The sequence below is a fragment of the Triticum aestivum genome, chromosome 4B, assembly GCF_018294505.1.
Source record: "Triticum aestivum cultivar Chinese Spring chromosome 4B, IWGSC CS RefSeq v2.1, whole genome shotgun sequence".
In the NCBI taxonomy this organism is placed as follows: domain Eukaryota; kingdom Viridiplantae; phylum Streptophyta; class Magnoliopsida; order Poales; family Poaceae; genus Triticum; species Triticum aestivum.
In genome coordinates, this window is record NC_057804.1 from 610,865,273 (window position 1) to 610,937,361 (window position 72,089).

The following is a 72,089-nucleotide window of genomic DNA, read 5'->3' on the forward strand; positions in this document are numbered from 1 at the left end:
TTTAGGTTCGGGTCATGCTCAGTGGTGGGCTTCTTCAAAGAAGTCATGTCTGTCGGATCAACATTGTCCCTGTAGTGTTTCAACTCCTCTGTAGCACAAACCGACTCAGCATAAGCCGCATCACCTTCCTCACAATCCAAAGCGATCTTATGACTTTCGTGAACTGTGATGGTCCCCTTGTGACCCGGCATCTTGAGCTGCAAATAAATATAACAGGGCCTTGCCATGAATTTTGCATAAGCCAGCCATCCAAACAGTGCGTGGTATGGGCTCTGGATCTTCACCACTTCAAAGGTCAATGTTTCAGACTGGGAGTCATGCTCATCACCAAATACAACCTCCAAAGCAATCGTGCCAACAGGATATGCCGATTTACCTGGTACTACACCATGAAAAACAGTGTTTGACGGTTTAAGACTCTTGTTTGTCAACCCCATGCGACGGAAGGTCTCATAATACAGAATGTTGATACTGCTCCCTCCATCCATAAGCACCTTGGTGAACTTATAACCTCCCACCTGAGGTGCCACCACTAAAGCCAGGTGACCCGGATTGTCAACCCGGGGCGGATGATCCTCTCTGCTCCACACAATGGGTTGTTCAGACCACCACAAATAACGTGGTACTGCCGGTTCAACAACATTAACTGCCCTCTTGTGAAGCTTCTGATCACGCTTGCACAAACTAGTAGTGAACACATGATACTGTCCACTATTCAACTGCTTTGGGTGACTCTGATAACCCGACTGCTGCTGATTTCCCTGATTATTCTGTTGGTTATTAACACCTTGGTTGTTCTGGTTGCCCTGATTATTCTGAAATCCAGAGTTTGAACTGCCGCCACCATGAAAACTAGGACCTAAACCGCCCGATGGACCCTGATTATACCGAAAGAGATCAGAGTTTTTGAACTCCTTCATAATGTGACAATCTTTCCAAAGATGTGTTGCTGGAACCTCTTTGGTTCCGTGCTTTGGGAAGGGTTGGTTTAACAAACGCTCCAGGTTCATACCGCCGCCGCGCTGGGGTGGTTTACCCTTGCGACGCTGCATATTAGTATTAGCCACAAACTCTGAATTATCCACTTTGCGCTTACCATTATTCCCGTGGCCTCCTTGGTTGTGTTGCTGCCCCTTTGTACCGCCGTTCTTCTTTCCCTTCTCCGGTTTCTCTTCATCAGAATCAGGATCCCTGGTATTATCAGAATCGGCATATTTGACCAAGGCTGCCATAAGGATTCCCATATCATTGCAGTGGCGCTTGAGCCGTCCCAACTTCATTTTCAGCGACTCAAATCGACAATTATGTTCCAGTGTTATGATTGCTTGGCCAGCATTAATCCGGTCCGATGAATGCAAAACTTCTGAAACCCAACGCACCCAATGAGTTGTTGACTCATTCTCCCTTAAACACAGGCATCTAGATCCACAATGGACATAGGCTATTTGCATGTATCCTTGGAATTTGCTATAAACCGGGCCTTCAATTGGTCCCATGAATCGATGGAGTTAGCTGGTAGGTTTTTCAACCATGTACGGGGCTGTTCCCTCTAACATCATCATGAAGTACTTCGCACAAGCCGCTTCATCCACATCCAGCATCTCCATTGCCATCTCATAACTTTCCACCCATGCCTCGGGCAGTTGATCAGCGGTGTAATTAGGCACCTTGCGTGGACCCTTGAAATCTTTAGGCAGCCGCACATTACGGAGAGCCGGAATGAGACACAGTACTCCCCAGGAACTGAAGGCAAGCCCGGTGCCTCGGTCTACTGACGCTGCTGGCTGAACCGGTGCGGGTTGATAACGACCCGTATACTGTGCTACTAAAGCGGCCTCCCTTCATGCTCCGCCATTATCCACCACGTCCTGAGCATTCACCTCACCATGTGCCGGATTGGGTCCTTGCGGGACAATACGGCGTCGCGCAGTGCTGGAAACCTCCGGTTCATCTATATGCCTGCTATAGCTTTTGCTCGGACGTGGGGTCGTGTGAATCCTGTCTCGACTATACGAGTAAGCCTGCTGCTGCGTCATAGCAGTTTGAAGAAGATCCCTAGCCCGCCGTGTCTCGACTGCCGCTGGCGATTCACCCTCTATTGGAATAGCTGCCAACCGGGATGCTGCTGCTACCATATTATCCAAAGGGGTAGAGAAGTGACCCGGCGGGGGTGTGGTATACCGCGGAGGGTTGTCTGTTTGTCGAGGTGGACCCATCACCTGAGGTTGATCCGGCGCTCCGGTCCTTGGCGGGTAGTCCGGTTTACTGCTGCCGGATTGCTGGTCCCTGCCCCTGGCGTATCGAAGAGATTCATCGCATTGTAATCCGTCGGCAAGCGAGATCGATGTCTCCTCCTGAATACTTCATTCGAGGTGTTCTAATCCATCAAAAGTCGATAATTCTCGGCTTGAATCCTCTGCGTCTGGGCATCTAAAGCGGCCCATTCCTCAACCATCCTGATCTCCTCAACCGCCAAATCCTCTTTGGCCTGAGTTATCTGATCCCGCAACTTAGCGATCTCCGCGTTATGCCGATCTTGAGTCTCAGGGGTAACTGTTATGGCCAATAACATCGCCCAGGCGTCCATCAATCCGGGCAGAACTTGAGCCGGCGGCGCGCGGAACCTCCTGCCCCTGCTGCCGGTCTGGATGCCGCCGCAGTAGAATTTTGTAAAGTTGGCTGTGTTCCGGCCATGAAGATTCTGACTCGGTTTGGCGGTTCAAGAAATTCTGGAATACTGGTGCCATCAGAATACCCTTCGAACACACCGTCATGAACTTGGTACAGGGACTCGGTTTCGCCGGCGGATGATTCACCGTCAGAATATGCAACCGTCTCACCTTCGGACACCGGTTCAGATCTGATCCCATGGACACATCCTACAAATGCACGCTTCATGGCACGCTGAATCCGAGCGGGGCTTGCACGCTGAGCCGTCTCGATGAGGTTGGCACAGACATCCGGCTCAGGGCCCGGTTCGCCTATCTTGCCGATGAAAACGTGAATTCCGCCAAAGGGGACCCGGTACCCATACTCAATTGAGCCGGCCTCGGGGCCCCACCCTGCATCGTCGATGTAGAGCTTGCCGCGATGACTCTTAGTCATTCGGCCCACTGCGTATCCCTTGAGTCCTTCAAAGCTGCCCTTCAAGAACTCGAAACCATCATATGATAGCCCCACGGTGGGCGCCAACTGTCGTGGAAATATCACGTCAGATGTCCTCGTGAAAGGACTTAGTCATGGAGCCATCGCAATGGGTTAGCTTAAAGGGTTAAACCAGACAAAGGACATGAGGGTTTTTATACTAGTTCAGCCCCTTCGATGAAGGTAAAGGCCTACGTCTAGTTGTGATGGGATTATTGGGGTCTCGATAACCAGGGAGCTAAACACGCTATGCCTGGCTCTCGAGTTGTTGTTTCTTGTTCCTGAACCGCCACCAGGTCGTCCCCTTATATACACGGGTTGACGCCCAGCCGGTTTACAGAGTCCCGAAGCTGGCTCATACAAGTGTCCGCCTCGGTCTCTCCTTTCCTATCTTACAATACAAGTTACATGACTATGGCGGTTTACCACTATGGGCCCTAATCCTCCTTTGGGCTCCGGGCCTCTAAGCTTCATTAGTAGAGCGCCATCTTCTGGGTCTTCATGGGCTTCAGTATAGTTGAGTGTGAACCGGCCCCTCCAGGGCAGTTTATACTCAGTAGTTATATCCCCAACAGTACGCCCATTCTAGACTGAGGCCCCATTCATGTCGGTGTAGCGTTGAATGTTAGCCGATAGACACTGTTAATCTCACTGTTTGCCGAAGTAGTTTACTGTCAATATGCTCTGCTTAAGAAGCTTCCTTGCCCTGTTCTGCACTCAATCTGCTTAGCTGAGATGTCATGCCAAGGCCGATTAGTTGCTACAATATCCTGCCATATATTTATTGTGACGTAGATTGCCATGGTCTAGTAGCCAATCTGTTAGGTGAAATAGCTCTACACCGTTTTATACTCGATCTTTGTTGCTATGATGGCCTTCGATAGTTTGATGGCTGTGTGCTCGGCCTCATTGACTGCTGAAACAGCCTGCCATAATTTAGCACTCAAATTTGTTTGCTGAATCAACTTTACATATATTTCGTTACTTAGATCTGCTCGTCCAAATATCTTGCCATAGCTTTAGACATCGACCTAGGTATTTTTTTTCTGGACTTCATAAAAAAGCATATATGTTTTTCCTGTAATATCTAGTAGAAGAACTAATTTTTATGTCTAACAGATGGACAAGACTTGGATAACTTCTACTCGAAGATTCTCCGTTGCATATGTCGAGGGGGTTGAAAACTTCATGAACTTTATTAGAGCTGAGTACGATGGTCCGAAATCAGATGTGCTCTGCCCGTGTAGCAGTTGTATGAATTCAGTTACAAGACCCCAGTCAACTATGCAAAATCATCTACACTTGTATAGGATGTTGGTCACATATACTAGGTGGGTTCATCATGGTGAAGCTGTGAACGTCAATGTTATTGACTACGTGGAAGCAGAAGATCACCATCTTGATCTGCCTAATGCTCAGGTGGAAGAGGAGGAGGAGGTGGTGGTGGCGGAGCCAGTGAGTTTGACCAACATTGAAACAATGCTATGAAATGCTCGTGCATTCCGTGAACTTTCAGCTACAGAAGAAAAACGGTGGGCCCGCATGTTGGAACAATGCAACGTTGCTGCCACCCCAGGAAATAAGCTGTCAGTATTCTCAGCTATGGTCACCTTTCTTTAGGTGAAGACATCTGAGTGGATGACAAACAAATCATTCGATGCGATGTTGGCTGCTTTCCGCAAATCCTTCCCAGATGCGTCTGAGCTGCCACACACCTACAGTAAAATGAAGAATTTCCTTCATGCAGTTGGAATTGGATATGATATGATCCATGTTTGTAAGAATAATTGTGTTCTGTTCTGGAAGGATTATGCCAACTTAAGTGAATGCCCTAAATGCAAATCATCAAGATGGAAAGATGGCGATGTTGTGAAGAGGATTCCTCATAATGTTCTTAGACATTCTCCAATTACACCAAGATTGCAGAGGTTGTTTCATGATGCTGAAACAAGAGAGGATGTACTTTGGCATTCTAGGAACCAGGAGTATAGAGATCGGAATGTAATGAGCCATCCATCTCATGGTAGTGAGTGGAAAAGCTTCAATGATAAACACAAAGAGTTTGTTGCTGACCCGAGAAACATTAGACTTGGCTTAGCTTCAGATGGATTTAACCCATTTGGCCACCAGAGCGCCACATATAGCATGTGGCCAGTGCTTGTTATCCCTTACAACATGCCTCCAAATGTCTGCACCAAAGACTCAAACTACATGATGGCCTTGTTCATCCCAGGTCCAAAAAGTCCTGGAAAGGATTTTGGTTTGTTCATGGAGCCTCTTGTGGAGGAACTTCAACAGCTATGGAAGGGTGTTCTCACTCGAGACCTATATAGTAGCCCACCAGCTGATTTCTTTCTGCATGCTGTTGTAATTTGGTTCATCCATGATTATCCGGCTTTGGGCACTATGCCAGGGCGAATGACACATGGTTACAATGCATGTTCGCTCTGACAGGAATCCGCTGTCATATGCAATACTTAGCTAGATCTGTTACATTGGACACCGTTGTTTCCTTGCCAAGGACAAGCCGCATCCTAGAAAATACCGAAGACATGTGTTCAATGCAAAGCATGAAAACCGTGATGCGCCAAAGAGGCTCACCGCCGATGAGTTGCAAGTGGAATTAGAGAAGGTCAGGCATATTACACCAAGAAACCATCCTGGTAATGGTAGAGGGAAAAGGAAGCATGGAACGGTATAAGAGAGATTATTGTTTACCCGCAGGTCCACTTTGTGGGACTTGGAGTATTGGAAAGATTTGGATCTGCAGCATAATCTTGATGTGATGTACATCGAGAAAAATATATGTGACAGCATTATCGGCACACTTCTTAACATTGAAGGCAAGACGAAAGATACCTTAAAATCTAGGATTGATTTGACACACCTGGGTATCAGAAAGGATTTGCAGGTGCAAGATGAAGGTAAACCATGGGATATGACACCAGCTGTGTACCTCTTGGACAAGGTAAAAAGAAAAGAATTCTGCGAGGTCCTGTCATGTGTGAGATTCCCACATGGATTTGCTTCCAACCCTGAAAGGAGAGTCAGTGGATATGGAAACAAGGTACAAGGATTGAAAACTCATGACTTCCACGTCCTACTTCAAAGGGTTTTACCTGTTATCCTTAGAGGATTGGGCCGCCCTAACTTATACAGAGCAGTTGCAGAGTTGGGACAATTCTTCAGGGAACTCTGCAGTAGAAATATCAGGATAGATGCTTTGGAGCGTCTTAGAGACAAGATACCAACTATCCTATGCGACCTTGAGAAGATATATCCTCCAGCCTTCTTTGATGTGATGGTGCATTTGGCTGTTCATCTACCTGATGAGGCATTACTTAGAGATCCAGTACAGTATGGCTGGATGTACCCTATTGAAAGGTGGCTAGGCACTTTCAAAGGCTATGTTAGGAACAGAGCTAGACCCGAGGGTTCCGTTGTAGAGGCCTACATTGCTACATAAGCGTTGACATTCTGCTCAAAATACATTGAAACAGCTGATCAACTTAGCAAAGAGGTGGGTGAAGATAATCTCGGGCTCAATGTTTTCGATTATTCTATTCGAGTTATAGGGAAGAGTCGACAAGAGGACAAACCTAAAGATTTGGACAAAATGGTTTGGTATGTGTTGAATAACTGTCCTGAGATACTACCTTATATCAAGTAAGTGCAGTACTGCAGCTTATACATCATAATCTACTAAAGTTGCAGCACATTCTTATATATTTAGATGTTTGACGCGATCACTATGTTGTGCATCATCTACAAAGAGGAGTTATTACCGCAAAATCCAAGAAACATTGACAAACTGGTTATGGCAGGATTTGCGAAATGGTTCAAGAACCATGTAAGCTTTTGAAGTGCACTGTCAGTTTTTTTAATATATTGAGTACATAAGATGATCAACTTGTCTATTTTCTAACCATAGGTTAAGAAGATGCGGGAGGATGGGCAAGCAGTTGTTGATGCCCTTTACTCACTAGCAATGGGTCCTGATACTCGGGTCAGACATTATGAATCTTGCATTGTTGAGGATGTGTGCTACAACACCCTTGCACGAGACGAAGGCAGGAAGACACAAAACAGTGCCATCATTAGCACGGATACGTATGACAAAGAGACAACTGAAATGTATGCTAACATAATAGACATTGTTCAGTTGCAGTATATCTCCAGTTTCGAGGAACATCAGTGTGTGGTTCTGTTGTGCTGTCGTTGGTATAACCTATTTTCCAGGATCGCAAAACCCAGAGTTGATGATTATTTCAAATCCATCAATGTCAAGGCAGCATACCAGACCAACGAGCCTTTTATTTTGGCAAATCAAGCAACACATATATTTTTCTGGGAAGACACATTTGCACGTAGCGATGACTGGAGAGTATTGCAAAGGTTTGAGAAGAGGAATTCGTTTAATGAAGTTGTATAACAAGATGATGCTTACACTGCTCCTGATGTACAAGATAACACAGATGTTCCTAATATCTTGGAGAACCATCACATCAATGATGTCGGCGAAAAGATTGCCTGTCGTGCTGTGGACATACAAGAGTTGATCAAGAAGAAGCCAACGTTCGAGGACATTGAGGACGAAGAAGAAGATGACACCGTGGGGAATTACGATTCAGACTGATACACATGGCGAAGATGTTGACGCTGCTGCTGCGGATGATGATTACATTGCTTTTGTCGTATTTGCCTGTCAGAAGATGTTTTTTTATCTACTATGTGAAATTGTGTTTGCTATGACAACTGAAGCCTGATGAACATGTTGTTTAGTATTTTGGTATGAGAACATCACTTGTTATGTATGCTGATTTGTGTTTGGTGATTGTATGATAACTAAAACATGATGACATTGTTGTGTAGTTGTACAATTTGATGACATAGTTTGTTGTTGGACTGCAATTTGCTCGACGTCTTCGAATGAGAACAAAGCTGACCCAACAAGGCCTCTGCTATTTATTTATTTATATGAGCAAAAGGGGATACCCCCTAATTTCCGTTAATAAAAATCATTAGATGTTCACAACACTACGCCCAGCCTGCTACACAGGTTTCATTAATTACTAGTTTCAGCAAAGTGCTCATGCCGTAGCCACTGAATACATCACGAGTGCTACATACACTGCAAATAAAGAGACAATCATCCTACAGAGCACATCGATTTTTCCCATTATCTTCACAAGATCTTTCATCTCCTCATTGCTGTCAAGGCCGTTCAGCAGTTGTTGCTTGGCCATGATCAGAGGAACTGCATCTTTAACCTTCTGCTCTGCATCTTCCTCTTCTGTCGTTCCTTCAGTTACTTGTCCAACACCCCAACCTGCTGGTATTGGGATCCCTCGGCTAACCAAATAATCAACGTAGTTGCATTCCCCCACATCAACAACTTCCCAGAAATACAAATCACACGAATCTTCCCTTTTCTGCACGAATCAAATTGGAAGATCATCAACCAAACTATTAAAAAAATCAGCAACTAAAAGCAATAGAACAACACTTAAACATATTATTACCCCATGATTCGGGCATTTGTAGAAGACTCGGCCAGGGTTGCGGATTGTGGTTGAGACGCGACGGATGACTCTGCGTGATTTGCAGCAGTGACACCACACCAACGGCAGCGGGTTGCGATGAGCAATCGGCTGCGGTGCGCGTGCCGGTGGGGGTGTGATGAGACCCACAGGCGATGGTACGGGTGGCAACTTGGCGCATATCTGGTTGTTGCCTGCTGAAGAGTAGGTGGACGAGCAGCCAGCGGACATGGTTGCTGCGGCCAGAGCTTCTGATGCTAGGCAGAGTAAGTAGAGAAGAGGAGAAGCGAACGTTGGATATGTCAGTTTCATTACTTACAGAGTAGCATAGAACCATATATAGAATATAGTCATAGTCTAGGTTTGTATTCAAACCAGCTACAGGAGCACGTCTTTCTTTTTTCTAAAACTCGGCAATGTCTCTTTACTGGTACACTAGCTTGTTCTGTACGCCTTCCCAAGTCTTTGATTTTCTTTCCCTTTTTTGCGAGGAAGGAAGGAGGAAAAAATTGAGAGTTCCTCGGACTCGAACCCAAGACCTCTCGGTTGAAAACCAAGGGTGCTAGTCACTTATGTGGCGAACGTTCCCTGTGAGGAGGACGGCAGATGAACGCATTTTCCTCACAGTTTTCTTCCTATATATAAAAAAGTATGCTACTTGGTGTCCGCTTAGTCAAAAAACGATTGTGCCAACCTTGACCGTTGGATTGACATTCAACGTCTATCACGTTTCTTCAGTCTCTTCTTCCTCGAGCCGCTAAAGGCAAACCAGCGCCGGCGGGACTGCCTGCTCCCGCCTCCCATGGCTGGTTGTGATCTTCCCCAGCTCCTATTCGTTCCCGTCCGAGGCCTCACCATCGTCCTATGCCTTGGTTTGCTCGCCGCGGCGCCGCCCTCCGGTGTTGTCAACATGGTCAACAACCGAGAGGAATAAGGAGATGACTGTACATGGTGAGGATGACAGTAGGGACCCAGGAGCGCGCACAGTAATTTTGTTTTTTCCGGACGGAGAAGGGTATCAACTGGGTTGTGCGGGACCCGTGGCCTATCTAGCCCTGGCTTTTATTTCATATGTTTAGCACATGACCAGCCCAGTTTGTTTTTTTTCCTTTTTGAAAAATGGCTAGCCAGCTATTTTGTTTTTTGCAGAATAACCAACATAGGCCTACTTGCTTTTCTACGCCCTGTTGGGCCGGAAATCTTTCAAGACAAGGAGGGATGCATTTTGCCCAGAAAATGGGCTATAAGTAATAAGAAATGGGCTATAAGTAATAAGAAATGGGCTATAAGTAATAATAAATGGGCTGTAAAATGAAAAAAATACAGCAAACAGGCAATTAGTTCCAAAATACTGTTTTCATTCGGATTTTGATATTTTAAATTTCATTGTTTTTGTGCGGGTAAAATTTCATTGAATTTAAATTAAGGTATATTTAGATTTAAAATTAATTTGAATCTGGCTAGAAATTTTGGGCTGTATGCTGTTTGGGACAGATTTGGAGGCTGACTTGTGGGTCTACTAGGTTGACGTGTACTTTGGATTTGTCAACTTAGTCCACAAACGATTCTAGCAGCAGTGACCGTTGGATGTTAATCCAACGGCCGTGCTGCTTCTTCAATATCTGATGTTCTTGCTCCAGCCGCCCAAACCAGCTCCGGTGGGACTGCCTGCTCCTGCCTCCCGTGGTCGGCTGTGCTGCCGCACAAGCCGCACCGCCCCACCCTACTTCATTGCTGGCCAGGCCATTCCTCTACTCACCCACAGCTCCTGTTATTTTCTGGCGACGGCAGCCAGACCAGTAAACCCTCGTACTCCCCACCGCGTGGGCAACCATTGCCGAGTCTTCTCCGGCTCCGTGTCGTTCCCTTCCTAGGCCTCGTCATCGTCCACCGCCATGGTGCTCTCGGCGCGGCCTGGTCAACATGGTCAATGAATGACATCCCTCGGTCGCGGACTGTACACGCAAAATAATGATTCCTCCACCTGATAGCTGGGACCCACCGGAAGGGCCTCTGTATTTCGTGAAAAAAATGTTCCCCCCGCTGACATGTCGGACCCACCAGCTATATCTTCGCACACAAGGAAGTGCCTCCTTATTACGCACAAAAAATGAATACCCCCCTACTAGTTGGGACCCACCATAGTGGGAGGATGACTTGTGGGCCAACTAAGTTGACGGGGACGGAGGGCTTTGTCAACTTAGTCAATATGAACGATTCTAGCTCCAGTGACCGTACGATGTCCATCCAACGGCCATAGTGCTTCTTCAACCTCTGGTCTTCTTGCTCCAGGCGCCCAAAGCAGCGCCGATCGTGCCGCATGCTCCTACCTCCCGTGGCCGGCTGTGCTGCCGCGGAGGCCTCACCGCCCCATACTATTCCCACCGCTGGCCAGGCCCTGTGGCGACGACAGCCTCACACCGCAGCCGAACTAGTGAACCCTCGTACTCCTCTCCGCGCGGGCTTCCACTGCCGTGTCTTCCCCGGCTCCGCGTCGTCCCCTTACTAGGCCTCGCCGTCATCCACCGCCGTGGTGCTCTTGGCATGGCCTGGTCAACGTGGTCAAGGAACGACTTCCATCGGACGTGGACTGTACGTGGAGAGGCTGGCAGCTAGGTCCACGGCCGCAGCAAGGAAGTGCCTCCTTATTACGCGGAAAATAATGATTCCTCCACCTGACAGCTGGGACCCACCGGACGGGCCACTATATTTCGCGGAAAAAACGTTTCCCCCTGACTGCTAGGACCCACCAGCTTCATCTTCGCATGCAAGGAAGTGCGCCCGGGCAAAAAAAACGATTCGCCCCCTGACTGCTGGGACCCACCAGCTACACCTTCGCACGCAAGGAAGTGCGTCCGGGCAAAAAAAACGATTCGCCCCCCTGACTGCTGGGACCCACCGGCTACATCTTCGCACGCAAGGAAGTGCATCCGGGCAAAAAAATGATTCGCCCCCCTGACTGCTGGGACCCACCAGCTACATCTTCGCACGCAAGGAAGTGCCTGACAGTCAGGACCCACCTGGTCGAAGCATACGTAGCGTTGTCATTCTGGTCGTGAACGTGTACATACATATATACTGGTGGATGTAGAGGCGCGCGCGTGTCGTAGTAGAGGCGCGCACGTAGCATGTACACGTACGTACAGCGGCCAGGGTGCAAGAAAGAAAATACGGCCACGTATGTGTACATACAAGCGGGGTCTCGAACGCCTACTCGTGCATACGTACGGCGAGGGCTCGTGTACATGGCTGGGTCGGAACAGAGAAACATCGTCGTCGTCATGTTCATGGGGAGGCAACGGAATGCGTCGTGTTCATGGGGAGGCAACGGAATGCGTCGTGTTCATCGGGAGGCAACGGAACGCGTGGGAGCCAACCGGCTGGGTCGGAACAAAATGCGTGGTCGTGTTCATCGGGAGGGCTTGGACAGAACAGGTGATGGAAACGAGGCCTAGCATACCGCACAACGGAGGAAACGGACCTCCTACATTCGGAACAGGGTCCTGTTGATCTGGAGGGGTGTGGCGTACCGCAAAACGGAGGAAACGGACCTCCTATGGTCGAAACGGGGGTCATGTTGATCGGGAGGGGTGTGGCGTACCGCAAAACGGACAAAACGGACCTCCTACGGTCGGAACGGGGGTCCTGTTGATCGGGAGGGTGTGGCGTACCACAAAACGGACGAAACGGACCTCCTACGGTCGAAACGGGGGTCCTGTTGATCGGGAGCGTTGTGGCGTACCGCAAAATGGACGAAACGGACCTCCTACGATCGAATCGGGGGTCCTGTTCATCCGAAGGGGTGTGGCGTACCGCAAAACAGGACTTCACATGATACTGTTCATCTCCACCGTCGACCTCCTCCAGCCTCCACGGGCTACCGTCGACCTCCTCCAGCCTCCACGGGCTCCTGTTCATCCAGCCTCCACCGCGCGCTACTCCACCAGCTACTGTTCAACCACCCCTCCACCGCCTACTATTCATCCAGCCCTCCACACCACGGGGTCCTATTCAACCACCCCTCCACGGGCACCTCTCCACCGTCTACTGTTCATCCAGCCCTCCACCACACCACGGGGTCCTGTTCATCCAGAGCCAACGCCACCACTCACTGTTCATCCACCCCCCCCCCCCCCCGCAACGCTCACTGTTCATCCTAGAGGCAGCATCGATCAGCTTCAGTTAGCAGCAGTAGCAAAGGAATCGCTCGATTGGGTTCAGTTGACAACCATCGATCGATCGCTCGGGTTCAGTAACGCGTAGCCTGCAGTGCAATCGCTCGGGTTCAGTTAGAGCCCAACGCCTTGCTCGGGTTCAGTTAGAGCCAACGCCTCGCACACACGCGCATACGTGTATGAGAGAAACGCGCATTGCTCGTCCCCCGACCTCCCACCGTAACCGGCAACTCCCCCAAATTTTCCTCCCCCTCACTTCTACCACGGTTTTTTCCGTCATGGACGGCCCAAAGAATGTCATGCAGCTGCGTCTCCGGCCCGCCCAGGACGAAAAGCCCATTTTCTGTCATGATTTTTTTTCATAGAAGTAGGAGCCCACCACATCTATGATGATACCGGGTTTTGTCACAATCATCGTCATAGAAGTGCCATATGTATGACAGAAAAAAAATTCGTTTGACCCAAAATGTCACGGATGTGTCTTTTTTTTGTAGTGGAGGCGGATGCCAAGGAGGCACGAGAAGACGGCGTCGACTTGCTGGAGGAGGGCCGGCTGTTAGCACTCAGTCGGTCCGCCATCTACCAGCAGAGTCTGCACCGATACTACAACCGCAAGGTGAAGCCAAGATCCTTCCAAGAGGGAGACCTTGTGCTCCGGCTGATCCAGCGAACAACCGGCCAACACAAGCTCTCGTCACCTTGGGAAGGCCCTTTCATCGTCAGCAAGGTGATGGGCAACGATTCCTAGTACCTGATCGATGCCCAGAAGCCAAATCACTCAAAAGAGACGATTCAGGCAAGGAGACGGAGAGGCCATGGAACGCAAACCTCCTCCGAAGATTTTATAGTTGAGAGCAGTATGTATCACGCTACCTTTTGTATTATGTACGAAGACTCTGGGTCCCCTAAGAAGAACTCGGGGACTACCCTCTTTTATCTATATGATAAGTGTTATGCCTATGAGTATGTATTATTTTATTATTTCCGCCTGGCACCGGGTTCGACCAGTCGGCCCGGAGGCTCGCTGCCTTCTGCTATATGCCGCCTCCTGCAGCCGGACAAGTAGTGTGTTGGCACCAAAAACTTCCCTTGTCAGAAGCCGCAGCTCGTAGAGCGACTGCATGGGGGGCAGGGGTTGCAAAACAGTGCCCACATGAAAAACGCCCAAGGGAAGAACACATATAGTCAAGACCGGCATCGCGCCCGTTCGGCCGGCTACCGAGTAGCCGGCCAGCCGGCTTCTACTTCTCTTGCTAACACTCCAAATGGCTAAGTACTTGCTCTCACATCAAAGCTAAGTACTCAACCTAGCCACGGTCCGCAGAGCGGCTGCTCGGCTGGCAAGAGGATAGCCGAGGGAGGGCGGCAAATGAAAAAGCAAGGAGCTCAAAGCAAGAAAAGTCAGAAGCCGGTAAAACAAAGCATGAATTGCAATAAATATTTACATAAGATAAAGGCCTATCGGCCAGCATTCAACAGAGTTTGATGTACACCCAGAGGGTGGAATTGTGCAAAGTTAACTGAATTGTCCAGACTAGCAAGCAGGAAAAGAAAAAAATTCCTAAGGGGCAGCAGAAGGCTCCGGCTGGACAGTGGGGTCGGCAGTGCCAGTTGGTGCAGCAGAGGGCTCCGGCTGGACGTTGGAGTCGGTGTTGCCGATGGGTGCAGCAGAAGGCTCCGGTTGGACGACGGAGGTGGCAGCACCAGTTGGGGTGGCGGACGACTGGACGACAGAGTCGGTGGCGTCCGTCGGTGGAATGGGCGGCTGGTCGGTCTCAACCTGGCCGCCTCCTGCAGCGGTCGGTGCCTTGGAGCGCGGATCGTTGCTTGAGGCACAGTCAGGATGAGGCTGACCGTCCGCTCCAGCCTCCGGCACGTCATCTTCGTCCTCCTCCTCCTCACCCTCCTCTTCCTCCCCTTCCTCGCTGGAGTTGATCACTTCAGTCGAATCCTCGCTGTCCTCTGGGTTCAGCCCGAGCAACTCCAGTGGCGCTTCGGCACCTTCTTTGACCACCTCCGGGATGAACACGCTGGTGTCGGTATAGTCGGTGATTGCCGCCGCCCTGCTGATAAGCTCGGCCTCCACCACCACCAGCTCCTCCTAAACACCACTGGACCGACACATGGTCAACTAGGCTAGAGCTAGCCCAGGATACCAGCCTTGATGAACTCCAGGGCTCGGCACGCTCCTGCCCGGTCTGCAGAACCCTTCCAGGCCTCCAGGCGGCCGGCCGCTACCTCCAGCCAGTCGGTAGTCCGACTGGGGGTGCGCGGAGCCTACATGCCTGGCTAGAGGGCGGAAATCGCCTGGGCCCCGACACGTTGAAGACGGCGCAACATTTGATGGGCGGGCCGAAGACGGGCCTGGATGCTGAGGATTTGCTCGTTGAGGGTCTGGGGGGGCGTTAGCGGCAATCTGCACGCCTTCCGCCCTCCGCTCCTCGCGTTGGGCCTCGATGATCTGGTTCGCAACAACGGAGTGGCCCGGGAAGAAGTCTTCTCGGACAGAAGGCAAGAAAAGCCAAAGTCAGAAACTATCAGTCGACCTAGATAAGGTCCGGCAGCTCAAAACAAGAAACAAAAAAAATGAAACTTACCATCGACCAAGTCTTCGATGCTGCTGAAGCAGGCGGTCATCTACGCCTCTTTATCAGCCCAGGCGGAGCGCTCGGCCTCGAATTCAGCGAGGAGGTCGGTCTCCTTCGCCTTCGCCTCCTGCTGGGCTGTCTTAAGAGCTTCCGCCTGCTCCGCAAGCTGAGCGACCAGCCGGTCACGCTCCTCGGCTAGCTTGCTGCACTCCGCCCCCTTGCCGCGCAGGGAAGTGTTGGCTTGGCCCAGCTGCTGTTGCAGGGCGGCGTTGGCCTCTGAAGAAAAGAAAGAAGAAAGAATATCAGTCAAATAACAAAGAGGGATGCAGTTGCCAGGGAGATCCGGCCTGACTGATCAGCAGTCAGCCCGAATCTCGGGGACTACAGCCCGCGGGGGAGATCCGGCCTGACTGATCAGCAGTCGGCCTAAATCTCAGGGACTATAGCCGGAGGGTGCGCTATCGCGCCCCCGCAGAGAAGAAGTTGCCAGCAAAAATAAAGTCACTGGGAATATTCAGCCCGACTACTCAGCAGTCGGCCTGAACCTTGGGGTCTACAGCCCGCGGGTGCGCCAGCGCGCCCCCGCGAAGAAAGGAAATCGAAGCTTACTCCGGCTCTCGAACAAGTTGGCGGTATGTTTTTCCAGCTCCCGAACCCTAGAGTTGAAGGTGACCACGCGAAGATTGTGGTAGTCCTGCAGAAGGGATATCAGATAAGTTAGCATTCGACACCGACAAGTTGAAGTTCCGGACCGCCTGCTTAGTAGCCGGCCCGAAACATGGGGACTACACCCAGTGGGTGCGCTGGCGCGCCCCCATGAAGGATGCAAGAAGACCAAAACAAAGAAAAGTAGGAAACTTACGCGCATGGCTGCCCGCGAATCCAGGAACGCCTCGTTGCAGCGCTTGAGGGCTTCGGCTTCGGCCCATAGCTTGGCCTGAACATCGAGGGATGCCTGGTTCAGGGCACCCGTCCCGCCCCCGTGTATCCAGCCAGCAGGCGCAACGCTAGTCGCCTTGGTGTCGGGGACCGACGAGCTCGCGGCACCGGCCTCCAGCGGCCGCGGTGCCGAGGTTGCTTTCTCAAGACGGTGGCGTATGGGTGTGCGGACCTCAGGAATCAGGTCCGTCACCATCACGTCCCCGACTGGTGGCACCGGCGGAGCTGCCGGCTACTCGTCCTGCGGTCCGCCGGTTGGTGGTGGCGGTGGCACGATGACGTCCGGCATGGCCACATCGCCCCCTTCCTCTCCATGACCGGCTGCTCGTCGCCGGTTCCCCCAGTCGTCGCCACAAACTCCGGCGGAGGTGACGCGGAGTTCAAGGGAGTCACAAGCAGTGGCTCCTGGCGGCGTGCGGCCTCTGCAAGCCACTCCTTCTCCACGGCGTCGGCCTCTGCTTGCGCCAGCTTCCTCGCTGTAGATGCGGCGGCCTTGTCCGCCTCCGCTTTCGCTAGGCGGTCTGTCTCTTCCCCACGCACGTTCCGCTCCTGCTCCTCCCGGAGGTCGGCGGCCAGGTCAATCCGCCGGCTGGTGGTGGAGGTTTCCGCCGACCTGATAACCGAAGCAGCGGCAGATTTCTCGAGGGTGAGCGGGGCCCTGAGATGGGAAAACAAGATAAAAAGTTTTTAGGCAAGATCGGCAAAGAGGTGGAAACGTGAGAAGGATACTTACGCCGACACCATGACTGGTACCGTCGGCTGCCTCTGGTACTTGGCCACCTTGGCTGCGGCTTCTTTCAGCCTGGTCACCGCGGCCGGGTTCTTGGGCTTCTTCGGCTCGCTGCCAAACAAGGCAGCGCCTTGCTTCCGCTTGCGCTCGCCGCCTCGGGCGGGCAGCCCAGTAGAGGGGCCTGCACCGGTGTTGGCAATGCTCCGGGCGGGGCGCGGCTCGTCTTCGTCGTTGTCATTGTTAGGCCAGGTCTCCATGCCACCGCCCTCCTCGGAGCCGCCTGCTTCGTCGCCGCCGCCTGCTGTGTCGTCCGCCAGGGCGGCCGCCCCCAAGTCGGGGTCATACACATCGCTCACTACCCTTTCCGGCAGGTAGTCACCACCCGGCCCCACGATGGCGGCCATCGCCTCGGACATATAAATTTGCGATCCAGAAAAAGAGTTGCATTACACAAGGAATAAGACTAAAAGTCAGAGCTAAAAGAAGAAATCAAGGGACTTACGGCAGGCGGTGGGTCGTCTCGAGAATACGGCCGCTTCCGCTGCCAATCTCCCTCCGACACCTTGAGGTCGGAGATCTCGTTCACCATCCTCGTGACCTCAGCAGTCAGCATATCCCTCGTGCACAACCTGCTCGGGTCATGGTGCCCGCTCATCCGACAGATCAGATGAGGGCGGCCCTAGAGCGGGAGGACCCGACGCTCGACGAAGGCGATAAGGAGGTCGGAGGCCACGAGGCCCTCTGACTCCTAGAGCACCCGGAGTCGGCCGATGGCGGCTGCCGCATATGCCGACACCGGCTTTGGCTTGTAGCCCTAGTTGGGCCGAAGTCCAACTGGGGGGCCGGCCTCGTAGGCCGGCAGGTTGATGAAGTCGACAGCCGGATCGACGTTCTCGACATAAAAATAAGACTGCTGCCACAGTTTTACTGACTGTGATAGTTTGATGACGGGGAAGGCATTCCTCTTCGTCGGCCGGCGCACGGTGACGAACCCGCCGCATTGGGCCGCCGTGTCCTTGGCGGAGGTGCCAAGTTTGCCATAGAAGAATGCTCCCCACAGCTCGAGTGTGGGGAGGATGCCGATGTAGCCCTCGCACGCCGTGACGAAGGCGGAGAGCAGGGTCATGGTGTTGGGCATTAGATGATGCGGTTGGAGATGGTTGAAGTCGAGGAACGAGCGGAGGAAGCTGCTCACCAGAAGGCCGAAGCCGCGGAGAAAGTGCGAGCGAAAGATGACCCGCTCGTTCCCCATCGGCGCCGGCAAAATCTCCTCCTCCGGCAACACCTGCGCCTTAACGAACGTCGCGTTGGGCATCCGGTGTGTATCCCGGAGGTAGGAGATGTGGTCTTCAATCACCGTCGAGCTCTCCCAGTCGCCGCCCTTCTCGCGCGCCATGGCTTTAGGCGGGGCTGTGAAGGGAGGAGGAGCACGGCGGCGGCGAACGGCGGCAGCACCACGGCAAGCACGGAGCGGCGACAACAGCAATGGCGGAGAGAGCAAGAGGAGGAAGAGAGTGTGGGAGGGGGCGCGCGTGCTCTGCCGCACCCCTCCCTCCCCCTACTTATAGCCCTCGGGCTACAAAGCCGAGGGGGTGGGACGTGGGATCATGGGATTAACTGCGCCCACGACCCCACGCCCCCCCCGATTACCGTGCAAACTTACTGCGCCTTGAACGCTCGTAGGAATCGCAACCGCCCACCTCGGCACAGCGGATCCACCCGCGTGCCGAGGCCCGGTAGTGGCGGGCCCGTCCCACCATCACGTCCCATCGGGAGTGTGGGATGGCAGGCTGGCCGGGCTGGCGAGCGCCGCGTGGCGTGCTTGTGGCGGGCGGCGACCCTGGGAACCTTAGCAGGCGCGCCACCTGTTTTCCCGCCTTGGAGTTCAAAATCGGCCGACGATCCCGCCTTGTCAAAGCCAACTCCAGCAGTCGGCGCACCGCAAGGCGGATGGAACATTCTCCCGGAGCTCGGTGAGGGGGTAAGCCATTGAGACTTCGTGGCCCCTCGACCACCACGCCTCACCGGCTTCGGGGACTACTGTCAGAGAAATGGGCCACGGGTAGCCTCACCCGAGTCCTTGAACATGTCAAAACTTTGGGCCCGCTTCACCCCACAGTATCCCAAGCTTAAGCTCCGCCCTTCGGGGGCCGGCTGGCTCAACGGTCGGCCACTGGAGGACAACCAACCACCAGCAGACGGCACCATGAGCGGCCGACTCCAGTCAGTCGGCCTCTAGAGAGGACGATGTCGTGCAGGCGGCCACATGGTGCCCTCAGAGTCTGTGCCCCCATCAATAGGACGAGATAGGGTGTGGCAACAGTGAAGCCCCTCGCCCCCGAATCTTGGGCTGGGCATGGCCACAGCGCCCCGTACAGGCGGAGATCTCTGCACGACGTGGCACTGTTGCCACTCCCCCCTGACGTCATTCCGGACAGGAGGAGCCATGTTCCCCATGACGACCTATCGGTACGGCCCGCAGGCTGCGGGCCCTATCGGGCAGTGACGTCTCGGAAGACGGCGGATGCCGAACCAGTCGGACCTGGGGAAGGCCGGCCTCCAGCAGGCAGCCGTCCCTTCCTCCGAAGCAAGTGCACCATTAACCTGATGAGACCAGGTGTGGCTACAGCGATCTCCCGCCAGGCGGCGGGACTGTAGCCACACTGAGCTGACCAAGCCTGCGTCATAGGCAGCATGGCTACAGTGAGTAGCCACCGACCAGACCCGCCAGCGGCGGGAGCGGCCTGTCGGCTCCATACCAAACCAGCTGGCGGGGCCCACCAAGCGGCGAGCCCCAATAGTCGGCGGATAAGCCGGAGGCCGGAGACACTGACAGCCGGGCCCAGCACCCGGCCGGATTACCATTGTACCCCTGAGTGGTAGGCCTATATAAACCCCCCAGGGCACCCATGCAAAGGGGTCCCCACTCCATTAGAACTAGCCACTCCCCTAGAGCAGGAGAGAGCTAGCATTGCCTTCTCCTACCTCTAGCATACAACTCAAGGAGCACCTTTGTATCACTTGTGCCTTAGTGATCACGCAGAGACCCCGCAGAGCAGGACTAGGGGTGTTATCTCCTAGGAGAGCCCCGAACCTGGGTAAAGTACGTCGGCGTTCGTGTCTACGCCTCATCCCGCTTCCAGGCATCGGCAAGGTTCTACTCGCTCCCACCATGATAAGCCATCAATTGGCATATGTCGCACCCAACCCCCGACACGCGCGCCCCCCCTCTGATCCGAATTGGACAAGGGGTGCAACCCTCTTTTCCTTCTCCCTCTTCCCCTCTTTCCTTCTATCCTACTCCGGGAAGGAAAGGGAAATCCTACTAGGACTTGGGAGTCCTAGTAGGACTCCCCACACTTGGCGTGCCCCCTCTAGGGCTGGCCTCTCCCTCCCTCCTTTATATACGATGGCAGGGGGCACCTCTAGACACAACAATTGATCATTGATCTCTTAGTCGTGTGCGGTGCCCCCCTCCACCATATTCCACCTTGATAATATCGTAGTGGTGCTTAGGCGAAGCCCTGCGTCAGTGGCATCATCAACATCGTCATCACGCCGTCGTGCTGACGAAACTCTCCCGCAAAGCTCTGTTGGATCGGAGTTCGTGGGACGTCATCAAGCTGAACGTGTGCTCAACTCGGAGGTGTCGTACGTTCGGTACTTGGATCGGTCGGATCGTGACGATGTACGACTACATCAACCGCGTTGTGCTAACGCTTCTGCTTTCGGTCTACGAGGGTACATGGACAATACTCTCCCCTCTCATTGCTATGCATAACCATGATCTTGCGTGTGCGTAGGATTTTTTTGAAATTAATACGTTCCCCAACAGTGGTATCAGAGCCAGGTTTATGCGTAGATGTTATATGCATGAGTAGAACACAAGTGAGTTATGGGCGATACAAGTCATACTGCTTACCAGCATGTCATACTTCGGTTCGACGGTATTGTTGGATGAAGCGGCCCGGACCAACATTACGCGTACGCTTACGTGAGACTGGTTCTACCGACGTGCTTTGCACATAGGTGGCTGGCTGGTGTCAGTTTCTCCAACTTTAGTTGAACCAAGTGTGGCTACGCCCGGTCCTTGAGAAGGTTAAAACAGCACTAACTTGACGAAATATCGTTGTGGTTTTGATGCGTAGGTAAGAACGGTTCTTGCTCAGCCCGTAGCAGCCACGTAAAACTTGCAACAACAAAGTAGAGGACGTCTAACTTGTTTTTGCAGGGCTTGTTGTGATGTGATATGGTCAAGACGTGATGAGATATAAGTTGTTGTATGAGATGATCATGTTTTGTTGAAGTTATCGGCAACTGGCAGAAGCCTTATGGTTGTCTCTTTATTGCATAAGATGCAAACGCCAAATAATTGCTTTACTTTATCGCTATGCGATAGCAATAGTTGCAAGAGCAATAGTTGGCGAGACGACCATGTGATGACACATTGATATAGATCAAAATGATGGAGATCATGGTGTCATGCTGGTGACGATGGAGATCATTACGATGCTCTGGAGATGGAGATCAAAGGCACAAGATGATGATGGCCATATCGTGTCACATATTTTGATTGCATACAATGTTTATCTTTTATACAACTTATTTTGCTTAGTTCAACGGTAGCTTTATAAGATGATCCCTTCCTAAAATTTCAAGGTATAAGTGTTCTCCCTGAGTATGCACCGTTGCCAAAGTTCGTCGTGCCGAGACACCACATGATGATCGGGTGTGATAAGCTCTACGTTCATCTACAACAGGTGCAAGCCAGTTTTGCACAAGCAGAATACTCGGGTTAAACTTGACGAGCCTAGCATATGCATATATGGCCTCAGAACAGTGGAGACCGAAAGGTCGAGCGTGAATCATATAGTAGATATGATCAACATAGTGATGTTCACCATTGAAAACTACTCCATCTCACGTGATGATCGGACATGGTTTAGTTGATTTGGATCACCCGATCACTTAGATGATTAGAGGGATGTCTATCTAAGTGGGAGTTCTTAAGTAATATGATTAATTGAACTTTAATTTATCATGAACTTAGTCCTGATAGTATTTTGCAAATTATGTTGTAGATCAATAGCTCGCGTTGTTGCTTCCCTATGTTTTATATGTGTTCCTAGAGAAAACTAAGTTGAAATATGATAGTAGCAATGATGCGGAATGGGTCCGTGATCTGAGGTTTATCCTCATTGCTGCACAGAAGAATTATGTCCTTGATGCACTGCTAGGTGACAGACCTATTGCAGGAGCAGATGCAGGCGTTATGAACGTTTGGCTAGCTCAATATGATAACTACTTGATAGTTTAGTGCACCATGCTTTACGGCATAGAATCGGGACTTCAAAGACGTTTTGAACGTCGTGGACCATATGAGATGTTCCAAGAGTTGAAGTTAATATTTCAAGCAAATACCTGAGTTGAGAGATATGAAGTCTCTAACAAGTTCGATAGCTAAAAGATGGAGGAGAATAGCTCAAGCAGTGAGCATGTGCTCAGATTGTCTGGGTACTACAATCACTTGAATCAAGTGGGAGTTAATCTTCCAGATAAGATAGTGATTGACAAAGTTCTCTAGTCACCATCACCAAGTTACTGGAACTTTGTGATGAACTATAGTATGCAAGGGATGATGAAAATGATTCCCGAGCTCTTCGTAATGTTGAAATCAATGAAGGTAGAAATCAAGAAAGAGCATCAAGTGTTGATGATTGACAAGACCGCTAGTTTCAAGAAAAAGGGCAAAGGGAAAGAAAGGGAACTTCAAGCAGAATGGCAAGCAAGTTGTCACTCCGGTGAAGGAGCCCAAAGCTGGACCAAAGCCTAAAACTGAGTGTTTCTACTGCAAAGGAAATGGTCACCAGAAGCAGAAATACCCTGAATATTTGGTGGATAAGTAGTATGGCAAAGTGAACAAGGGTATATTTGATATACAGGTTATTGATGTGTACCTTACTAGTGTTTATAGTAGCCCCTGAGTATTTGGTACTTGTTTGGTTGCTAAGATTAGTAACTCAAAACAAGAGTTACAGAATAAACAGAGACTAGTTGAGGGGGAAGTGACGATGAGTGTTGGAAGTAGTTCCAAGATTGATATGATCATCATCGCACACTCCCTATACATTCGGGATTAGTGTTAAACCTAAATAAATGTTATTTGGCGTTTGCATTGAGCATGATTATGATTTGATCATGTTTATTGCAATACGGTTATTCATTTAAAGTCATAGAATAATTGTTGTTCTGTTTACATGAATAAAACCTTCGATGGTCATACACCCAATGAAAATAGTTTGTTGGATCTCGATCATAGTGATACACATATTCATAATATTGATGCCAAAAGATGCAAAGTTGATAATGATAGTGCAACTTATTTTTGGAACTGCCTTTTGGGCCATATCGGTGTACAGCGCATGAAGAAACTCCATTAAGATGGACTTTTGGAATCACTTGGTTATGAATCATTTGATGCTTGCGAACCGTGCCTTTTGGGCAAGATGACTAAAACTCCGTTCTCCGGAACAATGGAACGATCTACTGACTTGTTGGAAATAATACATACCGATGTATGCAGTCCAATGAGTGTTGATGCTCGTGGTAGGTATCGTTATTTTCTGACCTTCACAGATGATTTGAGCAGATATGGGTATATCTACTTAATGAAACACAAGTCTGAAACATTTGAAAAAGTTCAAAGAATTTCAGAGTGAAGTTGATAATCATCGTAACAAGAAAATAAAGTTTCTACGATCTGATCGTGGAGGAGAATATTTGAGTTATGAGTTTGGCCTTCATTTAAAACAATGTGGAATAGTTTCACAGCTCACGCCACATGGAACACCATAGCGTAATGGTGTGTTCGAACGTCGTAACCGCACTTTATTGGATATGGTGCGATCTATGATGTAACTTACCGATTTACCATTGTCGTATTGGGTTTATGCATTAGAGACAACTACATTCACTTTAAATAGGGCACCATCAAAATCCGTTGAGACGATGCCTTATGAACTGTGGTTTGGCAAGAAACCAAAGTTGTCGTTTCTTAAAGTTTGGGTCTGCGATGCTTATGTGAAAAATTTTCAACCTGATAAGCTCGAATCCAAATTGGAGAAGTGTGTATTCGTAGAATACCCAAAGGAAACTGTTGGGTACACCTTCTATCACAGATCCGAAGGCAAGATATCCATTGCTAAGATGAATCCTTTCTAGAGAAGGAGTTTCTCTCGAAAGAAGTGAGTGGGAGGAAGGTAGAGCTTGATAAGGTAATTGTACCTTCTCACGAATTGGAAAGTAGTTCATCATAGAAATCACTTCCAGTGATTCCTACACCAATTAGTGAGGAAGCTAATGATGATGATCATGAAACTTCAGATCAAGATACTACAGAACCTCGTAGGCCTTCCAAAGTACAGTCTGCACCAAAGTGGTACGGTAATCCTGTTCTGGAAGTCATGTTACTAGACCATGATGAACCTACGAACTATGAGGAAGCGATGATGAGCCCAGATTCCACAAGATGGCTTGAGGCCATGAAATCTGAGATGGGATCCATGTATGAGAACAAAGTATGGACTTTGGTGGAGTTGCCCGATGATCGGCAAGCCATATTGTATAAATGGATCTTCAAGAGGAAGACATACGATGATACTAGTGTTACTATCCACAAAGCTCGACTTGTCGCAAAAAGTTCAAGGTGTTGAATACGATGCGATTTTCTCACTCGTATCGATGCTTAAGTCTGTCCGAATCATGTTAGCAATTGCCATATTTTATGAAATCTGGCAAATGGATGTCAAAACTGCATTCCTTAATGGGTTTATTAAAGAAGAGTAGTATATGATACAACCAGAAGGTTTTGTCAATCCTAAAGGTGCTAACAAAATGTGCAAGCTCCAGCGATCCATCTATGGACTGGTGCAAGCATCTCGGAGTTGGAATATACGCTTTGATGAGTTGATCAAAGTATATGGTTTTATACAGACTTTTGGAGAAGCCTGTATTTACAGGAAAGTGAGTGGGAGCACTACAACATTTCTGATAAAATATATGTGAATGACATATTGTTGATCAAAAATAATGTAGAATCTTCTGGAAAGCATAAAGGAGTATTTGAAAGGAGTTTTTCAAAGAAAGACCTCGGTGAAGTTTCTTACACATTAAGCATCAAGATCTATAGAGATAGATCAAGACGCTTGATAAGATTTTTCAATGAGAACATAACTTGATAAATTTTTGAAGTAGTTCAAAATGGAACAGTCAAAGAAGGAGTTCTTGCTTGTGTTGCAAAGGTGTGAAATTGAGTAAGACTCAAATCCCGACCACGACAGAAAATAGAAAGAGAATGAAAGTCATTCCCTATGCCTCAGTCATAGGTTCTATAAAGTATGCTATGTTGTGTACTAGACCTATTGTATACCTTGCTTTGAGTTTGGCAAGGGAGTACAATTTTGATCTAGGAGTAGATCACTGGACAGCGGTCAAGAATATCCTTAGTGAGGACTAAGGAGATGTTTCTCGATTATGGAGGTGATAAAAGAGCTTGTCGTAAAGAGTTACATTGATGCAAGCTTTTACACCGATCCAGATGACTCTAAGTCTCAATCTGGATACATATTGAAAGTGGGAACAATTATCTAGAGTAGCTTCGTGCGGAGCATTGTAGACATAGAATATTTGCAAAATACATACGGCTCTGAATGTGACAGAACCGTTGACTAAACTTCTCTGATGAACAAAACATGATCATACCTTAGTACCCTTTGGGTGTTAATCACATAGCAATGTGAACTAGATTATTGACTCTAGTAAACCCTTTGGGTGTTGATCACATGACGATGTGAACTATGGGTATTAATCACATACAGATGTGAAAACTGGTGTTAAATCATATGGTGATGTGAACTAGATTATTGACTCTAGTGCAAGTGGGAGACTGAAGGAAATATGCCCTAGAGGCAATAATAAACTTATTATTTATTTCCTTATTTCATGATAAATATTTATTATTCATGCTAGAATTGTATTAACCAGAAACTTAGTGCATGTGTGAATACATAGACAAACAAAGTGTCACTAGTATGCCTCTACTTGACTAGCTCGTTGAATCAAGGCTGGTTAAGTTTCCTAGCCATAGACATGAGTTGTCATTTGATTAACGGGACCACATCATTAGGAGAATGATGTGATTGACATGACTCATTTCGTTAGCTTAGCACTTGATCGTTTAGTATGTTGCTATTTCTTCCTTCATGACTTATACATGTTCCTATGACTATGAGATTATGCAACTCCTGTTTACCGAAGGAACACTTTGTGTGCTACCAAACGTCACAACGTAACTGGGTGATTATAAAGGTGCTCTACAGGTGTCTCCGAAGGTACTTGTTGAGTTGGCGTATTTCGAGATTAGGATTTGTCACTCCGATTGTCGGAGAGGTATCTCTGGGCCCTCTCGGTAATGCACATCACTATAAGCCTTGCAAGCAATGTGACTAATGAGTTAGTTGCGGGATGATGTCTTACATAACGAGTAAAGAGACTTGCCGGTAACGAGATTGAACTAGGTATTTAGATGTCGACAATCGAATCTTGGGTAAGTAACATACTGATGACAAAGGGAACAACGTATGTTGTTATGCGGTTTGACCGATAAAGATCTTCGTAGAATATGTGGGAACCAATATGAGCATCCAGGTTCTGCTATTGGTTATTGACCGGAGACGTGTCTCGGTCATGTCTACACAGTTCTCGAACCTGTAGGGTCTGCATGCTTAAAGTTCGGTGACAATTTATATTATGAGTTATGTGTTTTGATGTACCGAAGGTAGTTCGGAGTCCCGGATGAGATCGGAGACATGACGAGGAGTCTCGAAATGGTCGAGACGTAAAGATCGATATATTGGACGACTATATTCGGACATCGGAAAGGTTCCGAGTGATTCAGGTATTTTCGGAGTACCGGGGAGTTACGGGAATTCACCGGGAGAAGTATTGGGCCTTATTGGGCCATACGGGAATAGAGGAGAGAGGCCAAAAGGAAGGAGGCGCGCACCCCCCCTTTGGTCCGAATTGGACAAGGGGTGCAGCCCCCTTTTCCTTCTCCCTCTTCCCCTCTTTCCTTCTCTCCTACTCCGGGAAGGAAAGGGGAATCCTACTAGGACTTGGGAGTCCTAGTAGGACTCCCCACACTTGGCGCGCCCCCTCTAGGGCTGACCTCTCCCTCCCTCCTTTATATACGGGGCAGGGGGCACCTCTAGACACACCAATTGATCATTGATCTCTTAGTCGTGTGCGGTGCCCCCCTCCACCATATTTCACTTCGGTAATATTGTAGCGGTGCTTAGGTGAAGCCCTGCGTCGGTAACATCATCAACACCATCATCATGCCGTCGTGCTGACTGAACTCTCCCGCAAAGCTCTGCTGGATCGGAGTTCGTGGGACGTCATCGAGCTGAACATGTGCTGAACTCGGAGGTGCCGTACGTTCGGTACTTGAATCGGTCGGATCGTGAAGGCGTACGACTGCATCAACCGCGTTGTGCTAACGCTTCCGTTTTCGGTCTACGAGGGTACGTGGACAATACTCTCCCCTCTCGTTGCTATGCATCACCATGATCTTGCGTGTGCGTAGGAATTTTTTTGAAATTAATACGTTCCCCAACAATAATCCCATGCCTTCCAATGTACTTTCTCGCGCCCTCTTTTAGACCCCCAACAAAAGTTCCTAACCATTCTCGTTAGGACATCACAAACAGAAAACAGAAGCTTATAAACACCCATAATGTAAGTTGGGACAACTTGGGCCACCGACTTAAGTAAAATCTCTCTGCCAGGTTGTGCAAGCCACCCATCTCCCCATTGGATTAACCTCTTCGTGAGACTCACGTGAAAATTTTGGAAACACCCCCTAGTCATTCACCCTTCTGGAGTAGGGAGCCCAAGTATTTCTCTTCGCAATAGTGACATTTAACACTACCCTAACATCCTCCTGGTTGGCCACCAGGCATTCTTGGCCAAACATAATTGAACAGTTATTAAAATTCAGACTTTCTCCCGTGGCACTTCCATATAAGTCCAACACCCCTTTACCTTTACTGCTTGATCATGGGCACCTTCAGAAAATAACAATGTATCATCCGCAAATAGCAAATGTGAGATCCCAGGTGCTCTACGAATTTTTCTGATGGGAGTGATATTTCCAACATTAACCTCATGTTTTAAGATGGAAGATAGACCGGCAACAACAAATAAGAATAAGAATGGTGATAATGGGTCACCTTGGCGTAGCCCTCGCGACGGGTGCAAAGAAATCCAAGAGGGTTCCATTTAATTTAACTGAATACCTCATCGATGTGGCACACGCCATTATCCAGTCCACCCGACGATGAGAGAAACCCAACTTTTGCACCATTTGCTTCAAGAATTTCCAATCAACTCTATCATATGCTTTTGACAGATCTAACTTCTATGCACGAAAATCTCTTTGATGGACGCGAGTCGTAGCAGTGTGGGGTGCCGGTTATAGCATCAGTTGTCCATGCTCTGCCCTGCAACACGAGAGATAAGCTCAGAAACCCCATCTTGTAGTTTGAAATTTGCCAAGCTAATTCTCTCGAAAAATCATCGCCAATCCCCCCAGCTCTCCTTCCACATCTTCGTAGAGATATGTTCAGAAATCAAAGATGACATAACAGAAAGAAGAAGGTGATTCTTCCTATGAAGTATGAGGCACATGTTTGCCATACCGAAAAAGTTTGCACTATGACATTTGTATTCGGGCGCGGTGTTCACGGCGTCCGCAGAGGCGGAGGGTACCTGGGCGTCGCCGTCAACGCTCAACAAGGCTTGGGCGGCATCGGCAAAGTTCCAACAAGGCCTGGGCTATGGCTGTGGTGGTTGGGAGCGGGAGATGGAGAGAATGAGGGCAGGATTGTGAAAATACGCTGGGCCACTCGTTCCCATTTCGTGAAGCTGACATTAGAAAAGGAAACACGAAAGGGACATAACAGTGATATCTACTCCTACTAGCAGTAGTAGTTTTCTGGAGCAGATATCGTGGTCGATTCAGGCCATTTGATGGCAATGGCATGCATGCCAAATGTCAAGAGGCGCATCAAGCTGGGCGTAGAAAGAGAAAGGAAGGTCGACAGAGACGTTAGCTTACCATAATGTCTCTTCTTTTTAATCAAATCCTGAGCCGAGCCGAGCTGAGCTGGAAGTGTGGCAGTCAGTGGCGCCCATGATTTGTGAGGATGATTACCGCTGTGGGCTCTGGGGTTTGTAACGGAATCATTGCCGACAGAAAGGCACGCGGCTTCCAACGAAAAGCTCGGCCGCCACTCCGGCTGCCGCCCTGCCTGCCGGTTAAACTATCCGGCCGCTGGTCTGGTCCGCACCGCGCCGTGCATAGTAAACAGCCACTGGAGACTGGACCAACCAGGGTTGCCGATCGGCGTGGGCACTTAGACGCACTTGATAATTGCTGGATCGGCGTACATGCCGGTACGTGCGCGGTACTGCACGACGGACGCAACGCAACCACCACCTAATCATCAGCATACCGAGGCACGTACACGCGTGGCGTATGTAATGTACATGTACCGTACCCACCCCTGCCACTACATGCTTGACGACGGAGCAACGAAGCGAAGGAGCAAAAAAGAGTGGGGAACAGCGGTCCGGACAGCGACCGAGCCCGCGTGCCGCCGATCGCCAGCGAGCCGGAGGAGGAGGAGATTCCCGCACACCCACCACCCATCTGCTCTGCCGCCCATACGCAGCCAGCGATCCACCCAAACCTGCCGCTGCGCTTTGCCTTTGCCTCGATCTGGGCCACACGCGCACCACGTCGCCCCGCCCTTTTCCCAACCCGATCTCCACCATCATCATCTCCCGTCTCCCGCCCTGACCCTAGGCTTGGAGGTTGACCCCTCACCCCCGGAAAGAAAGCAGTTTTTCCGCATAGATTTCAGCATTTTCCCAGGTAAACCCCCTGACCGTCCCGGCGCTGCGCTGCGCATCGGACCAACCCGGCCGACGTCAATCGTCAGGCCATCGCCCGGCCGGCGCGCAAGTACCCGAGAAGTGGCAGTTGGCTCGCCGTGGCACCCGCACATTAACGCGCGCCACCCACCGCCACCTACTCACTCACCGGTTAACCCCCTTTCTTTCTTTGGACTATACTTAGAGCTCATCACTGCCACTCTCCACCGGAGCCGGTCCTCGCACGGAGGTAATGCGTGCCGTGCCGCCGCCGCTGCTGCAGTCGCCATGACCCCCGCCCGCCGATCCCTCGCGCCGCTGGCGCTGGCGGTGCTGCTGCTGCTGCATTGGGCCGCGCCGCGGGCGGTGGTGCAGGCGGCCACTCCGGCGGAGCGGCGGATCCTGCTGGACTTCAAGTCCGCCATCACCGCGGACCCGGACGGCGCGCTCGCCTCCTGGACGCCCTCCGGCGACCCGTGCGCGGACTTCGCGGGGGTGTCCTGCGACCCGGCCACGGGCGCCGTGCAGCGGCTGCGCCTCCACGGCGCCGGCCTGGCGGGCACCCTCGCGCCGTCGCTGGCGCGCCTCCCCGCGCTCGAGTCCGTCTCGCTCTTCGGGAACGCGCTCTCCGGCGGGATCCCGCCGGGCTACGCGTCCCTGGCGCCCACGCTCCACAAGCTCAACCTCAGCCGCAACGCGCTCTCGGGCGAGATCCCGCCCTTCCTCGGCGCCTTCCCCTGGCTCCGCCTGCTCGACCTCTCCTACAACGCCTTCTCCGGCGAGATCCCGCCGGGCCTCTTCGACCCCTGCCCCCGCCTCCGCTACGTCTCGCTCGCGCACAACGCGCTCCAGGGCGCCGTCCCGCCCGGCATCACCAACTGCTCCCGCCTCGCCGGCTTCGACCTCTCCTACAACCGCCTCTCCGGCGAGCTCCCCGACCAGCTCTGCGCGCCGCCGGAGATGAACTACATCTCCGTCCGGAGCAACGGCCTCTCCGGCCGCATCGACGGCAAGCTCGAAGCCTGCCGCAGCATCGACCTGTTCGACGTCGGGAGCAACCGCTTCTCCGGCGCCGCGCCGTTCGGCCTCCTGGGCCTCGCCAACATCACGTACTTCAACGTCTCCTCCAACGCTTTCGACGGCGAAATCCCCAACATTGCGACCTGCGGCAGCAAGTTTTTATACTTCGACGCGTCTGGCAACCGGCTCGCCGGCCCTGTTCCGGCGAGCGTGGTGAATTGCCGCAACCTGAGGGTGTTGGATTTGGGGGCGAATGCTCTTGCGGGAGACATACCGCCAGTAATCGGGACATTGCGGTCGCTTTTGGTGCTCAGGCTTGCCGGCAACACAGGCATTACCGGGTCAATTCCCGCAGAGCTTGGAGGAATCGAGATGCTTGTCACACTCGACCTTGCCGGCCTTATGCTCGCCGGAGACATTCCGGTGTCCCTCAGCAAATGCCAGTTCCTGCTTGAGCTGTGAGTGTTCGTTCAGTACTCAATTTCACCCAATTCATCATCCAATGCCTTGATGTGTGACTAACTAAATCAAATTATTACAGGAATTTGTCTGGCAACAAATTGCAAGGAGTGATCCCGGACACGCTCAACAACCTGACTTACCTCAGGATGCTTGATCTTCACAAGAACCAACTCGACGGGGGCATTCCGGTGTCGCTTGCTCAGCTCACCAACCTTGATCTGCTAGACCTCTCGGAGAATGGACTGACTGGGCCAATCCCCTCAGAACTTGGGAACCTCTCTAAGCTGACACATTTCAACGTGTCCTTCAACCGTCTTTCCGGCATCATACCTTCTGCTCCGGTCTTGCAGAATTTTGGCAGCACAGCCTTCATGGGAAACCCATTACTATGTGGATCACCATTGAACAATCTGTGTGGTGGACAGAAAGCAAGACGATTGTCTGTCGCTATCATAATCGTCATTGTCGCTGCAGCGCTTATACTTATTGGGATCTGCATTGTTTGTGCTATGAACATTAGGGCCTATACAAGGAGGAGTAAGGAGGAGCAGGAAGGGAAGGAGGACGAAGAGGTGCTGGTCTCCGAGAGCATATCAGTCGGATCTCCAGGCCAAAATGCCATCATTGGTAAGTTGGTGCTCTTCACCAAGAGCCTGCCTTCAAGGTATGAAGATTGGGAGGAAGGAACTAAGGCACTGGTTGACAAAGACTGCCTTGTTGGTGGAGGTTCAGTTGGCACAGTGTACAAGGCCACCTTTGAGAATGGGTTGTCCATTGCCGTGAAGAAACTGGAGACACTCGGAAGTTTGACAAACCAGGATGAGTTTGAGCATGAGATGGGGCAGCTTGGTAACCTCAACCACCCCAATCTGGTCACATTTCAGGGTTATTACTGGTCGTCCTCGATGCAGTTGATCCTGTCGGAGTTCGTGACCAAAGGGAGCTTGTATGATCACCTGCATGGGAACCGTCGTCGTGCATTTTCCAGAAGTAGCAGCGGAGGTGAGCTCTCCTGGGATCGGAGGTTTAGGGTTGCACTTGGAACAGCGCGTGCACTTGCATATCTTCACCATGACTGCCGACCACAAGTCTTGCATCTCAACATCAAGTCTTCAAACATAATGATAGATGAAGAATATGAAGCCAAGCTGTCTGACTATGGATTTAAAAAGCTGCTGCCTATTCTAGGTAGCTTTGAAGTGAGCAGATCTTATGCTGCCATCGGGTACATTGCCCCGGAGCTAGCATCCCCGAGCTTGAGATACAGCGATAAGAGTGATGTATTTAGCTTCGGGGTGGTGTTGCTTGAGATTGTGACAGGGCGGAAGCCAGTGGAGAGCCCTGGGGCTGCTATACATGTGATTTTGCGCGACTATGTCAGAGAGATACTGGAGGATGGTACTAAATCGGACTGCTTCGATCAGAGCCTGAGGGGATTCATTGAAGCCGAGTTGGTCCAAGTGCTCAAACTAGGCCTGGTATGCACTTCCAACACACCATCAAGCCGACCAAGCATGGCGGAGGTGGTGCAATTCTTGGAATCTGTTAGGACTAATTCTTGATGTTCTAGTAGCAGAATAGGATGTTAAAACAGGAAAAGGGTTTTCTGATTTTATTTTTTTAACAGATGAAGATCACATTTCTTCTTTAATTCTTTATTATTATTGTGGCCCCAGTCCTTTTGTAAATGTGTTTAGATTTGTCTGCTCATTATCTATAGTTTTTTTAGATCTTTTTGCTGAATAAATGGCTATTTTGGTCGAATTACTGATTCCCCAGGATCTCCTCTTACTAATTTGTACCAAGTAGATATCCTCCTTTTATCTATGCATGCATGCAAAGTGCCAATGCAAGAGCGACCGCTCTGATTGGGAAATGGAAACCTTTTTTCTTCATGGTCAGACCTAAGCACTCCTTTATTTGCGGGAGCCAAAGAGGAGTTGTTACTGTCCAATGGTGTATCAACTTTTATCAAGCTTGTAGCTGCAGGTTCAGCAAAGGGAACAGTTGAACTAACATTTTTGAAGCAGGGGCAGCTCATCTAACCCACAAGATCCTCTCCTACATATACCAACACTAAATACAAGATTTGCAGCAGTCCAGATTTCATCCCCAACCCACACATTCCAAATGGCCGAGGAGTTCGAGCTGCCTGAGTTCAACCCGAGGGAGCGCGCCAAGCAGCAGATTTCGGTGCCATTTCTCTGGGAGGTGAAGCCCGGCGCGCCGAAGAGGGACTGGGCGATCTCCACCAAGCCGGCGCCCACAGTCTTCTCATGTCCATCCCCGGCCAAGCTTGTTGTCAGTGTGCCGTTCCAGTGGGAAGAGAAGCCTGGGAAGCCCCTACAAGACATGTCACGCTTTCATGCACCGTCTGATCGTCATGCCGGCTTTTCGGTATCTCCTTACTCACTGAACCCTTTTGTGGCCGAAGATGATGAGGAGTACACGCTGGGGTTCGACCTGGAAGCGTTCGGGTTTCCCGACGACGGCAGCAAGGCGTCCACCGGCGCCGCGGAGTACGCGGACGGGTCGAGCCGCCATGGCGCCTGGTACTCGTTCTCGGACTCGGAGGACTACAGCAACTCCAGCGGGAACACGTCGGCCCGGGAGTCCCAGCTCCCCCGGGCGCCGTCGGAACGGAGCTGGGAGGTGGCCAACGATGATGACCATGAGCTGGCCAAGCCGCGGAGCCCTCTGAGGAGCGCGTTCACGCTGGAGGAGCTCATGATGCTGAGCCGCAAGCTGGGCGGCGGGCAAGGGTTCCCGGCCGATGTCAGGAAGAAGAGCCTCTCCCCCTCGCTGTCCTCCGTGGTAATAATGCCCTACACACTTTTTACACTGAGCTTTGCTTGATCAGTAGTACATCTGCACCAGTTAATAGTTAACTGGACACGTTGCACTGTGCTCCCAACTGCTCCTGCTAATGGGCAGTGATGTGTTTGTGTGTCCCTCATGTTGCTCTGCTGTTCTTTCCAGGAGCTCATCAAGAAGTTTTTAATTGTGTGTTCTTAGTGGGCGGGCGGCTCCGTGGCTGTTGCGGCACATGGACGAGCTGTACCGTGTGTGCATGTGCGTGTGAAGCGAGTGAGATCCCTGGCTGTGATTGATCGAGGAAGAAGCTCTGCGAGGCTGGATTGCTTGCTTGCTTGGGAGTGGAAGCCTACTGGCTGTCCTGCGTGCTGGTGCTGTACTGTTGTTGTGTTGTGTCTCCGAAGGAAGGAATCTTGTACTCTTTTCCCGGTGCTTGTTTCAAGATAAACAAACACTGGATTTCTCTGTGTGTCAGCTTGTTCTTGTTACTTCTTTTATATGTGGAGATTCTGTTTCTTGTTCATTTGTGCATCTGTGTGTATGAGATGGAGCAACAAAGAATTTGTGGTGGAGTATTTTTGCAACTAGCTCGATCTGTTTTGTTAAGGAGAATGTATATATGCACACGCACCTGGTGAGGAAAAGGAAGATGAACCAAGTTCTCGTTCATATTCAGGAATCTTTTCTGTGCGCAGCCCAACGCTAAATTGTAGTTGGAACTTTTAGTAGGATATATAAAGGGAATGATGATTAGAAAAAGGATATCCAAACACAAGGCTGTTGGAATTTGGAAGAAATATAAAGATGAAGATAATGAAAAATCAGATGTTATTTTATTAGGTAATCCAGACACAAGGCTGTTGGAACTTTTAGTAGGATATATAAAGGGAATGATGATTAGAAAAAGGATATCCAAACACAAGGCTGTTGGAATTTGGAAGAAATATAAAGATGAAGATAATGAAAAATCAGATGTTATTTTATTAGGTAATCCAGACACAAGGCTGTTGGAATTTGGAAGAAATATATAGAGATGAAGATAATGAAAAATCAGATAGTACTTTTTGGTGAAAAAAATTCGCTAGAAGGAGGGCTCGAACCTCCGACCTTGTGGTTAACAGCCACACGCTCTAGCCAACTGAGCTATTCCAGCTTTGTTGGCTATGGCACTAGCGAAGACTTGATATTATTTCTCTATGTCTACGATGTATATTTCCACTCTTAAATACCGAACAACAAAGTTGGTAGGGCACTATTTGACACGGCCGCATGTGCATGACCGCACCTGCTGACACAAAATTACACTGGAAAGTGTCAAATACCATTGCCACGGGCACAAAGCATTTTAAATTCTCCCTCAAATCTTCATAACTCTCTAAAAATCATTATTTTGATTTATCTAAATAGTCCTTCCCTAAAAAAGTTAACTCCTCAAAACATCGAGGGTAAGGCATCTCCAGGTCTTGGATAATTCGATAACGGCAATTCATTAGCATTCTACAAACCATAACTAAACATTTCATACATACTACAATACGACCAAATCTACATCAAACTTGCCCTTTGATCGATGTACATACTAGTACATGCTAAATACTATGTAGCTCTATTTACCGTGTAGGCGGTTAATGCCCTGTTCGGTAATCATCTGCTCCCGGAATCTGCGGAGCGGAGAAACTGCAACTCCGCCGTTTTAAACTGCAGCTCCGCCAACTCCGCTCCCGGAGTTGTGGAGTGGAGTGATACCGAACATCGCCTAAGATACTCATCAAACTCCGAACCGAAGCCACTGTGCTAGTCGAAGGATGAGTTGAAAGCGGATGGGATGTCGATCACCCCACGGGAGGGGGCGATCTCGTTGTCTTGACCGTGGCTAGACTAGATGGCTTCTTCTCCTTCTCCTTGTCCTTCGAATCCTCTAGCAGCTTGTTGAGCTCATTGTAGTATGCGTTGTTCTCGACGTCATGGCAAGCGAGCTCTGCGCGGCTGTCTTAGACCGCGCACTCATCTTGGAAAAATCCAAATAACGCCGTGTTGACAATGATGTACTCGTGGTCGATGCACTCGGCCTCCCGGTGCTCTTCCGTCACCTTGTCCTCCAGCTCTTCCGCTCGAGGGACTATACCCCCATTTCCCAGGGAGTGAGCTTCAATGGAGGCTGATGTCTACTACGCAACTTTATTCTTGTAGACTCATGTTGGGCCTCCAAGCGCGAGTTTTGTAGGACAGTAGCAGTTTTCCCTCAAGTGCATGACCTAAGGTTTATCAATCCGTGGGAAGCGTAGGATGAAGATGATCTCTCTCAAACAACCCTGCAACCAAATAATAAAAAGTATCTTGTGCCCCCAACACACCAAATACAATGCTAATTTATATAGGTGCACTAGTTCGACGAAGAGATGACAATAAAAGCGTAGTAATGATAGTAGATATTGATTTTTATGATAAGAACAATAAAAACAGCAAGGTAGCAATTGATAAAACAGAGCACAAAAGGTATTGCAATGCTTGAAAATGAGGCCTAGGGTCCGTACTTTCGTTAGTGCAATCTCTCAACAATGCTAATCTAATTGGATTATATAAACATCCCTCAACGTGCAACGAAGAATCACTCCAAAGTTCTTATCTAGCAGAGAACATAAGAAGAAATTGTTTGTAGCTATTCTTCCGATCGATCTATCCAAGAGTTCATACTAAAATAACACTGAGTTATTCTTTCCGATCGATCTATCAAGAGTTCGTACTAAAAGTTATTCTTTCTGATCGATCTATGAAGAGTTCGTACTAAAATAAAACCAAAACAAATTCAGATTCATAATACTCAATCCAACACAAAGAACCTCAAAGTGTGCCCCAAGATTTCTACCGGAGAAACAAAAGACGAGAATGTGCATCAACCCCTATGCATAGATTACCGCAATGTCACCTCGGGAATCTGCGAGTTGAGTGCCAAAACATATCTCAAGTGAATCAATATAATACCCCATTGTCACCACGGGTATTCATATGCAAGACATATATCAAGTGCTCTCAAATCCATAAAAATATTCAATCCGATAAGAACGAAATCTCAAAGAGAAAAATCAATTCATCACAACAAGATAGAGAGGGGGAAACACCGTCTGATCCAACTATATTAACAAAGCCCCCAATACATTAAGATCGTGCCATCAAGAACACAAGAGAGAGAGAGAGAGAGATAGATAGATAGATAGATAGATAGATAGATAGAGATAGAGAGAGAGAGAGAGAGATTAAACACATAGCTACTGGTACAAACCCTCAGCCTCGAGGGTAGACTACTCCCTCCTCATCATGGAGACCATAGGGATGATGAAGATGGCCTCCTGTGATGATTTTCCCCTCCGGCAAAGTGCCGGAACGGAACGAGCTCCCAATTGGTTTTTCGTGGCTACAGAGGCTTGTGGTGGCAGAACTTTTGATCTAAGGTTATTTCTGATGGTTTCTCTATTTATAGGATTTTTTGGCGTCAGTTTCACGCGAAGATGGGCCTCGAGGTCAGCACAACCCACCGGGGCAAGCCAGGCCCCTCTGGCATGCCATGGTGGGTTGTGCCCTCCTCGTGGCTCTTCTGGCCCTCCCACGAAGCTTCGGGGGCTCTTTTGTTCCAAAAAAACCGTCAAAAAGTTTTAGCTCATTTGAAGAACTTTCATTTTTGTACAAAAAATAATACCACGGCAGTTCTACTGAAAACAATGTCAGTCCAGGTTAGTTCCATCCAAATCGTACCAAAACCATATAAATTTTTTGTAAACATGACATGAATACTTCATAAATTAAAGATACATTGGAGACGTATCAGCATCCGCAAGCTTAATTCCCGCTCGTCCTCGAGTAGGTAAATGATAAAAGAAATAATTTGTGAAGTGTGAATGCTAGCAAAGTGCATAAGTTTGATCAATGATAATTTTAATCACTTTTCTAGCACCATAACAACAACTCTTTCTCATAAAACTCATCATGTTTAAGTAGCAACCAATGCACATGTTATGGTTCAAATAATGAATTCTCTTGAAACTCAACAACCTATATTCTTAGTCGCCAAACAATTGCAATTCAACTTATTCAACAGAGTCTAAGTAAGAGCTGCACATACTCAATGGTCATATAGTTTTCTATGATTGCTAGTACCCAAAGCATATTATTAGAACAAATGGCATCCTTCGAACACAGAGAAAGATAGGGGCTTAATGTTTCACCTCCCAACTCATTTATCATAGAGATAATTGTAAAAAATTAATAAATCACGATCAAATATATTTGACTGACCATATGTGCCTAGATCTTTCCCCACCACATGATGCTAGCCAACTAGAAAGTAATTGAGGTTGAAATGAGAATGCATAGACTCTTGCATAAAAGTAAATACTGAAAAGTAAAAGATAGGCCCTTCGTAGAGGGAAGCAGAGGTTGTTATGCACGTTTAATTTTTGGATGCCCAAACTCTTAATGCAAAGGAACGTCACGTTATATTGCCCCTTATGATAGCAACCTTTATTATGTAGTCCCGCTTTTATTACTTTCCCATCACAAGTTCGTACAACGCTCAATTTTTCCTTATAAAAGATCAAACATATTTAGGAGCATTTTTTATTGCCTTATTGCACCGATGACAACTTACTTGAAGGATATTACTCAATTCATAGGTAGGTATGGTGGACTCTCATGGCAATAAACTGGGTTTAAGGTTTTTTGGATGCACAAGTAGTATCTCTACTTAGTACGATTTTTTGGCTAGCAAAAGATCCTAAGCAAACACCACATGTTGGAGGATCCATGACAATAGAACTTCTATGCAAATATACACAACCATAACTCATTACGTTGTCTTCCTTGTACAACGTCAACTAATTTTCTCAAGTTTGAAAATAATTAATGGGTATTCACAGTCATAGAAGATGTCCAAGATTATACATTTGTATGTGAAGGTTCTCTTCCTTATACTAATCATTCATGAATTGCTTGTATGACCAATATTGTGATTGTCAAGCTTCAAAAGATTTCACTTTCTAAACCCAATGTGAAGGTACTACTAGGCATGATATGAACACATAATTTCAACTTCATGATATCCAATTCATTCAACAATTTACTCATAGGATATAAGTGAAGTACAAGAGTAAAGGATAAACTACTCCAAAAAGATATAAGTGAAGATCAAGCGAGTAGTTAAGTAAATGGGTAGCTATTTGAGGACTCTCTCTTATTTAAAAGTTCTAGATCTAAGTATTGAAGGAAATATGCCCTAGAGGCAATAATAAAGTTGTTATTTATATTTCCTTATATCATGATAAATGTTTATTATTCATGGTAGAATTGTATTAACCGGAAACTTAGTACATGTGTGAATACATAGACAAAACAAAGTGTCCCTAGTATGCCTCTACTTGACTAGCTCGTTAATCAAAGATGGTTATGTTTCCTGACCATAGACATGTATTGCCATTTGATGAACGGGATCAAATCATTAGAGAATGATGTGATGGACAAGACCCATCTGTTAGCTTAGCATAATGATCAATAAATTTTATTGCTATTGCTTTCTTCATGACTTTTACATATTCCTCTGACTATGAGATTATGCAACTCCCGAATACTGGAGGAACACCTTGTGTGCTATCAAACGTGACAACGTAACTGGGTGATTATAAAGATGCTCTACAGGTGTCTCTGAAGGTGTTTGTTGTGTTGGCATAGATTAGGATTTGTCACTCCGTGTATCAGAGAGGTATCTCTGGGCCCTCTCGGTAATGCTCATCACTATAAGCTTTGCAAGCAATGTGACTAATGAGTTAGTTGCAGGATGAAGCATTACGGAATAAGTAAAGAGACTTGCTGGTAACGAGATTGAACTAGGTATGAAGATACCACGATCGAATCTCGGGCAAGTAACAACCGATGACAAAGGGAACAACGTATGTTGTTGTGCGGTTTGACCGATAAAGATCTTCGAAGAATATGTAGGAGCCAATATGAGCATGTAGGTTCCGCTATTGGTTATTGATCAGAGATGTGTCTCTATCATGTCTACATAGTTCTCGAACCCGTAGGGTCCCCCATGCTTAACGTTCGATGATGATTTGTATTATGAGTTATGTGTTTTTGATGATCGAAGTTTGTTCAAAGTCCAGGATGAGATCAAGGACGTGACGAGGTGTCTCAAAATGGTCAAGAGGTAAAGATTGATATGTTGGAAGGTGGTATTGGGACATCGGAAGGGTTCCGGAGTGTATCGGGTACAAACGGGAGCACCGGAAGGGTTACCGGAACCCCCCGGTGGAAGATATGGGCCATATGGGCCATGGGAGGGAGGCTAACCAGCCCACAAGGGGATGGTGCGCCCCCCACAAGGGAGGAGGCCGAATTGGACTAGGGAAAGGGGGCACCACCCCTTTCCTTCTCCTACTTCCTCTCCTCCCCCCTTTCCACCTCTGTAAGAAGGAAAAAAGGAGGGGGGGGGAATCCTACTAGGAGTGGAGTCCTAGTAGGACTCCCCCCTCCCTTGGCGCGCCCCTGGTGACTGGCCTCCTCCTCCCTCCTTTATATATGGGGGCAGGGGGCACCCCAAAGGTACAACATTGTCTTAGCCGTGTGCAGTGCTCCCCTCCACCATTTACTCGTCCGATAGTATCATTGTAGTGCTTAGGCGAAGCCCTGCGCGGATCACATCATCAACACCATCACCATGCCGTCATGCTGATTAAACTCTCCCTCGACCCTCTTGTGGGAGTCCTGGACTAGGGGGTCCTCGGGCGTCCGGTCTATTGGATGTGGGCTGGACTGATGGGCCGTCGAAGATACAAGGCAGAAGATCGCCTCTCTTGTCCGGTGGGGACTCCCATATGCGTGGATGGCAAGTATAGGTGTCCGGATATGTTATTCCTTCTTGTAACAATCGACTTTCTACAACCCTAAGCCCCTCCGATGTCTATATAAACCGGAGGGTAGATCGGAGGCAGGATCACAACATTGCCAGGCTAGCTAATCTAGGGTTAGCCAACTCGATCTCGTGGTAGATCAACTCTTGTAACCCCTATACCCTTTGAATATAATCAAGTAGGAGTAGGGTTTTACCTCCATCAAGAGGGCCCTAACCTGGGTAAACACTATGTCCTTTGTCCATAGTTACCTTTGGTCCTCAGACATACAGCTTGGGCCCCCCTACCCGAGATCCGCCAATTTTGACACCGACATTGGTGCTTTCATTGAGAACTCCGATGTATCATCGACAGAAGGATCGATGGCTCACCTATTCACCAACAACGATGCTGCATCCAGGGAAACCTTTCTCCCTGGACAAGTCTTTGTGTTCGGAGGCTTTGTGCTTCGTGCCAACTCGATCGGCCGCCTCGAGAAGGTTGATAGTCACTAGTAGAAAAAGGGTCTAATGTTCAGTTCATTAGTCCCGATTTGTATTTGAGCTGGAACTAATGTGATCATTAGTGTCGACCCCAACGTCTAGGCGGGCCGCTCTCAGTAGTACCGGATTGTGGCGAACCTTTAGCACCGGTTCATGCCACGAACAATTATTGCCCCTCCAGCACCTTTAGTACCGGTTCGTGCCACGAACCGGTAGTAAAGGTCATCCTATATAAACCCTTCGTCCACCCGCGATCGAGATCGCTCTATTCTTCCCCTTTCCCCTCTCCTCTCTGTTCTTCCCCTCTTCCTCGAGATCATCACACATTTTGCCCAAATTTTGTCAGGATTTGAAGGCCCCCGTCCATTCAAGTGATCACAAAGGTTAGCAACTTTGTCCTTTCACCTCTCATTGCTAGATTAGCTCTTGCAATGCTTTATATAGTGATTAATTTGTGGGTTTTAGTAATTTGGGAGGAATTATATGTGGTAGTTTATTTGATTTATATGCAATTTGGGCTCAGAATAACTCTTAGTTTGCATATGTAGGTGTGGTTTACTTAGTGCCTTCCCGTCTCCGTCGTAACCATCGTCGATCGTCCGCACCGACCCGTCGCCGGCACCACCTTGTGGTGAGACTCTTGTTCTTATATTTTTTTATATAAAAAAATCATGTTTGTGTGATTTAGATATATAGTTACTTGTATAATTATCTTGCCCATACATTGTTTGTTATACATAGTGCCATGGTTTTGATATCCGTCCCCGTCGGCCCTCGTCCGTGTTATGATTCGGATGTGGTTTTTTTAGAACTATTTGTTGCATTTCCTGTTTATGACAAATTATGCCCATCAAGTTGACATAGATATTTTTATCTAGGAGGTATGTGAACCAGAAATTCCAACCGACCCTATTGTTGAGAGTTTAAATTTAGTTGAAAGAGAAAACGAGTATTTGAAAGAAAAATTGAAAAGAATTGAGGGGGAGAAGATGGAATTGGAGTTGCATGTTGCCGATGTCATCGATGATCACAAGATCAAGATGGAGAAAATGCACTTGAAGATTAGAAAGATTAGAAAATATGCCATTGATAGTGAGGCTTGGTATCATTATGCTGTTGGATCAATTGTTAACCTTAGTTGCGATCTTGATCGCATTTGTTTTTGCATTTAAATGCTTTAGCTAGAAAGTTATTTGTATGTTGCATTTAAGTGTTGTATGAACTTTATGTATGAACTTGTATTAATTTGCTCTATTCGGTGCTATGTAATGAAGATGAGCCGGCAATGGATGTACGATGACTGATGCTCTCCCTAGTTCGTTGATGGCGTGCATACTTTTCTGGTTGCGGCTCAGGAAAACAAGCAGGCGGATGGTTTTATGCCTTGTCCATGTGCTGGCTGTAAGAATGATCACAATTATTCTAACTCAATAACCATTCATGTTCACATGTTTGAGTCCGGTTTCATGCCCCACTATAATGTTTGGACCAAGGACGGAGAAAGAGGGGCTATGATGGAATACAATGAATAAGAAGAGGATGATGATAGTTATCCTGGCCATGGGTTCCCTGAATATGATGATTCAACAATGTGGGAAGAAGCTGAGTTGGCAATGCGAGAAGAAGCCGAGCCGGTAATGCGGGAAGAAGCTGAAGAAGAGGCATCAGATGAGCCCGCTGATGATCTAGGTCGGGCCATTGCCAATGCAAAGAGAAACTGCGCAAGTGAAAAGGAGAAGAAGAAGTTGCAACACATGTTAGAGGATCGCAATAAAGTGTTGTACCTGAATTGCGAAGCTGACAAGAAAAAGCTGGGAACCACACTGGAATTGCTGCAATGGAAGACAGAGAATGGTGTATCTGACAAGGGATTTGGAAAGTTGTTGTTAATGATAAAGAATATGCTTCCAAAGGACAACAAATTGCTCGAGAGTACGTACGAAGCAAAGAAGGTTGTCTGCCCTCTAGGGTTAGAGGTGCAGAAGATACATGCATGCCCTAATGATTGCATCCTCTACCACGGTGAGTACGAGGATTTGAACGCGTGCTCGGTATACAGTGCATTGCTCTATAAGATCAGCCGCGATGACCCTGGTGATGTCGAGGGCGAGCGCCCCAGGAAGAAGATTCCTACCAAGGTGATGTGGTATGCTCCTATAATACCACGGTTGAAACGTTTGTTCCAAAACAAAGAGCATGCCAAGGCAATGCGATGGCACCGAGAAGATCGTAAGAAAGAAAGAAAGTTGAGAGTACCCGCTGACGGGTCGCAGTGGAGAAAAATCGAGAGAAAGTACATCGAGGAGTTTGTAGGTGACACAAGGAACGCATGGTTTGGTCTAAGCGCAGATGGCATTAATCCTTTTGGGGAGCAGAGTAGCAACCATAGCACCTGGCCTATGACTCTATGTTTGTATAACCTTCCTCCTTGGTTGTGCATGAAGCGGAAGTTCATTATGATGCCAGTGCTCCCCTAAGCAACCCGGCAATGACATTGATGTGTACCTAAGGCCATTAGTTGAAGAACTCTTACAGCTGTGGAATGGAAAAGGTGTACGTGCGTGGGATGAGCACAAACATGAAGAATTAGACCTAAAGGCGTTGTTGTTCGTGACCATCAATGATTGGCCTGCTCTCACTAACCTTTCAGGACAAACAAACAAGGGATACCGCGCATGCACGCATTGTTTGGATGATACCGACAATATATATTTGGATAATTGTAGGAAGAATGTGTACCTGGGACATCGTCGATTTCTTCCGAGCAGGCATCCCATAAGAAAGAAAGGCAAGCATTTCAAAGGTGAGGCGGATCACCAGACAAAGCCTCGCCACCGTACTGGTGCTGATGTACATGATATGATCAAGGATTTGAAGGTAATCTTTGGAAAGGGTCCTGGCAGACAACCTTCCGAATGACGCTGACGGACACGCACCCATGTGGAAGAAGAAATCTATATTTTGGGACCTGCCCTATTGGAAAGACCTAGAGGTCCGCTCCGCAATCAACGTGATGCACATGACGAAGAATCTTTGCGTGACCCTGCTTGGCTTCTTGGGCGCGTATGGGAAGACAAAAGATACACCGGAGGCACGGGAGGACCAACAACGTATGCACGGAAAAGACGGCATACATCAGGGTCATGCCAACTATGCTCTTACCAAAGAAGAGAAGAAAATCTTCTTTGAATGCCTGCTCAATATGAAGGTATCGTCTGGCTTCTCGTCGAATATAAAGGGAATAATAAATATGGCAAAGAAAAAGTTCTAGAATCTAAAGTCTCATGACTGCCACGTGATTATGACACAACTGCTTCCGGTTGCATTGAGGGGGCTTCTACCAGAAAACGTTCGATTAGCCATTATGAAGCTATGTGCATTCCTCAATGCAATCTCTCAGAAGGTAATCAATCTAGAAATCATACCAAGATTAGAGAATGATTTGGTGCAATGTCTTGTCAGTTTCGAGTTGGTGTTCCCACCATCCTTCTTCAACATCATGACGCACATCCTACTTCGCGAAGAGATTAACGTTTTGGGTCCTATATTTCTACATAATATCTTCCCCTTTGAGAGGTTCATGGGAGTCCTAAAGAAATATGTACATAAACATGCTAGGCCAGAAGGAAGCATCTCAAAGGGCCATGAAAATGAGGAGGTCATTGAGTTTTGTATTGACCTTATTCCTGACCTTAAGCCGATTGGTGTTCCTGAATCACGGCATAAGGGCAGACTGGATGGAAAAGGCATGCTAGGAGGGGATCAAATAATATGTATGGACGAGCATTCTCTCACTCAAGCACACTACACAGTTCTATAGAATTCTGCCTTGGCGGCTCTGTATATGGAGGAACACAAGAATTTTCTACGCTCCAACACCCGGAGCAGTCTGACGACTAGATTACACGTGAACAAACAGGGACTTTCGCCGGTTGGTTGCAGACACGTGCCATGCATGACGCCGCTATTGACAATGACATGTACTTGCTGTCCCAGCTACCATCTTCAGACATAATGACTTTCAAAGGGTACGAGATAAATGGGAATACATTTTATACGATCTCCCAAGATAAGAAGAGCACCAACCAAAACAGTGGTGTCCGCTTTGATGCAACAACCAAGACGGGAAAGGAAACATATTATGGTTACATAGAGGACATATGGGATGGATGTGGTTTGAAGGTCCCTTTGTTTTGGTGCAAATGGGTCAATATGACACGAGGCGGGGTAACGGAAGACCCGTAGTACGGAATGACAACTATGGATCTCAACAATCTTGCGTATGCATACGAACCATTCGTCCTAGCCAATGATGTGGCACATGTTTTCTATCTGAAGGACATGTCTACCAAGCCGAGAAAAAGAAAAGATAAGGAAGCGAATGCATCATACGATGAGCCAAAGCGCCACATAGTTCTTTCAGGGAAAAGAAACATCGTGGGAGTGGATGACAAGATAGACATGTCACAAGATTATGAAAAGTTTGATGACTCCATTCACAATGAATATTGAGCTGAGCATCCAGTTAAATGATGAAGATTGTCCATGGTTACGGCGTAAAGGGACACACATGAGAAAAAGTTTCACACCCAAAGATCCCACTCTGGGATGTGATCGGCTTCACTGTCATCACTTTCTTCTCTAGTGAGTTTCCGAATTTATATATCTGGAAAGTGCCGCTTCGAACAAACCAGAGGGAATCTTTGTAATAGTTAGGGTACTTATGTGTTTTGGCATTTGAAACATGAAGAAATTTTATGTGCAAACAAATTCTTTCATGCATTTACTGATTTTTCAGCTAAATGACCCTGCAATTGAAAAAACACTTAAAATGAACTCTGAAAATGTTCAAAGTTGGCATGGTTTCATCATTTCACCCACATAGCATGTGCAAAAAAGTTGAGACGGTTACGACAAAAAATGGATGCACTTAGTGTACAAAATGGACTATCTCTTTCGAAGTATCAGGGTTTCAGACGAAAACTCATCTGTTACAAAGGCATTTCATTTTTTTAATTATTACAACTCGAGACATTTTGTCCGTTCAGTATGCACCATTCAAAGCCGCGTCATCAATTTTCAACCCTTTCTGACTTCATATGCTATTTTTCATGCATATACTGATATTTTCAGCTAAATGACCCTGAAATTTAAAAACACTTCAAATGTACTCTGAAAAGGTTGAAAGTTGGCATGGTATCATAATTTCACCCACACAACATGTGCAAAAAACTAGAGAGGGTTACGGTAAAAACTGGATGCACTTAGTGTACAACATGGACAATCTCTTTCGAAGTATCAGAGTTTCGGACGAAAACTCATCTGTTACAAAGGCATTTCATTTTTTAAATAACCTAAGTATTACCAAATTGAATATAATGATAAAACACACTAATATTAAACATAGGAAACAAGAATCACTGAAAAAATCTATTTTTAAAGTTAAGTTATTCACGAACTAGTGATTCACACATATTTCAAATAATTCAAATTTAAACTTCAAATTTGAAAACTACTAGCACTAACAGAAAGTTTGTAATTTTTTGAACCTAAAGAAAAAATAGTCACAAATAAATTCTAAATACAGCAGAAAACAACTCCGAAATAAATAAAAGAAAATAAATAAAGAAGAAAAGAAAAAAGAAAATAAATAAATAAAAAAGCCCGCCTACTCGGCCACACTGGCCTGCATACGACTAGAAACCCAAGCTCTAGTTGGGCCAGGATGCAGGCCCGCAAGGCCCAATTGGCCCACAGGGCAGAGCGGCAGAGTTAGGCCCAAACACCTGCCATACAGACGAGTTCGATACCTCGCCCGCGCCGGGGCTTTTAAACAGGTGTGGCCGCTCTTCGCTAGGCGAGGTGGGACTAAACTTCCGCACCGCAACTGCGTTAGCGCACACCCTTTAGTACCGGGTTGTGGCTCCAACCGATACTAAGGGTGGGGGGGTCTTTAGTACCGGTTGGAGCCACCACCCGATACTAAAGGGGTGCGCATTCTCGCCCCTTGGCCTGGCCAAAATAGGCCTTGAGTACCGGTTGGTGGCTCCAACCGGTACTAAAGGTGCCTCCTATATAAGAAACACTTCAAAAAAATTCAGTTTCTCACCTCCCACTTCTCTGTGCTTCGACATCGCGCCGCCGATCTATCCCGCACCGTTGCCGCCCCCGTCGCTCCGTCCCCGTCGACTCCGCGCTGCCCCCATTGACTCCGCTCCGCCCCCGTCCTCGTTGCATCGTCCCTGTCGACTCCGCGCCGCCGCCGTCGCCGGCCCGCCCTGTCACCGCACCGACCCATTGCTGTCCCTTCGCCTTGTCGTCGCCGTCTCCTTGGACCTCGCCGTCGCTGTCGCATCAACCTCGCCTGCGATGTGAGCCCCTCCCCCCTCTCCTCCCTCCAATCGAAGCCGCCGCGCCGCCGGCACCGTAGGTGCACACACGCGCGCGCACACACATACACACAATTTGTTCATCTTTTGCACTAGATTCCATTTTTAGTTTTTAGTTTTTTCTGTTTTTTCTATTTCTTATACTAAGGTTTTAGATGAATTAATTAGTTAGATTAGATTAATGTCAAATAGTATATAGAAATGTTAGTTATAATGTCAAAGGTTTTTTCTATTTTTTATACAAAGGTTTTCTGTCAAATAGTATAATGTCAAAGGATTTAGATATATTAATGTTATAGAAATGTTAGATAGATAGAAATGTTATAGAAATGTTAGTTATATAGAAATGTCAGAAATTTCAGAAATGTTAGTTTTAGCTAGATGAATTAGATTAATTTCAAATTGTTAGGCGATGATCGATGATTTTTTAGTTTCTTATAATTTTAGTTAAAGAAATTTAGAATTTGCATATAAGAAATCACAATCCAATCATTGAAAAAATGTTACTTTTGCGGCATATAGTATTTGTTCTCGACGATGCCCGGCCTGCATCCTCGCCGTCGACCCGTTCGCGACGACGTCCTATTGGGGAACACAGTAATTTCAAAAAATTCCTACGCACACGCAAGATCATGGTGATGCATAGCAACGAGAGGGGAGAGTGTTGTCCACGTACCCTCGTAGACCGAAAGCGGAAGAGTTAGCACAACACGGTTGATTTAGTCGTACGTCTTCATGATCCGACCGATCCAAGTACTGAACGTACGGCACCTCCGAGTTCAGCACACGTTCAGCTCGATGACGTCCCACGAACTCCGATCCAGCAGAGCTTTGCAGGAGAGTTACGTCAGCACGACGGCGTGATGACGGTGTTGATAATGCTACCGACGCAGGGCTTCGCCTAAGCACCGCTACGATATTACCGAGGTGGAATATGGTGGAGGGGGGCACCGCACACAACTAGGAGAGATCAACAGATCAACTTGTGTGTCCATGGGGTGCCCCCCTCCCCCGTATATAAAGGAGTGGAGGAGGGGGAAGTCCGGCCCTCAACTATGGCGCGCCCTAGGGAGTCCTACTCCCACCGGGAGTAGGATTCCCCCCTTCCATGTAGTAGGAGTAGGAGAGAAGGAAAGGGAAAAGAGAAGAGAAGGAAGGAGGGGGTGCGACCCCTCCCCCTAGTCCAATTCAGACTAGGCCTTGGGGGGCGTGCAGTCTCCCCTCTCTCTTTCCCCTAAAGCCCAATAAGGCCCATATACTCCCCGGCGAATTCTCGTAACTCTCCGGTACTCCGATAAATACCCGAATCACTCGGAACCTTTTCGATGTCCGAATATAGTCGCCCAATATATCAATCTTTACGTATCAAACATTTCGAGACTCCTCGTCATGTCCCCGATCTCATCCGGGACTCCGAACTACCTTTGGTTCATCAAAACACATAACTCATAATATAAATCATCACCGAACATTAAGCGTGTGGACCCTACGGGTTCGAGAACTATGTAGACATGACTGAGACACGTCTCCGGTCAATAACCAATTGCGGAACCTAGATGCTCATATTGGTTCCACATATTCTACGAAGATCTTTATCGGTCAAACCGCATAACAACATACATTGTTCCCTTTGTCATCAGTATGTTACTTGCCCGAGATTCGATCGTCGGTATCTCAATACCTATTTCAATCTCGTTACCGTCAAGTCTCTTTACTCGTTATGTAATGCATCATACCGCAACTAACTCATTAGTCACATTGCTTGCAAGGCTTATAGTGATGTGCATTACCGAGAGGGCCCAAAGATACCTCTCCGACAATCGGAGTGACAAATCCTAATCTCAAAATGCGCCAACTCAACAAGTACCTTCGAAGACACCTGTAGAGCACCTTTATAATCACCCAGTTACGTTGTGATGTTTGGTAGCACACAAAGTGTTCCTCCGGTAAACGGGAGTTGCATAATCTCATAGTCATAGGAACATGTATAAGTCATGAAGAAAGCAATAACAACATACTAAACGATCAAGTGCTAAGCTAGCGGAATGGGTCAAGTCAATCACATCATTCTCCTAATGATGTGATCCCTTTAATAAAATGATAACTCATGTCTATGGTTAGGAAACTTAACCATCTTTGATTAACGAGCTAGTCAAGTAGAGGCATACTAGTGACATTATGTTTGTCTATGTATTCACACATGTACTAAGTTTCCGGTTAATACAATTCTAGCATGAATAATAAACATTTATCATGAAATAAGGAAATAAATAATAACTTTATTATTGCCTCTAGGGAATATTTCCTTCAGTCTCCCACTTGCACTAGAGTCAATAATCTAGTTCACATCATCATGTGATTTAACACCAATATTCACATCTGTATGTGATTAACATCCATAGTTCACATCATCATGTGACCAACACCCAAAGGGTTTACTAGAGTCAATAATCTAGTTCACATCTCTATGTGATTAACACCCAAAGAGTACTAAGGTATGATCATGTTTTGCTCGTGAGAGAAGTTTAGTCAACAGGTTTGTCACATTCAGAGCCATATGTAATTTGTAAATATTTTATGTCTACAATGCTCTGCATGGAGCTACTCTAGCTAATTGCTCCCACTTTCAATATGTATCCAGATTGAGACTTAGAGTCATCTGGATCGGTGTAAAAGCTCTCACCGATGTAAATCTTTACAACAAATTCTTTTATCACCCTCCATAATCGAGAAACATTTCCTTAGTTCTCACTAAGGATATTCTTGACCGTTGTCCAGTGATCTACTCCTAGATCAAAATTGTACTCCCTTGCCAAACTTAGAGAAAGGTATACAATAGGTCTGGTACACAGCATAGCATACTTTATAGAACCCATGACTGAGGCATAGGGAATGACTTTTCATTCTCTTTCTATTTTCTGCCACGGTCAGGTTTTTAGTCTTATTCTACTTCACACCTTGCAACACAGGCAAGAACTCCTTCTTTGACTGTTCCATTTTGAACTACTTCAAAATCTAATCAAGGTATGTACTCATTGAAAAATCTTATCAAGCGTCTTGATCTATCTCTATAGATCTTGATGCTCAATGTGTAAGCAGCTTCACTGAGGTCTTTCTTTGAAAACCTCCTTTCAAACACTCCTTTATGCTTTCCAGAAAATTCTACATTATTTCTGATCAACAATATGTCATTCACATATACTTATCAGAAAGGCTGTAGTGCTCCCACTCACTTTCCTGTAAATACAGGCTTCACTGCAAGTCTTTATAAAACTATATGCTTTGATCAACTCATCAAAGCGTATATTCCAACTACAAGGTGCTTGCACCAGTCCATAGATGGATCATTGGAGCTTGCACACTTTGTTAGCACCTTTAGGATTGACAAAACCTTCTGGTCGCATCATATACAACTCTTATTTAATAAATCCATTAAGGAATGCAGTTTTGACATCCATTTGCCAGATTTCATAAAATGTGGCAATTGCTAACATGATTCAGATAGACTTAAGCATCGATACGAGTGAGAAAATTGCATCGTATTCAACACCTTGAACTTGTTGAAAACCTTTTGCGACAAGTCAAGCTTTGTAGATAGTAACACTACTATCAGGGTCCGTCTTCCTTTTGAAGATCCATTTATTTAATATGGCTTGCCGATCATTGGGAAAGTCCACCAAATTCCACACTTTGTTCTAATACATGGATCCAATCTCAGATTTCATGGCCTCAAGCCATTTCGCGGAATCTGGGCTCATCATCGCTTCCTCATAGTTCATAGGTTCATCATGGTCTAGTAACATGACTTCCAGAACAGGATTACCGTACCACTCTGGTGCAGACTGTACTTTGGAAGACCTATGAGGTTCTGTAATAACTTGATCTGAAGTTTCATGATCATCATCATTAGCTTCCTCACTAATTGGTGTAGGAATCACTGGAACTGATTTATGTGATGAACTACTTTCCAATTTGGGAGAAGGTACAATTACCTTATCAAGCTCTACTTTCCTCCCACTCACTTCTTTCGAGAGAAACTCCTTCTCTAGAAAGGATCCATCTTAGCAATGAATATCTTTCCTTTGGATCTGTGATAAAAGGTGTACCCAACAATTTCCTTTGGGTATTCTATGAAGACACACTTCTCCGATTTGGGTTCGAGCTTATCAGGTTGAAACTTTTTCACATAAGCATCGCAGCCCCAAACTTTAAGAAACGACAACTTTGGTTTCTTGCCAAACCACAGTTCATAAGGCGTCGTCTCAACGGATTTTGATGGTGCCCTATTTAAAGTGAATCCAGCTGTCTCTAATGCATAACCCCAAAATGATAGTGGTAAATCGGTAAGATACATCATAGATCGCACCATATCCAATAAAGTGCGGTTACGATGTTCGGACACACCATAACGATGTGGTGTTCCAGGTGGCGTGAGCTGTGAAACTATTCCACATTGTTTTAAATGAAGGCCAAACTCGTATCTTAAATATTCTCCTCCAAGATCGGATCGTAGAAACTTTATTTTCTTGTTACGATGATTTTCCACTTCACTCTGAAATTCTTTGAACTTTTCAAATGTTTCAGGCTTGTGCTTCATTAAGTAGATATACTCATATCTTCTCAAATCATCTGTGAAGGTCAGAAAATAACGATACCCGCCACGAGCATCAACACTCATTGGACTGCATGCATCGGTATGTGTTATTTCCAACAAGTCAGTAGCTCATTCCATTGTTCCGGAGCACGGAGTTTTAGTCATCTTGCCCAAAAGGCACGGTTTGCAAGCATCAAATGATTCATAACCAAGTGATTCCAAAAGTCCATCTTAATGGAGTTTCTTCATGCGCTTTACACCGATATGACCCAAACGGCAGTGCCACAAATAAGTTGCACTATCATTATCAACTTTGCATCTTTTGGCATCAATATTATGAATATGTGTATCACTACGATCGAGATCCAACAAACTATTTCCATTGGGTGTATGACCATCGAAGGTTTTATTCATGTAAACAGAACAACAACTATTCTATGACTTTAAATGAATAACCGTATTGCAATAAACATGATCAAATCATATTCATGCTCAACACAAACGCCAAATAACATTTATTTACGTTCAACACTAATCTCGAAAGTATAGGGAGTGTGCGATGATGATCATATCAATCTTGGAACCACTTCCAACACACATCGTCACTTCACCCTAAACTAGTCTCTGTTTATTCTGGAACTCCTGTTTCGAGTTACTAATATTTAGCAATCGAACAAGTATCAAATACCCAGGGGCTACTATAAACACTAGTAAGGTACACATCAATAACCTGTATATCAAATATACCCTTGTTCACTTTGCTATCCTTCTTATCCACCAAATATTCAGGGCATTTCCGCTTCCAGTGACCATTTCCTTTGTAGTAGAAGCACTCAGTTTCAGGCTTTAGTCTAGCTTTGGGCTTCTTCATGGAAGTTACAACTTGCTTGCCATTCTACATGAAGTTCCCTTTATTTCCCTTTGCCCTTTTCTTGAAACTAGTGTTCTTGTCGATCATCATCACTTGATGCTCTTTCTTGATTTCTACCTTCATTTATTTCATCATCATGAAAAGCTTGGGAACCGTTTTCGTCATCCCTTGCATACTATAGTTCATCACGAAGTTCTACTAACTTGGTGATGGTGACTAGAGAAATCTGTCAATCACTATCTTATCTGGAAGATTAACTCCCACTTGATTCAAGCGATTGTACTATGCAGACAATCTGAGCACATGCTCACTACTTGAGCTATTCTCCTCCATCTTTTAGCTATAGAACATGTTGGAGAGTTCATATCTCTCAACTCGGGGTATTTGCTTGAAATATTAACTTCAACTCCGGGAACATATCATATGGTCCGTGACATTTCAAAACGTCTTTCAAGTCCCGATTCTAAGCCGTCAAGCATGGTGCACTAAACTATCAAGTAGTCATCATATTGAGCTAGCCAAACGTTCATAACGTCTACATCTGCTCCTACAATAGGTCTAGCACCTAGCGGTGCATCAAGGACATAATTCTTCTATGCAGCAATGAGGATAAACCATAGATCACGGACCCAGTCCGCATCATTGCTACTATCATCTTTCAACTTAGTTTTCTCTAGGAACACATATAAAACATAGGGAAGCAACAACGCGAGCTATTGATCTACAACATTATTTACAAAATACACTCAGGACTAAGTTCATGATAAATTAAAGTTCAATTAATCATATTACTTAAGAACTCCCACTTAGATAGACATCCCTCTAATCATCTAAGCGATCACGTGATCCAAATCAACTAAACCATGTCCGATCATCACGTGTGATGGAGTAGTTTTCAATGGTGAACATCACTATGTTGATCATATCTACTATATGATTCACGCTCGACCTTTCGGTCTCCAGTGTTTCGAGGCCATATCTGCAGCTAGGCTCGTCATGTTTAACCCGAGTATTCTGCGTGTGCAAAACTGGCTTGCACCCATTGTAGGTGAACGTTGAGCTTATCACACCCGATCATCATGTGGTGTCTCGGCACGACGAACTTTGGCAACGGTGCATACTCAAGGAGAACACTTATACGTTGAAATTTAGTGAGAGATCATCTTATAATGCTACCGTCAATCTAAGCAAAATAAGATGTATAAAAGATAAACATCACATGCAATCAAAATATGTGACATGATATGGCCATCATCATCTTGTGCCTTTGATCTCCATCTCCAATGCATCATCATGATCTCCATCGTCACCGGCATGACACCATGATCTCCATCATCTTGATCTATATCAATGTGTCATCACATGGTCGTCTCACTAACTATTGCTCTTGCAACTGTTGCTATCGCATAGCGATAAAGTAAAGCAATTATTTGGCACTTGAATCTTATGCAATAAAGAGACAACCATAAGGCTTCTGCCAGTTGCCGATAACTTCAACAAAACATGATCATCTCATACAACAACTTATATATCATCACGTCTTGACCATATCACATCACAACATGCCCTGCAAAAACAAGTTAGACGTCCTCTACTTTGTTGTTGCAAGTTTTACATGGCTGCTACAGGCTTGGCAAGAACTATTCTTACCTACGCATAAAAACCACAATGATATTTCGTCAAGTTAGTGCTGTTTTAACCTTCTCAAGGACCGGGCGTAGCCACACTCGGTTCAACTAAAGTTAGAGAAACTGACACCCGCCAGCCACCTATGTGCAAAGCACGTCGGTTGAACCAGTCTCGCATAAGCGTACGCGTAATGTCGGTCTGGGCCGCTTCATATAACAATACCGCCAAACCAAAGTATGACATGCTGGTAAGCAATATGACTTGTATCGCCCACAACTCACTTGTGTTCTACTCGTGCATATAACATCTACGCATAAACCTGGCTCGGATGCCACTGTTGGGGAACGCAGTAATTTCAAAAAAATTCCTACGCACACGCAAGATCATGGTGATGCATAGCAACGACAGGGGAGAGTGTTGTCCACGTACCCTCGTAGACCGAAAGCGGAAGCGTTAGCACAACACGGTTGATGTAGTCATACATCTTCATGAGCCGACCGATCCAAGTACCGAACGTACGACACCTCCGAGTTCAGCACACATTCAGCTCGATGACGTCCCATGAACTCCGATCCAGCAAAGCTTTGCGGGAGAGTTCCGTCAGCACGACAGCGTGATGATTGTGTTGATGATGCTACCGACGCAGGGCTTCGCCTAAACACCGCTACGATATTACTGAGGTGGAATATGGTGCAGGGGGGCACCGCACACGGCTGGGAGAGATCAATAGATCAACTTGTGCGTCCATGGGGTGCCCCCCTCCCCCGTATATAAAGGAGTGGAGGAGGGGGAGGGCCGACCCTCAACTATGGCGCGCCCTGGGGAGTCCTACTCCCACCGGGAGTAGGATTCCCCCCTTCCATGTAGTAGGAGTAGGAGAGAAGGAAAGGGAAAAGAGAAGAGAAGGAAGGAGGGGGCGCAGCCCCTCCCCCTAGTCCAATTCGGACTAGGCCTTGGGGGCGCGCAGCCTCCCCTCCCTCTTTCCCCTAAAGCCCAATGAGGCCCATATACTCCCCGGCGAAGTCTCGTAACTCTCCGGTACTCCGATAAATACCCGAATCACTCGGAAACTTTCCGATGTCCGAATATAGTCGTCCAATATATCGATCTTTACGTCTCGACCATTTTGAGACTCCTCGTCATGTCCCCGATCTCATCCGGGACTCTGAACTACCTTAGGTACATCAAAACACATAACTCATAATATAAATCATCACCGAACGTTAAGCGTGCGGACCCTACGGGTTCGAGAACTATATAGACATGACCGAGACACGTCTCTGGTCAATAACCAATAGCGGAACCTGGATACTCATATTGGTTCCACATATTCTACGAAGATCTTTATTGGTCAAACCGCATAACAACATACGTTGTTTCCTTTGTCATCGGTATGTTACTTGCCCGAGATTCGATCGTCGGTATCTCAATACCTAGTTCAATCTCGTTACCAGCAAGTCTCTTTACTCGTTATGTAATGCATCATCCCACAACTAACTCATTAGTCACATTGCTTGCAAGGCTTATAGTGATGTGCATTACCGAGAGGGCCCAGAGATACCTCTCCGACAATCAGAGTGACAAATCCTAATCTCGAAATACACCAACTGAACAAGTACCTTCGGAGACACCTGTAGAGCATCTTTATAATCACCCAGTTACGTTGTGACGTTTGGTAGCACACAAAGTGTTCCTCTGGTAAATGGGAGTTGCATAATTTCATAGTCATAGGAACATGTATAAGTCATGAAGAAAGCAATAGCAACATACTAAACGATCAAGTGCTAAGCTAACGGAATGGGTCAAGTCAATCACATCATTCTCCTAATGATGTGATCCCGTTAATCAAATGACAACTCATGTCTATGGTTAGGAAACTTAACCATCTTTGATTAACGAGCTAGTCAAGTAGAGGCATACTAGTGACATTATGTTTGTCTAGGTATTCACACATGTACTAAGTTTCCGGTTAATACAATTCTAGCATGAATAATAAACATTTATCATGAAATAAGGAAATAAATAATAACTTTATTATTGCCTCTAGGGCATATTTCCTTCACGTCTTGCTTCAGAGGACCCATGTCCGGGACTGGGCTCCGCCGGGCTGGCACTGGGAGGTGCTACCTTCAGGGGCTTGCCGCTTGGTGAGGAACCCGCCCCCGGGTCCGGTCGTCGACCCTGAGCTCCTTTGGTAGCGTTCGCGTGGGCCACTTTCGGTGCAGAGGGAGCCGACCAACCGAAGGTGGTGCGTCGTCGTGTCAGGGAGGAGGACGAGCACGTCCCTCGCTACATGGCTGCTATGGACGTCAGGTTCTCCAATACCTGGCAGGTTCTTTGGGGAGATGACCGGAGCTATGATGCTGTGATGGTTCCTTCTCTTTGGGTGCCCGCCGCCCGCACCTCAGGAACCGCGAGTGGCCTAGATCATTCTGTAGCATTCGATCTTTATTAGCTAGCTAGCTAGTGATGTATTTGATATATAATATTCAAGATGATGTATTCGAGATTATATATATTATTCGAGATGATGTATTCGAGATTATATATTATTCGACACGAAGTATTTGATATTATATATTATTCAAGACGATGCATTCAAGATTATATATTATTTGAGACGATTCATATTATGTACTATGATTCAAATTTTCCTTATTGATTGTATGCATGCATTGTAATTTGAATACTAAATTGTTTTATATTTCTTCTGGATTAGTTAAATAAAAGCTATGGCGGACAATACCGGTAGAGAGGGAGAAGAGGCCCTGTTCAAGATCATACGCTCCCCTCGTCGGCTAGATGATCAGAATGAAGAAGATGAAGGCTCCCAATATCTGAACATATCGGGGAGGGTGATGATATGATATTCGGTCACGACGACCGAATTGATGAAGTCATGAACTATGATTATGATGGCGAAGAAAATGTTGATCTTGAAATAACAGAGACCGGTGAGGTATATTTATATAAGCAGGCATCTGGTGATCATCACATGTTTTAAATGATTTGAAGATATATTAAAGAATTGATCTTTCTTATTTCAGCCCTCCGGATCGAGTAAATCTTCTACAGGCAGCAGGACAGTGCGAGGCCCGGCCAAAAAGTTGAAGGAGGGCGTAAAGTACAACATCGACGCCATCAAAACTAATGGCGAACCACTAGCACCTAAGAACATTGCGAACAAGTTCATTCGTCAATGCGGAGTTCTTGTGAAGGACTAACTCCCTATCTCCATTCAAGAATGGAAAGAGCCAGCGAAGAAACGTCCAGATCTTACTTTTGTCGACGACAGAGTAAAATCTCTGCTTTGGGAAAAACTCATGGAACATTTCACCCTACCAGATCATTTCACAGATGCAGATGTGCAGAATGTCAAGGACGCTGCTCTTAGGAAGATGGCAATTGCATTCAACAACCACAAGAAAACTGTATGGGCCAACTACATCAAAGGAGGAAAGAAGACTCCAGAATTCAAGGGAACACTGAAGAAGCAAAGAGAACACTGGACCGTTTTCGCGAACTTCAAGGAATCAGAATTATCTAAGGAACGGTCGAGAAAAAACAAGGCCAATGCCGCAAAAAAGGAGCAGTTCCATAGGTTGGGGCCAGGTGGCTACACGGTGGCAATGCCTAAGTGGGATAAGTTTGAGCAAGAGATGCAGGCTACACAGGTCACTCCAGTTACATTGAGCTGCCCCCCCAGGTGCAGAACTTGGTTCTATGCGCATGGGGGGCGTTGGACCCAAAGATAGGCTAGGTTTCAAAGAAGTCATGTCTTAAAGGAGCCGAAGATAAGTTAATTGATGCAATATAAGATGCTCGAAAGGGGGTGTTTACGCCCAACAGAGAGAACGTCGAGGTTACGCGTGCCTTGGGAAATCCTGAACACCTGGGAAGAACATGAGGCAAGGTCATTGTTCCGTGGTATGAGGGATTTTCGGACTGGAACACTGACTACAGAAGCCGTGCAAGAAGGAAGATGGAGGAGGAGCAAAGGAAGCAGGAAGCAAAACGCCTTCAAGGCCTAGAATCAGCGCACGCGGACTTGGCACTCAAATTCCAGTGGCAGCAGTAGTAGATCGACTCACTTAGCCAGGACAGGGGGTCTCAGTAGCGGCAGCAGCTAGCGGATGATCCATCATTGGATAGCACCGACCCATCCATGCCGATAAGCAGCGTGGGTTCCGCCCCAGGCGACACACTGCTGGATAGATACCCTATGGATGACATTATGGAGAACACTAATTGTGAGCTACACTTCAAAATGAAGAACATATCCATGAAGGTGGCGAACGTTGTTGCTTATACAAATCCCCCCCAAAGCAAGCTTCTATTGCAACCCGATTCCAGCTGGTTATGCTCGTGTCGTGGTTGATGAGGTGGTGGACCAATATTCAGGGCTAGAGCTTGGCATTCCTGGAGGTGATGAGGAGCACACACTGGGAGAGGCCATACATCGTATCATCCTATGGAGAAAGGATTGCATCATCTTTCGAAGGCCACCGACACCGCGTCAGCCGACTCCTCCTTGAAGTCTGCTACCGTGTCAGCAGACTCCCGCTCCTCCAACTCCGGCACAGCGTCAGGCCACTCCTCCTGCTTGCACTCAGCCAACGCATTAGGCCACTCCTCCTCCTGCAAGTCCACCAACGCGTCAGGCCATTCCTCCTCCTCCAACTCTGGCACAACGTCAGGCCACTCCTCCTACTTCAAGTCCTCCAACATGTCAGGCCACTCCTCCTCCAAGTCCGACACCGCGTCAGGCCACTCCTCCTGCTCCAACTCAGCCACGTTAGCCGTCTCCGCTGCCTCAGCAATCGTGGAAGAGAGCCGCCGTAGCTATGGTGCGTAGGGGTACAAGTCGAGGTAGTACAGGAGGTACATGCGGAGGCAAGCGATTTCAATATGGTCCAAGCCTCGCGCCTCTTCTGCAGAGGCCTTACAACATGACCGAGGAGGAAAACAAAACCATAGTGAAGGCCCAAGTGGATGCCCATTTTGGACCAAAACCGCCACCGCCGCCAAGGGAGAAAGTGCCTGCGGATAAGATTGACCACTTTATTCGTATGTCTAAAGCACCAGCTCCCAAGCCTATTGACTCAGACTATGAACGCCAAATCAGGAAGACACATAGAGCATGACAAAAGAAGGAGTCGAGCTCGAGCTCGAGCCAAGCAACTGGCAAAAAATGCGGGAAAACCGTTCCCCAACTGGGAGAACAGGCGGCGCAATCGATCCCCCCGCTTGTTGTACCAGCACATGAGAGTACCGGCGCCGGTCAGCTGGTAATAACCGACGAGCATAGAAGGCACACTGAAATGCTCAGTATCACTGTTGGACAACTCCTCGAGATTGAGCCCATGTCTCCGCTTAGAGAGGAGGACATAAAACGGAAATATGTCCGTGGTGAACCTTTGGTCGAGGCTGAGGAGGTCAAGAACCTCCCAACGAGAATGTATGAATTGCATGATTGGTACATGAAAATTACCAAGAGGTCCAATCGAGAGTCTCTCATGGTGAACATCAAGGAAGAGCATTACTTCCATAAGCTAGCTCTATCCTTTGAGTATTCAAAACTATTTCAGTTATTCAATCAAGAAGCACTCGACAAATCTCTCGTCAGTTGCTATTGTCTGTAAGTAATTTCTTTTTGTAATTTAAGTCCCAAGATAGCTGTAGTGCTCATTGATCGATCATTACCTGTAATTATCCTCACTATATTGTTTTCTATGGTATTATGCAGGATGAAGATGTATGAAATGAAAAAAGCTGGACGCTATGACATTGGGTTCATTGATCCAAATACCATTAGTGAAGACACATGGAAATTGGAATGGTATAAAGCAGATGTAGAGAAAAACATGCTAGAGTTCTTGAAGCGCCTCAATACCAGTGAAGATATACTACTTCCTTACAACTTCATGTGAGTCACACTGTCTTGTACTACAAATTTTATTTTTGCTTACTAACTAGCTAGATGTTAATAATTAAGTGTATAGAATTTAGGGTAGTTGATGAGTGTTATGCACATGCCCTCTTAATTAAGACATACAAACGTGTGCGCGTGCAGTTACCACTGGATCTTGTTAATCATTAAAGTTGAAGAGGGAACAGTTGAAGTACTAGACTCACTACTTCAAAAACAAAGTGACTACTCTATCTTGAAGGGGATAGTCGACATGTAATTTCAATCATTATTAACTATATGTCGGCCTCTTTAGTTCATCATTTCCTGATATCAACTATTTAATAACTCCTTTATTCCTTTTTCTTTGCCGGCGGGCAGGGCTTGGGAAAAGTTCATCAACATGACTCTAGGCGAATGGCGAAAAAAGATGTATTGGTTTCGACCCAAGGTAAGTAATTAAGTAGTACTAGATAGCTACCATCTCTTTAATTCTTGTTTCAATACCATTAATTATCATGCTTGATTAATTATTATCTGATTAAATTCTATTCTCGTAAAGGCCTTGAAGAAGGCGCCGGGGACTGAAGTGTGTGCATACTACGTCTGCGAGAACATTCGCATGATGGCGTCTGAAAGGAGCAAATATGATAGACAGCTATGGGTACGTTTGCCAGAACACTATTCACAATTTTTACATCATTATCAATATCTAGTCACACAACTAATACACATGCATATTGATCTCCTTCTTAATAGTTCAATGAGGTGTGGGAGCAGCTCCTACCAACAGAGCGCATACGACCACTTCAAGAGGAAATAGCGGGATTTTTTCTCGACCAGGTCATAGATCCCAAAGGAGAATACCATTACCCGCTACCGTCCCCATGAACCACTCCCATTTGTCATCGTGCTCCGAAGGCACCAAGGCAAATGCCACTGGCTCTGAAGGCAACATGTAGGAGAAATTGTATATATACCTAATTGTATATATATACATGTGTATGTGTGAATAATGGTGGTTGTGAGACATATATATTATATATATATATATATATGATCAGTTCTATGAGAAATTCAATTTATATATATGCATAACGTGTACAATATGTAGTAGTATTGTAAAATACCAGAAACGAAAAAGAACTAAATGGAAAACAAAAAATTAAAGGAAAAAGAAATCATGAACCCCAAACCTTACCAACCGGTACTAAAGGGCAGCCCGCCCCCGGCGCTGGCACGTGCCACGTGGTGGCCCTTTAGCGGTGGTTCGTGCAGAACCGGTACTAAAGGGGGGCACCTTTAGTCCCCACCCTTTAGTTCTGGTTATAGAACCGACACTAAAGGGCCTTACGATTCTGCACTAGTGAGTTATGCCCCCGGCCACCAGATCAGGTTTGGAAACCTGAACTATGTTGCTGACATCCGAGGAGACCTAGTCTTCGACGGGCTCACGGCCTAGGCCGTTACTCTGTGTCCCCGCCAAGAAGACTCCTCACATCCCCTGTTAGATCCCGTCCAGGGGTCAACACTCATACCCACCTCGGCCTTAGATCTGGGGCGGGTCTCATTGTCCGAAGATGGGAGCGTGAGCCCTGCCGAACCTCTTCCCCTTGTGGAACTCCTGACCAAAGACCTAGATGCAATCTTAGACTTGGCTTTGGGCAACCATCCCGAACTGCCGAGGTCTGCACTCAGCGGGCCCGATCAGGTGTCCCATGCCAAACTCAGCCCAGTAGATTCGCAGTTTCCGGTCCCTCTTCCGCTCTTAGATGGAGCATTGGGTTTGATGCAGTCTCTCGCCATCACGGATGCCTTACCTCCAAACTGTACCCAGCTTGGACTGGGGGCTAAGAGCGGGGAAGTTTATGCCCCACCCACCATCCACTTAATAGCCATTGTCGAGGACTTAACCGACATGTTGGACTATGCGTCGGAAGACATTGACGGCATGGACGACGATGTCGACGCCGAAACAAGCCAAGTCCCACCCGTCACGGGGCGTTGGACGACCACCTCAACCTACGATGTGTACATGGTGGACACTCCGGATAAAAAGAATGATGAGGATAACCCGAGCCCCAATAAGTACAAACCCGTCGATAAACCACCAAAGCGCCGACGCCAGCGGTGCCGCTCACGATCGCGTCAGGCGAAGGACAGCAATACCGGCACTGGAGATAATGAGACTCCGGACGATGCTGAAGATCTTGAATACCCCGTCAAGCCCACATCCGAACAAGACAAAAGGGAAGTGGGTGAATATAGTCCCGGACACGCTGATCATGAAGATTCAGAAGTCATCAATTATATGCCAGAAATCAAAGAGGTGGTTAGCCTCGGCGACGAAGATTTTATTGTCCCAGAGGAACCCCTCGATCAAGAACGCTTCAAGCGACAGCTCATTGCTATAGCCCGGAGCCTGAAGAAGAAGCAACAGCAGCTCAAAGCCGAACAAGATACGATGAATGAAAGGTGGACTAAGCTCCTGGCCGCTGAATACAGCCATGACCGACCTGTTAAAAGTTACCCTAAGCGCAAGCTACTGCCACAATTTGACGGTGAAACCCTTGACCCAATACCATCAAAGTATAATCATGCAGACCAACTAGACCGACCACCACGTGGGCGGGATAAAACAGATATCAAGTCGAACACCAACCCGCACCCCCTCGCCAAAGAGGCAGGGAGATGACAGCCGCGGGATACACGTACGACTTGCAAAGTGGCCTAGCCAATAAAGTTGGTCAGACTAGATCAATCTACGGATCAAGGGGCCGTGCCCCAACGCGAGACAATGCCTATGAAGCCCGGCGTGACGACCATTACTGTAATCGGGAGCAGAACCGAACTCAGATGTCAGCCAATCTCCGCCGTGATATTGCATGATATAGAGGGGTCGCACACCCTTTATGCTTCACCGATCAGGTCATGGAACACCAATTTCCAGAAGGGTTAAACCCATAAACATCAAATAGTACGATGGAACGACAAATCCGGCCGTCTGGATTGAAGATTTTCTTCTCCACATCCACATGGCTCGAGGAGATGACCTTCACGCCATCAAGTATCTTCCTCCAAAGCTGAAAGGACCAGCACGACACTGGCTAAACAACCTCCCAGAAAATTCCATTGGAACCAGGCGAAGATGCTTTTCGGGCCAACTTTAGGGCACTTATGTCCGGCCATCGAATGCTGACGACTTGAGTCACATAATTCAGCAACCAGGCGAATCAGCCAGCAAGCTTTGGAATCGGTTCTTAACTAAAAAGAACCAGATCATAGACTGTCTGGACACCGAAGCCTTATCGGCCTTTAAACACAGTGTCCATGATGAATGGCTCGCTCGACACCTTGGGCAGGAAAAGCCGAAGACCATGGTAGCCTTAACGGCACTCATGACCCGCTTCTATGCAGGTGAAGACAGCTGGCTGGCTCGTAGAAGCAACAGCTCAGGTGGCACCGACACTTCTGAGGTGCGGGACAACAATGGTAAACCTCGCCGCAATAAAAACAAACGTGTAGCGACCATGATCCCAATGGACCAAAGTCTCTGTGCTTAAGTGTCATCCCTGGATCGGTATGCTGGCACACACAGTACTCGAGGAATTATAGCAGAGTTCAATCACACACTTATTACATCGAGGTCCTCATAAATAGTATGATTACACAAATAATATGGCTGAAGGCCATCTAAACTAAATAACTGCAGAAGCTTCGAAGGTAAATGAGTCCATCAACTCCAACGGCATAGCTGAGTGCGACCTATCACACCTTATTCGTCGTCTGAGAAGTCTGCAACATGAGACGTTGAAGCCGTGTAGGTCAGCACATTGAATATGCTGGCAGATTTACACTGTAAAGCAATGAATGCAAGAACTACATCTACATGCAATATTTGGCTGGTGGAGGCTCTAAGTTTACAGTTTTGCATAAAGCTAGTTTTTCCCTACAACAAAGGAATAAATTTATTTAATACTCCCAAGTTGTACCAATATTTGAGAAGCTTCCTCCAACTCAAACCCAATTAAAAAAGTATCATCATTAAACCCAATTCAATTAATTTAAGAGTGATGAGATCAAAAATAATATCCAATTCTAGATACTCAAGATGTGCATAACCGGGGACATGACTAACCATGATTAGTTTATACACTCTGCAGAGGTTGCGCACTTTTCCCCACAAGACTCGACCACATCCATGATCGGAAGATCGAGACATAATCTTTCTGAAGCATTAACTCTCTACTCTGGACAGATCGGTACACCTACTTTCCCCTACATCTGCTAGTCCACCTCTTTGAGAGCTCATGCAACTTACTCAACTATGCCAGAGCCCATAATGGCTTGTGGCTGCACACGAAAGTTTCTAGGCATGAAATATCATATGATCCCTTTTAGCCTGGGTGGCAAACCGATGAAAAATCACATGGGTACTCCGGGATTTCCCAAACGGGCTAGCACTCGATTCTCTAGGTGCCCCAACCAATCCACCCAGATGTGTATTAAGGTTGCCACCTTAATGTTATCCAAGATTAATAACTCTCACAACTTCCATGTGTATCACGATCCAATCCCCGTCTACGAGCATGGCTAAGCAATAATTGAGCATAACGTATATTCTCGGGGTGATCAAAGGTATTAGGTTCCTACCTCAAGTACTACAACCAAACCACATGTTCCCAATCCTACTCATGCAAATATTTGAGGGGCAAAACTAATGCATAGTAAAAAGTAGGTATAGAAGAGTATGATCAAAGTGTAACTTGCCTTGCCGATGATCAGAAAACTCTAGGGATTCGTAGTAACAAGATTCGCACTCCGGGTAATCTAGCGTAGACAAATAGTAACATACATAAGCAATCAATCAATTGAAACAAAGAGAAATCGAGAAAAGATTCGAATAAAACTCGAAACAAGCAAACAACTAATCTAAACATAAAAAAAACCTAACAGCATTATTTTCATGTGGATTAGATCTTAACAGTAGGTACAAGTGATTAGCTACGATCTGCAAAAAGAATCGACTCAAATGGAGCTACGAAACTCAAGATACAAACGGAACAAGATTGAATACTAATCTGAACTAAACTCAAATTTTAAATTGTCAAAATAATGTTCAAGTTCGTTTACTAGAAAGAGGGAGTCGTTACGAAGATTTACCCATTGGCTTAATCTAATTTGGATAAGCGAGCTAAAAGTTACGTTAGTTTTAAGATCAGCGGCTAAATCGTGAGAAAACTAATCGCGGATAGATCCCTGGCCGAAAATAAACAGAAAAAGAAAAATCTGTTGGACGAACGTCCGTTAATAGAACCTAATGAACGGATTCGTTCGTTAATAGAACTAATCTAATGAACATTCGCTATTTAACCAATCTAATAAAATAAACCAATCTAAACCGAACTAAATCAAAACTAAAAAAACCAAAAAAGACCGACGAACGAGGACGATTTTTACCGAGGAACGATGCTGAGAAAAACCGGTGGCAGGGCAGCTTCGGCTCCGGCGAGGTGAGGTGTGACAGCCTGATTTTTTCCATCTCTTCTTTGCCTAATTCTCAGTTGATTTCAATTTGATTTTTGGAGTTTTGAATCTTTTCATATGGACTTAACCACTTCGGTACCCCTTGACATTCACCCAAGTGCTTCATCTCCCTCTCTAATCATCACTCCATCTCTGGTTCATCTCAGAATATCATTTGGAATATTTTTCTTTAATGAAAATATTCATTTCCCCCTCCTAAACCCTAGCTAGATCAATGTGATCCAAAAACCCAATTTTTCTTGTCCATAAAATTCTGAGAAAAATCCCAATTATTCTTTGAACCTTAGGGCACCTTTCTGAGCAGAAATATTTCATCACTTTTTGGAATATTTTGGCTACAGAAAATAATTTTTGTTCTGGACAGAAATGGTAGTTTCTACAGCAACTACCATTTTACTTGCTCCATTGTAGCTGGTTTTTCTTGTGCATCATCACCTTAGTAGATGATTTCTAGCCTCCAAAGCCCAGCCCTCAACTCCCAGTGGTTTGACCACAGTAAACTCTCAAAGTTACTATCCAGAAACTTACTAGGAGTGTAAAATCATTTCTACTGCACCTGGAACCAAACCCAAGCGTGGTAACGATCAAAACTATCACAGACAACATGCCAAACATGAACTTCGGGCTTAGGTCGGCCTGAGGTCAAAGTTCACGCGGTGACCGCGTTCGTCCACGCGTGCTGTCATGCAAACAACGTGCTCTGGGTGCCGCCGAGCACTCTGTTGGGCGCGTGCTTGCTGCCCCACCTGCTTGAGCATGCCATACCGCGCCACCATCATCGTCCCGACCCCCTTAACTCCACCCTGGCACTCGCTGATGTCGGAGTTCGCCGCAGCGAGCACATGCACGGTCCGGCCAACGCCACAGTGCGCAGCGCACTGTGCTCGTTGTCTTCCTATCGCCCATGTGCTCGTCCCCGTTCGCCAACAGTCCCCGCGTGAGCTACGTCTTCTTCTCCCTCTCTCACTGACGCCGTTCGTCGCCGGGCGCTGCGGACAGGTGTCTACCAGCAGAGCCCAAAACCCCCCTCGACGCTCGGCTATAAATAAGGCCATCCCCGGCCTCCTCAAGCAGCATTCACCACTCCCACACACTCCACAAGCTTGTAGAAAGCCGTAGACCGACCGGGTAGGCCGCGGGCCGCCGTCCCCGAGCTTGATCTCGCCGGCGATCCCCTCGGGTCCTCTCCGCAGCTCCAGCCCTTCCCAGGCCAGGGCAACCCTTCTAGGGCCTCCGCCACTCTCCAATGGTGCCGTTACGCCCAGTTGGAGCCCGTGGAGTCGCCTTTAGTCGCCGTCGTCTTTGTCTCCGGCGACCGCTTCTCTCTGCCTCCGCTGGAGAGGCTGTTTCGGGCGCCGTCCGACCACCCCTAGCCATTCTACGGGTACGGGCAGGTGCGCCTCCGTCTCCTCTCTTGATCCCTCCGTCTCGTTTTGGCCAAGGAGCCCTCGCCACCGGTGTGCGCTCCGGTGAAGCCTCGCCGGTCTCTGTTTCCCTCTTCCCCTCCACCTCACCTGACTAGCAGGGCCCGTTAGTCAGCCACTCTGTACGCGCACAAAGCGGTACGAGTGGTGGCGCCCCGGGGCTTTACGCCTTCGACGTCACCCCCCTCAGTCTGTTTATTTTAATTCAAAATTTAATTAAATCCAGAGAACTTCAAACGGCCAAAACTTTTTATCCATAAGTCCAAATGAATTGATTCTTTTTGCATTGTGTTCTTTGTCCAAAAATCTAGCAGCTCATCAAATATGGGATTTTTCCCTGCTGTCTAGATTTTCTGGTGAATTTCAAAAGGTTTGTTGATGATTTCTTTTTGTGTTTTTAAATATTTTCAGAAGGCCAGGCTTGTCTTGAGGATCACGAGGAGGCTTGTGAACCTCATCTGCACTAAGGCAAGCCACATCAACATTTTCATGGTGCCATTACAATATTTGTGATTTTCTACTTGAACAAATGATTATCCATGCATTTAAATTATTATTATGTTAGTTATATTCTGTTAGATGCTTGTTAAAGTGAATATGCTTGATTTACAGAAAGTTTGAAGTGAACTTAGTTGGTAAACTAAAAAGGATTTAGTTTTGGGTGATGAAAGGATAATATGATTATGGATATAAATAATTAGTGGAGTTATTTTCTTGCATAAGTGAAAATGATAAAATTTGCTAGAAAAGATTCTGTTTGAAGTGAAGTTTGAGCTTAACTAGAGAAGCATCATGAGTTGTTATGCTCAGTGTGGATATAGTAGACTCAGTCATTTCCGCTGATATGTGATGCATATGTTAGCACTGCATGTCATGGCATTATGACGCCGGTTATTTTCATTTTAAGTTCAACCTGATAATAACTCAACTTGAATACACTGTTGACCGGGTCATGGTGCCGCTGAATCGAGTTTTTCCCAGTGCAACCACATTTGCCGGTATGGGACGACCTTTATTCATTTCGTTGTCATGCCTCTGGTCGGTGCCTCCAACTAGGGAAGGTTATGGGCGTGCTGTACCCTGGCCCAGTAAGCAGACATAACTAAGGATGGCAATTTTATCCATGGACATGGATATCCATGGATATCCGACCCGAATGGATAGGGTTTGGATATGCTTTTGTATCCATGGGCGGCACCCAAACCCAACCCGATTGTTCGTGGGTAGGGCATGGATATAATCTTCTACCCATGGATATACCCAAACCCGACCCGATAGAATGACTTAATGGGAAAAAATATGCTACCCCTGCCCCACGTTCACATCTCCCACGACAATTTTACACTTTTTTTATCTAAAACATGCATAAGAAATTACACAATCCTCATCGTAGCTTTTATAAGTTGACAGTCAATCCCCTTCGAAACATACTCCAACACCCCTTCCCTTATTTTTATCTCCTTCTTAAATGACTCATCATTCTCATCTGTTAGAAAAATACTAAATGATCTTAGGTTGTTACTGGATGTTGATTTACCATAAGTGAAGCCTAGCCTGGCACGAGGTGAAGAATGCAAGAGTTTATGTTAATATTATGTCAAGTCTTATTTATATGTCTCGAGAGGACCCAATGGATATCCAGTGGATATGGATATCCACCGGATTTGGACATGGACATAAATTTTCACCCATGGATTTTTTCATGGGCGGGCAAAGACTGTCTTCATGGATATGGATATGGATTTTATATTGTTCAACCCGATCCAAACCCGACCCATTGCCATCCTTAGACATAACCTTGTGTGCCCGTTGTTGAGTTTATGGTACCGGGTCCTCGTCTGGGATCGTTTATGTTTGGCCACGACGGTGGTCGTTGTGTCTTTCGTAGACACGGGGCCACCCAGGACTAGCCCGATGGGGAGTGAGTTGGAGTGGCCGGGAGAGTGTCATGGCAATGGAGGGGTTTCGTCAAAATGCCGTTGGTCCACCCGAATGGGAATGCGAGGCCATGGGTTCCGTGGTGTTGGTCCAGTGCCCTACCTCTGTAGAGTGTATTAATCTATCGATAGCTAAGTCCACGGTTAAGGACACGCTCGAAAGTAGGTCACACCATGGGTCAACAGTTAATAAACCTTGCACACTAAGTTATGAATCTTGCACTGTTGTTGGTGGCGGGAAGGCCATCGTGTTGATTTGGACCAGATTTTGGTCATGGTTGTGATCGCCATAAGGATCATGGTTTGAGGCCAAACATTGGTCGTGGTTGTGATCGCCGTAAGGATCACGGTTTGAGGCCAAACATTGGTCATGGTTGTGATCACCGGAAGGATCACAAGATGTCTCTAGGATGGCACGTTTGTGATCCCAAAGCAATCACGTTTGGTAAGCTAGTCAGAGAGACTTTTATCACAAGAGCATGGTCACGTCATGTTGGATATATTGTTGCATTATTATGAATTTGTTAATTGTCATGATATTGTTTGTCATTTTGTTTATGCTTGTTGTGAGCTTGCAAGTACATTCAATGTACTGACCTGGCGTGTCATGCCAGATTTCAGGAAGGTACCGTTGGAAAGGAGTGCTGTCCGAGTCTAGATCGTGTCCACATCGGTGTCCCTGTGCTATGGAGTTCCGCTACGACGTTGTTCCGCTGCCGCGTAGTTGTCGTGATCGATGCCCCATTATGTTCACTAAATAATGTACATATTGTTCAGCTGCACTATGTGTGCCACTTGGCCTCGCCAACTGTTGTCATGTAAACTCTGTTCCGCTAGCATCAATAAAGCGGTTGTTTTCTGTACCAAGATGTTGTGTGTTACCAGAAGATAAGGTCTCTGGGCTGGCAATGCATGGTAAACCGGTTGCTTTGAGCCGGGGTGCCACAACGCTTTGTATCAAAGCCGCGCTGACTGTAGGCCACGCTAGACTACGACGTGTGAACCGGACGCTAGATACGAGTTGTAGTTGAGTGCCGGTAGCATTTGTAGCTGGTTGTTGCATTGCATGCACTTGTTTTATTTTTATGCTAACCTGCTAATGGTTGTGAGTGTAGATGGCTCCGGTGCCGTATCCGTGCCAGTTGCAGCTGATGCCGTACACATCGCCGCATCTCCTTCGTAACATGTGGCATCGGCTATACCCCCTCCGTGACGACCTAGCCTATCGTGTGTACCGGGAGCGTCTAGCTGACTCAGTATATGAGTATCACGCAGTGGTTACTCTGCGCACCAGTTCCGATTCCAGAACATACACTCATACCTCTCGGAGCGGTTATGCTTCTACCGCCTCTCAGGCTGTCCAGTTTGCTGCATTCGAGGTCCTTGTTGAGCTTCACTACAATGAGGTCATGATGCAGAACCACCCAGGTTTCTACTACTATCCTTCTCTGCACGACAATGGTCGTGTCCGTTTCCCTATCATTGATCCAGAGTCTGATAGTGTTGCTAGCCACCTTTCTCGTCATATCACTTCTAGCTATCTTATGATCCACGAGCTGGCTCGAGAGCTGACTCGTTCCCGTACTGCATTAGCCTCTACTAGATCTTTCACTGTTCCATCATCTGTGGGATTTACTCCTTATGTTCCAGCCAGTTCTAGTTCCCCTGTTTCACCGGTTACTCCTCCGAGTAGCTCGGGCACTGTGACTGTGGGTCCTCTCAGTGCTCTTGCTGAGTGGGTTTCACTTCTTGCCACTCCTGTAGCCCCGATGCTTCACCCTACACCTGCCCCGAAGGGAGATCCCTTGAGGCAGCGTCGTCATGTCACCTTTAACCCGGAGGTCTCAGTTAACCATGTCAGTTCAGGATCCGAGTCCGCTTTAGGAGAGGACCCCGCAGCACCAGCAGAGCAGTAGAGCTTCAGAGTATTCGCAGTCGTCAGGATGGTGTACGGATGTAGTCGTACACGTCTGATGTTTCATTTCATGTATGAGAGTAGTCGAA

The 72,089-nt window shown here is 47.1% G+C and overlaps 2 protein-coding genes and 1 non-coding gene across 3 annotated transcripts; 2 read left to right on the forward strand and 1 right to left on the reverse strand.

The window, feature by feature from the left end:
• The first annotated feature begins 29,968 nt into the window (after positions 1 to 29,968).
• On the forward strand, positions 29,969 to 33,252 carry LOC123093561 (probable LRR receptor-like serine/threonine-protein kinase At1g12460). The gene is made up of 2 exons (XM_044515545.1): positions 29,969 to 31,587; positions 31,671 to 33,252. The coding sequence occupies exons 1-2, from the start codon at positions 30,398 to 30,400 to the stop codon at positions 33,151 to 33,153; spliced, it is 2,673 nt and encodes an 890-aa protein (XP_044371480.1). The 5' UTR covers positions 29,969 to 30,397; the 3' UTR covers positions 33,154 to 33,252.
• A 284-nt stretch (positions 33,253 to 33,536) lies between these two features.
• On the forward strand, positions 33,537 to 34,989 carry LOC123093562 (uncharacterized). Its single transcript, XM_044515546.1, has 2 exons — positions 33,537 to 34,405; positions 34,571 to 34,989. Exons 1-2 carry the CDS (start codon positions 33,722 to 33,724, stop codon positions 34,604 to 34,606), a joined length of 720 nt encoding a protein of 239 aa, XP_044371481.1. The 5' UTR covers positions 33,537 to 33,721; the 3' UTR covers positions 34,607 to 34,989.
• A 495-nt stretch (positions 34,990 to 35,484) lies between these two features.
• Positions 35,485 to 35,558, reverse strand: TRNAN-GUU (transfer RNA asparagine (anticodon GUU)). Its single transcript has one exon. It is a non-coding gene; the product is annotated as a tRNA-Asn (tRNA).
• Between the last annotated feature and the right edge of the window lie 36,531 nt (positions 35,559 to 72,089).

Bases quoted from the DNA above. Each gene is read 5' to 3' on its own strand.
- LOC123093561 (XM_044515545.1), top strand. From the start codon at position 30,398: ATGACCCCCGCCCGCCGATCCCTCGCGCCGCTGGCGCTGGCGGTGCTG. The intron at 31,588-31,670 runs GTGAGTGTTCGT...AAATTATTACAG, and splicing joins TGCCAGTTCCTGCTTGAGCT to GAATTTGTCTGGCAACAAAT.
- LOC123093562 (XM_044515546.1), top strand. From the start codon at position 33,722: ATGGCCGAGGAGTTCGAGCTGCCTGAGTTCAACCCGAGGGAGCGCGCC. The intron at 34,406-34,570 runs GTAATAATGCCC...TGTTCTTTCCAG, and splicing joins CCCCCTCGCTGTCCTCCGTG to GAGCTCATCAAGAAGTTTTT.